The sequence below is a fragment of the Lemur catta genome, chromosome 8 (assembly GCF_020740605.2).
Source record: "Lemur catta isolate mLemCat1 chromosome 8, mLemCat1.pri, whole genome shotgun sequence".
Classification (NCBI taxonomy): domain Eukaryota; kingdom Metazoa; phylum Chordata; class Mammalia; order Primates; family Lemuridae; genus Lemur; species Lemur catta.
Window position 1 is genome coordinate 17,603,729 of NC_059135.1, and position 55,956 is coordinate 17,659,684.

Sequence of the window (55,956 nt, forward strand, 5' to 3'; positions counted from 1 at the left end):
TAAGCCCAGGAGTCTGAGGTTGCTGTGAGCTAGGCTGACGCCACGGCACTCACTCTAGCCCGGGCAACAAAGTGAGACTCTGTCTCAAAAAAAAAAAAAAAAGAAAGAAAAAGAAAACCAGGCCGGGCGCAAGGTGGCTCATGCCTATAATCCTAGCCCTCTGGGAGGCTGAAGTGGGAGGATCATTTGAGGCCAGGAGTTGGAGAGCAGCCTGAGAAAGAGGAAGACGCCATCTCTACAAAAAATAGAAAAATTAGCCAGGCATGGTGGCGCATGCCTGTAGTCCCAGGTACTTGGGAGGCTGAGGCAGGAGGATCGCTTGAGCCCAAGAGTTTGAGGTTACAGTGAGCTATGATGATGTCATTGCTTTCTATCTGGAGTGACAGAATGAGGCTCTGTCTCCAAAAAAAAAAAAAAAAAAAAAAAGACAAAAATAAAGTGAAGCAAAATAAATACAGATCTCTAAAGCAGATTCCAGACAGGAAGCTACTGATGAACCCAAGACCCTGCAGGCTTTGCTCCTCATGTATCGGGAAGGGTGGGAATCACAGCTGAGTGAGGATAGTACAGAGGAGAGAGGTTGGGGCTGCAGGAGTCTTGCTCACAGCATGTGTTTGCTGTGCTCAAAGTCCCTCAGAGGGACTTTAGAGAGGATGGAGGCGACTTTCTCAAGATAGAGAAAAAGCCTCGAGAGCCGAGGGCTGTGCCAGGTCACCCGGCTCATCAGGATAGAAGCAGGGCTGGGACCTGTCTCCTGCCTGCCAGTCTGGCTCTTCCCTCTCCCCATGCTGCACTCTGCCTGCACAAGGGCTGTTGCTTTGGATCACCAGCTTCTAGAAGGTCGGACTGGACAGAATAGAGGGCTGGGGAGAGCCGAGGACAGGAGTGGATAGGGTGGGGTGGGTGGGTGGCTAGTCCTGGGCTGGTGTGGTCAGGTGACCTGGGCGGCCACTCCCTGTGCGCAGGGCGGGCAGCAGCACTCTCTCTTCTTGTAATCCGCGGAGCAGGCGTGGCAGAGCAGGTCTCCGCAGAGCCTGGGGAGCAGAGACAGAGGCCTCTGCAGCTGGGGTCATGGAATTCCAGCACCTTCAGGTCCCCCTCAGATATCAGTTTCTCATGTCCCAGCAGAATGGCCCTTGGTCTGTGTCAGGGTCTCCCCTCGCCCAAAGGGTCTCCTGATGCCCGACCCCCGCAGAGCCTCCACCTCCAATGTCAGCTTCTCCTGGCGGTTCCCTTTCCTCTCCCACTGCTTGTCCTGCTCCCGTGATCACAGAGGAAGGCAGGGAGCAGCTTCTCCCACGTGGGATCTCTCTTCCCAGATGAGGGGCCCATTTATCAGTCTGTTCCTTGAAGAGTTACACAGTCCTGCCCTGTGGAGCCCACTCCTCATCTGACCCCCTTCCACTGTTCTGGTTCATGACTCTGCTTAGTGTTGAAAGCCAGACGTGGTGAACTGAGTGGCCAGCCTTCAGTGGCCTCTCGTGAACCCCCAGTTCCCAAGTGCCCGCTTCCCTGGATGGGAAGGGGGCTGTGAGCTGGTGGAAGCCGGGATGTGCCAGAGGAAGGATTCTGTGCCCTCCTCATTACCTGCATGGATACCGCCGAGACAGTCGGCCAAAGATCTTGCCACAGCCGACACAGCACCCAGTGGCCATGGAGGAGAGATGCTGGAGCCTCTGCCACTGGTGGTCCTTCTCCCTGGTGGGAAGATGGAAGGGGAGAGACACACACATAGACAGAGACAGGAAGGTAGAAAGATGGAAATGACCCAGATAGAGAGACAGAGAGGGACAGCAAGGGAAACACAGAGATGACAAGAGGAAGACAGAGCCAGTGGCAGAGGGAGTCACACACAGACACACGGAGAGACAAAAAGAGACAGAGAGACAGAGAAATAAGGACAGAGAGGCAGAAAGACAGAGATACAGCAATGGAGAGAGATTCAAAGAGGGACAGAGAAAGATAGGCATTCAGAGAGAGAGAGGAAGCCAGGGAGTTGGCAAGGGTGACAGGGAGAGAGACACGGAGACAGAGACCCAGAGACAGAGAAGACAGAGACAGGGAGAGACAAATACAGAGACAGTGAGAGACACACACAAGAGATCAGGATGGTGACACTCAAGTCTACTTTGCCCAACGTAACCTTGACTCCCATTCTGAAATACAATGACACCAGCATTCCTTCCTTTCAACTCTCCTTCCTCCACCTCCTAACTTGTCATCTATTCCCACAGCATCCAACATGGTAGCCACTAGCCACGTGTGGCTATGTAAACTTAAATTAATTGAAATTAAACAAAATGAAAACTTCACTTCCTCAGTCACACCAGCTTGATTGCTACATGTGACTAGTAGCTACCACACAGGACAGCACAAGTATCGAATATCTCCATCTTCATAGAACATTCTATTGGATTCTATTCTATAGTTAATATTGTTTATGTGGTAACATCACATTCTGCAATTATAATTGCCTGCTGTCATTGAAAAAACCAATGAATAGTATTTACATTATTAGATAATATATACACATTGCTTCCCAAAGAGATAGAATGTCTTCTAAACGTTTCCCTTCTTGGAAGGCTTTTGGTTTTCTAGGAGTTTCTAACGTCCTTCCTTTGTTACTTGCATTACTTGCTTTTAATATATTACTTTTCCCTCGATTCTTCAACATATTAGGTATTCTGGTGAGTTGCCTTCTCCCACAGACCTTCCTCCCAGGCCCTTGGTATTAATACTTCTGCTTCAATCTAGGTTGACTGCCCCGGGCTTGCTGCCCACTTGTCATTTTAGGAATTCCCTTTTCTTCTCTTCTAGGCTAGAGCTATTGCTTCCTGAGTTCCACATCTTCTCCTTTCTTGGCTTACTTCCTTGTTTTTCTGGAGCACATCCTCAACTAATTTCCTAAGAAAGGCTCTGTGGGAGATGAATTTTCAGAAACCTGTTTGTCTGAAAATGTCTTTACCCCATCACCTTCCCCACTTAATTCATGGTTTGGACATGAAATTCTAAGGCAAGAGTCAGCTTTTCTCAGAACTTAAAAAGTATTGCACCATGGACATGAGTTGGATTTGGCTTCTTTTATACGTGACCTGTCTTTTCCTACAGACAATTTTAGGATATTCTCCTTATCTTTACTGAAGTTTCACAGTGATGTATCTAGGTCTGGGTTTTGATTGTTTTGTTTTTCATTTATTGTGTTGGTTACTCAGTGAAATCTTTGTATCTGAAGATCAGTGTCCCTCTAAGAGCTGGGAAATTCTCTCACATTTCTTTCTTTGTTATATTTTATTTGATAAGCTCCTCAATTTTGTTTTCTTTCTATGGAACTTCTTTCACTTCGAGAGGAACTCCTAGACTGATTCTTTACGTTTCCAATTTTTTCTCTCATGACTCCCATCTCTGTGCTTTGTATTCTACTTTCTTTTCTTTTCTTTTCTTTTCTTTTCTTTTCTTTTCTTTTCTTTTCTTTTCTTTTCTTTTCTTTTCTTTTCTATTCTTTTTTTTTTTTTGAGACAGAGTCTCACTCTGTTGCCTGGGCTAGAGTGCCGTGGCATCAGCCTAGCTCACAGCAACCTCAAGCTCCTGGGCTCAAGCGATCCTCCTGCCTCAGCCTCCCAAGTAGCTGGGACTACAGGCATGCACCACCATGCCCGGCTAATTTTTTCTGTATATTTTTAGTTGTCCAGCTAATTGCTTTCTATTTTTTTTTTTTTTTTTTAGTAGAGCCGGGGTCTCACTCTTGCTCAGGCTGGTCTTGAACTCCTGAGCTCAAATGATCACCCGCCTCGGTTTCCCAGAGTGCTAGGATTACAGGTGTGAGCCACTGCGCCTGGCCTGTATTCTGCTTTCTGAGGGACTGCCTCATCTTTCTCTTCCAATCCTTGTAGTGAATTAAGAAAAACTGAGTGATCATATTTTTAATTTTCAAGAACGTTTCTCATCTTTTGACAGTTGTTTTTCACAGTGTCTTGTTTCATGGAAGACAGATGTTTTTGTTTCTTTGTTTATCTTCATCTACCCCTTTTGTGTTCTAGACTCTCCTTAAACGTCTGGGGATTCTGGGTTGCCATTTCATGTTTAAACAAGAGGCAATAAAAGCTCATTGGAGCTCTGAGTAGTAGAAGAATACGGTTGACTAGTGGCTTCCCTTTAGGGGGAACTGGGTAGGGAGCTACCTGCTACATTAGACTTTCAAATGTCAGGACAAACTAGTCTTTTATTTGGGACATCAACTAAATTTCTTTAGAGAAGGACCTTTTCATCATTTGCCTGGGAGATAGGCCCCTGACTGCTGGATATCCTGCAGGCCTCTATGCAATTTATATGCTGTGTGTCCTTCGGGACCAAGTCAGCCTCTCTGACCCTCAGTTTCCTCATCTGTAAAAAATGGGGATGCCAGGAGGGGTCAGCTAAAAGAAGGAGATGAGTTAGCATATATAAAAGGTCTAGAACCCTGCTTGAGAGTTGCTAGTGGCATGGATTTTTCACGCCCTGCCTTCTACATCCCTTCCCACCCCCCCTTCTCCTCCCCCACTCCACCGCCCCTATCCTTACTGAATCAGTTCCAACACCCGTCTCTTCATGGCCTGGACCAGGTCCCGCTGCCCTCCAAGCTCCTCCTGGTACATGGCGTCCCTCCTCTCAGCCTCCTGCTGCTTCTGCTCCAGCTGTGCCTGCAGCTGGGCTCTCTCCTCCTGACACCTAGGCACAGAAGGAAGAGTGAGCCATGAGGCGGGGAGCTCAGCACTTGTGACTGAGCTAGTCTGGGCCTCTGCCTGGCAGGGGTCCCTACGGGGGAAGCTGGTGGTGCTCCCTGCAGCTCAAGTCCATACACACACAACACAGAACACATACACAGCATAACACACAACACAACACATGCCTAACACAGACAACACACACAACACAACATAACACACATAACACACAACACAACACTCACGAGACACAACATACACATAACACATACATACAACACAATACATATACAACACACATGTACAATATAACACAATGTGTGTACAATGCACCCATGTGTACACACATACACACAATGCACGCACCACACACCAAACTGAGCACTGTGTGAGGTCTCACACCTACACCCTGACTCCTCACCAACCATTCAGAGAAATGAAAAATAAAAACAGGGCCAGGCCTTGAGTGCCCCTTTAGAGGGGATGAGCCGACGTTTCCACTTTTCTCTTTGTTTTTCTTCTTTTTTCTTTTTAAAAATATTCCCATTTTAAAATGTTATTTGCTTTAAAGGTATGTTCCTGATCATCGCAGCTCTCTGAGGGAAGGAGGCCGCCCGGCAACTAGGCAGGGTGGGCTGCGCCTGGCTGGAAACGACTGTGCGTGTGGGGGGGAGCAGCATAGGATTTGGGGGGATTTTTTGCTTCAAAATATTTAAAAAAGTTATGTTATATTGTCTCTTAAATTAAAGAAGGTAATATTAAAGATATGGCTTTCTTAAAATTTTGATTTAGTTTTGGCCTTGGAACTTCCTCAGCTCTATTCTTATCTTTTTTTTTTTTTTTTGTCTTTAGTGGTTTTTCAAGAAGGTTCCAAGAAGTCTACTAGACAGGACATAAAGAGGTCCCAGCCCCAGGTCCCAGCGTCTTACAACACGGCTCGGTGGGGAGGGCACTGTGATGGGGGGGGCCCACCAGTGGGGGTCCCTGTGCTCTGGACGTGTGCACGTGTGTGCAAGTGCCCTTGGGCATGAACGTGTTTGAGGGGAAGAGGCTTGCGACAGGCTTGACAAAGAATCAAGCAAGTGATTTTGAAAACAGTGCCATGCAGCATGCTGCAGGGAAGAAAGTTGGGGGCTCATGAAATGGAACGGACAGCAGTGGCCACTGACCTTCCGAAAGGGCCAGTCACTGCAGCCTTCAGAGCGTTCTGGGGCTCAGGCGCGGATCAGGGCCACGCTTTGACTTTTAATGAACATTCTCCTCTTCAGCTTCCTCATTTCTTAGCTGCTGCCTTTAATTTTCCTGAGCCAGTTTACTTGCCCACTGATCCTGGGTCCCTATGTGACCACTGGGGTGCATGTGTGTGTCTTTGGGGTGGGAGGGAACACTTACTTAGCACCTATTGTGTGCCAGTGGCTGTTTGGTGCCAGGAATAGAGCAGTGCCTACGGCTCCTGTGGACGTTACAGTGAGTTTGGGGCAGTGGTCAAAGCAAGCGATAGACCAATAAAATAATTAAAGTCAGTGTTATGACAGTGACAAAGGAGGGCTTGAGAGAGAGACCAGAGAAGGTGTGCAGGCTTCTCAGACAAGGTGACATGTACGCAGACCTGGAAGGTGAGAAGTCAGCCATGTGGAGCCAGGCAGGGCACATGCAGAAGTCCGCCAGTCGGAAAGAGCCAGTCTGAGGAACTGAAAGAAGACTAGAGATCTGGAAGGCCATGCAGAGCAGCGGGGAGTGGGGAAGGCAAGAGAGGAGGGGGGAGGTGGAAGGGCCTGCTTTGTCCTCCAGTGGCACAGGAAGAGTGAATGTTAACCTCAGTGCAATGGGAAGCCATTGGAGTGTTTAAGCAGAGGGTGGCAGATGCTCCTAGTGCAGGAGAGGACACGGAAGGAGTTAGTTTAATGGCAGCTACTATATGTCAGGCACTGATCCTAGTGTTTTGTAGCCTTGTTCATGTCGTTTTCACAATGTTATGAGACAGGTAATATGATCCTCATTTTACAAGAGCGAAAAGTAGAGCCTCAGAGAGGGAGTGACACTTGCCCAGGGTCCCAGTTTGATCAGTGGTAGAAGCAGAAATCTGAACACAGGCTTGTTCGGCTTTTAACTTCTGCTTCCCCACATCTCCATCCACACAGGGCCCTGATCACCAGCGATCTCTGGCACCAGTGCCAAGTGGGCAGCAGGTGGGAGAGAGGGATGGGTCCCCATAGCCCTTGCAGGCCTTGGAAGAGCTCAGTGCTGCCGTCCACAGGGTGGGGGAGGTGTGGTGTTGCCTAACTCCCCATCCCGAGGACCTCTTTGGTTTGTGTCAGCCCTAATCTTCTTTTCTTGGAAGTCTTGCCCAGGGGCAGAGGAAATCCCCTGCTCGGACAGACGGCCCGCAGAGCATCTGTGCTGGGAGGAGGAACCTTAGTGATCACATCATCTGCTTTTGCTAATTGGAGACCTGAGGCCCAGAGAGCAGAGGCCACTGTCTCACGGGCCTGCAGCCAGAGAGCCATGAAGTGGGTGTTGGAACCAGGTCTCAGTCCAAGTCCATTTTCATAGCCTTGCAGGTCTGCCCTGGGGCTGCTTCCTGCAGGGTCAGCTGCCGCCTCTGTCTTTAGCCTGGGCTCTGTGTGGGGGCCTTCACTGTCCCCCCTCAGTTTGTCCTCCAGACTACAGCCTGAGCAAGCCCTTTGAACACCAATGTCAGTCTGACGACTCACCTGCTGCAACCCTGCCCCGGCCTCCTGTGGCACGGAGAAGAATCCCAGAATCTTACCCGGGCTTCAGGGTCCCTGGCTGCTGCTCTATCCCTCTCTCCCCTGCTCAGCCACTCCTGAAGTGCCTGGCCTGCCTGTCCCCAAGCCCACACTTTTAGGCCTTTGTCTCTGCTATTCCCCTGGCCAGCAGTGCCCCTCCCTAGACATTCGAATGGTCCGGTCTCTTGTGTGGTTGGGATTTCTGCTCAAATGTCACCTCCTTGGAGAGGCCTGCCTAGACCCCAAGTCTGAATGACTATCTGGCCTTTATCCCCTTCCCCAGCTGTATTTTTCTCCAGAGCATCTACTACTACCTGACATGTATTTCTATTTGTTTATCTATCGTCTGTCTCCCAGGGCATGTAGGGCAGACTGCTCCTGTTTTATTCATGGTTGTCCACTCCCCGCCCCATTGCCCTACTCACGGCCATAGTAGAGGCACAGTAAATATTGTTGAAAGAATGAATGGGCCCTGTGGCACTCCTATTCACTGTGGCCAGATGCCTGTCACCAGCTGGAAGCCCAGGGTCCCTTTTCCTAGGAGTGAGTTTTGTCCTTAGCTCCCTGGATCCCAGGAATCAGGGAGCGTGTTCTCTTCCCAGCCTCAGGGGCAGCTGTATTCACAGTCTGGCGCTTCGCAAATCTGTCTCCGGCCCCTACTTCCTTCCTGAACCTCATACCCAACTGCTTGCCCAGCAGCCCCACTCGAGCGTCTAACAGGTGCCTCAAACTTGACATGTTCAGATCTAAGCTCTGGACTTTCCCCACAAACCTGCGCTCCCACAGCCTCCCCACCTCGGTTAACAGTGACTCAGCTTTCCACTTGATCAGGTAGAAAATTCGGGTCATTCCTGACTTCTATCTTTCTCTTAGACTCACATCCAATCCCTCAGGAAGCCCCACTCTGGAATTTGCCCAGCACCCATCAGCTTCTCCTCCCTCCACTGCCTCCAGCCCAGTCATGCCCCTTCGCTCTCCCCTGCACTGCGGCCGCAGCCTCCTCCCTGGGCTCCGTGCACCTAGCTTGCTTGCCTGCAGGCTAGCTCCATAGGGCCTTTGAAAACACAGGTCGGTCTGGAATAGGCCAATGTATAGAGACAGAAAGTGAACTGGTGGCTGCCTGTGGCTGGGGAGGGGATGGGGGTGAGGGTGCAGGATTTCTCTTTGGGTTGATGAAAATGTTTTGAAATTGATTGTGGTGATGGGTGCACAGTACTCTGAATATACTAAATACCTTAAATTGTAAAAAATTTAAAAAGCATATATACCTGTATTTGACATTAAAAAACCCCCTCAGATCATGTCTCTCCTCTGCTCAGAACTTTCAATAGCTCCCACCTTACTCTGAGTCAAAGCCAAGGTTGTTTCAATGACCCACCAGACTCTCCCTAACCTGGCCCCCATTGCCTGACTTTTTTCTACATCCTTTCCCTCCTTCACTCCACTGGGGCCAGAATGGCCTCCCTGATATTTCTAGAACCTGCCATGCCCATTCCCATCTCACGGCTTTTGCTCCTGCTGTTCCCTCTGCCTGGAACATCTTTAAATGTTTCAATCCTCACTCAGTAAAGACTCAGGCCTTTACTTAAACAACATCTTTTCGGGGAAGCCTTCTCTGGCCATACCACCTTATTTAAAATATCACCCCTGAGATCAACTCAGCAAGAGGATATAATGATTATGAATATATATGCAGCTGATATCAGGGAACCCAGATATATAAAACAAATATTATTAGAGGTAAAGAGAGACAGACTCTAATACAATGATACTTGACTTCAACAGATGATCTAGACAGAATATAAACAAAGAAACATCAGACTTACACTACCCTATAGACCAAATGGACGAGACAGACATCTACATAGCATTTCATCCAACAACTACAGAATATACATTCTTCTCATCAGCACATGGAACATTCTCCAGGATAGGCAACATGTGAGGTCACAAAACAAGTCTCAACAAATTTGAGAAAATTGAAATTGTATCAAGTTACCTTATCAGAGTATAATAGAATAAAACTAGAAATCAGGAACAAGAAGAGCTCTGGAAACTGTACAATGACTGAAACTAAACAATATGCTCCTGAACACCCAATGGTTCTATGAAGAAATTATTATAAAAAGGAATTCCAATAATTTTGTGAAACAAATGAAAATGGAAACATAATATACCAAAACCCATGGCATACAGAAAAAGCAGTAGTAAGAGGTAAGCTTATAACAATAAACACTCCCATCAAAAAAGCAGAAAGATTTCAAATAAACAACCTAATCTTGCACCTCAAGGAACTAGAAAAACAGGAACAAACCAAACCCAATATTAGTAGAAAGAGAGAAATAATAAAGATCAGAATAGAACTAAACAAAATAGAGACCAAAAAAAAAAAAAAAAGAAAAAAGAAAAGAAATACAACTGGTACCACAGAAATACAAAGGATCATTAGAGATTATTATGAACAATTATACGTTAACAAATTGGAAAACCCAGAGGAAATCAATAAATTTCTGAATGCATATAACTTACCAAGATTACACCAAGAAGAAATTGGAAACCTGAACAGATTAATAATGAGTAATGAGACTGAATCAGGAATAAAAAGCCTCCAAACAAACAAAGCCCAGGGCCACATGGCTTTAATTCTGAATTCTACCAAACTTTTAAAGAATGAACACCAATTCTTCTCAAACTATTACAAAAAATTGAAGTGCATGGAATTGTCACTAATTCACTCTATGAGGCCAGCATTACCCTAATGCCAACCCCAGATAAGGACACAACAGAAAAAAAAATTATGGGCCAATATTCCTGATGAATATAGTTGCAAAAATCCTCAAATAAATATTAGCAAACTGAATTCAGCAGCACATTAAAAAGATAATACATCATGGTCAAGTGGGATTTATCCCAGAAATGCAAGGATGGTTCAATAAATGCAAATCAATAAATGTGATACATCTCACCACCAGAATGAAGGACAAAAACCATATGATCATTTTAGTAGATGTAAACAAAGCATTTAATAAAATTCAATATCCCTTCATCATAAAAACTCTTAACAAATTAGGCAAACCCACAGTTAGCATCATACTGGACAGGGTAAAGCTGAAAGCCTTTCTTCTAAGAACTGGAACAAGATAAGAATGCCCACTTTCACCACTCTTATTCAACATGGTACTGAGAATCTTACCCAGATAAATTAGGCAAGACAAAGAAATAAAAGACATCAAAACTGGAAAAAAAGGAAGTCAGAATTTCCCTCTTTGTAGACAACTTGATTTTTCATATAGAAAAACTTAAAAGCTCCTTCAAAAATCTCTTAAAACTCAAACAAATTCAATAATGTTGCCAGGCACAAAATGAACACACAAAAATCAGTAGCATTTCTATATATCAATAATGAACTAGCTGAAAAGAAATTGAGAAAGCAATCCCATTTACAATAGCTAAAAAATTAAAATATTTCAGAATAAATTTAATCAAGGAGATGAAAGATCTCTACAATGAAAACTCAAAATATTGATGAAAGAAATGAAAAAGGACACAAAAAAAGGAAAAGACATCCCATGCTCATGGATTGGAAGAATTAATATTGTTAAACTGAGCATGCTGCCCAAAGAAATCTCCAGATTCAATGCAATCTCTATCAAAATACCAATGACATTCTTTACAGAAATAGAAAAAATAATCCTAAAATTCACATGCAGCCACAAAAGATCCTGAATAGCTAAAAAAATACTGAGTAAAAAGAACAAAGCTGGACATACCACACTATCTGACTTCAAAATATACCAGAAACCTATAGTAACCCAAATAGCATAGTACTGACATAAAAACAGACACATAGATCAGCAGACCAAAACAGAGAATACAGAAGTGCATGCATTTATTTAAAGCCAACTGATTTTCAACAATGGCACCAAGAACACACATTGCGAAAAGAATAATCTCTTCAATAAATTGTGCTGGGAAAATTGTCTATCCATAGTCAGAAGAATGAAACTAGATTCCTATCTCTTGCAATATACAAAAACCAAATCAAAATGGATTAAAGACTTAAAAGCAAGACTTGAAACTATATAACTACTAGAAGAAAACATAAGGGAAATGTTTTAGTACATTGTTCTAGGCAAAGATTTTATGGGTAAGACTTCAAAGGTATAGGCAGCAAAACCAAAAATAGACAATTAAGGGGGCTAAGATGGAAGACTAGAAACAACCTGCACAACACCGCTCTTGTGGAGAGGATCAAAAGTGGTGAACAGATATTCACTTTTGTTTTTTTTTTTTTTTTTTTTTTTTTTTTTTTTTTTTTTTTTTTTTTTTTTTTTTTTTGAGACAGAGTGTCACTTTGTTGCCCGGGCTAGAGTGAGTGCCGTGGCATCAGCCTAGCTCACAGCAACCTCAGACTCCTGGGCTTAAGCGATCCTACTGCCTCAGCCTCCCGAGTAGCTGGGACTACAGGCATGAGCCACCATGCCCGGCTAATTTTTTTGTATATATATTTTTAGTTGGCCAGATAATTTCTTTCTATTTTTAGTAGAGACGGGGTCTCACTCTTGCTCAGGCTGGTCTCGAACTCCTGACCTCGAGCGATCCACCCGCCTCGGCCTCCCAGAGCTAGGATTACAGGCGTGAGCCACCGCGCCCGGCCGATATTCACTTTTGGATTGACTGTTTAAGAGAGAGCACTGGGTATCAACACAGAGGTGGCAGGAGTGAAGTGAAGAAGAGAGAAGTGGGACGACTTGCTCAGCAGCATTGGGAGGTACTTGGGGAAGATGCCCACACATGGGGAACAGACAGAGGAGAGAACCCTGGGGCTCCAAGCTTCCCCTGAAGACACTACAACTAGACCTCTGGGAGGGCCCCTCCACCACAGCAGGCCTGTGGACTGATACAGAGCCCTGCCTGGAGGCTGTTCGGTGGTATTGCTCTTGAGAGAAGGCAAAGCTGGCTTGCAAGCCCGGGGTGCTGCTGCTGGTGCCATTGTGACATCCCAACCCCAGAGCACTAGGTCTATGCAGGGGTCAGATCCATAGCTGCTACCTGCGCCTTGCCCCTACTGGGTGGGAAGGGAGTGAGGAGTCCTGGGCTTATGCATGCCCTATGGGCATCTGCTGTTCGCCCCCACCACTGCCTCTGGGGGATATGAGTGGAGTAGGAGACTATGGAACCAGTGCCCACTGCTGTGGCCTGGGTGACCCTGCACAGCCACATCTCCTGTGGGACCTACATGGAGCATGTGCTGTAGCCCCACCCCATTCTGCACATGTACCTCACTCCGCAGGCCCACCCTGACCAGTGCATGTACCTTGCCCCACAGTCCTGCCCTGCCACAGTGGCCCTGTGACAACCACATGGGATTGGGGGAAGCACAGCAGAGCAGCAGGCTTAAAGTCCTACAGTGCATCTGCCTCTCTCCTGCATGTTCAAGCTTCTTGAGTAGGACTCAAGCATGTCATCCAGGGACCCATCCCTATCTTCTCCAAGTAACAGAGGTCCCAAAAGAGGAGAACAGGTGTTTCATAAAGCTAACTGTTTTATGTTGAGAGAAGAAGCTCAAAACAAGAAGGAACCAAAATAAGAACTCTGGCAACATGAAATAACAGGCTGTCTTGACACCCCAAAGGATCAAAAGAACACTCCAGTAATGAACTCCAACCAAAAGAAAATCAATATGACAGATATGGAATTCAGATTACAAATGGCAAGTAAAATAAATGGGATTGAGGAGAAGGTAAAAAACCAACACAAGGAAACTTAAAAAATTATTCAGGACAGGAATGAAAAATTCACTAAAGAGATAGATAACATAAGAAAAGATATAACAGAACTTAAAGAAATGGAAGTGTCATTTAGGGAATTTCAAAATACATCAGAAAGTTTAAGCAACAGACTATACCAAGCAGAAGAAAGAATTTCAGAGCTTGAAGACAAGGCTTTTGAATTAACCCAGTCAGTCAAAAATGTAGAAAAAAGAATACAGAAGATTGAACAATCGCTGCAAGAAATATGGGACTATGTAAAGCAAGCTAATATAAGAATCACAGGTATTCCTGAGGGAGAAAAAGCAAAAGCAAAAAGTATGGAAAACCTATTTGTGGGAATAATTGAGGAAAACTTCCCTGGTATTGCTGGAAATTTAGATATCCAGATACAAGAGCATCATCAAATACCTGGAAGATTCATAGCAAATAGGACATTACCAAGGCACATAGTCATCATTCTGTCCAACGTCAACATGAAGGACAAAATCTTATGAGCTGCGAGACAAAAGCAACAAGTTACTTTCAAAGTAAAACCCACCAGACTAACAGCAAACTTCTCAGCAGAGACCTTACAAGTCAGAAGGGATTGGGGTTCTATTTTCAGTCTTCTTAAACAGAATAACTGCCAGCCAAAAATTTTGTATCCTGCAAAGGTAAGTTTCATAAATGAAGGAGAAATAAGGTGTTTCCCAGACAAGTACACACTGTGGCAATTTGTCACTACTAGACCTGCTCTACAGGAAGTGCTTAGAAGTGCTCTATACATGGAACAGAACAATTGATCCCCACTAGTGTAGAAACACCTGAAAGTTGAAGCTCACAACTCTTTTTTTTTTTTTTTTGAGACAGAGTCTTGCTCTGTTGCCCGGCTAGAGTGAGTGCCGTGGCGTCAGCCTAGCTCACAGCAACCTCAAACTCCTGGGCTTAAGCGATCCTACTGCCTCAGCTTCCCGAGTAGCTGGGACTACAGGCATGTGCCACCATGCCTGGGTAATTTTTTCTATATATATTTTTAGTTGGCCAGATAATTTCTTTCTATTTTTAGTAGAGACGGGGTCTCGCTCTTGCTCAGGCTGGTCTCAAACTCCTGACCTCGAGCGATCCACCCGTCTCGGCCTCCCAGAGTGCTAGGATTACAGGCGTGAGCCACCGCGCCCAGCCTAAAGCTCACAACTCTTAAAAAAAGTAGCATAAGGGAGAAAACACAGCAACTAGGTATCATTCAACATGACAAACAGAACAGTATCTCTATATCAATACTAACATTGAATGTAAACGGTCTTAACACTCCACTTAAAAGATATAGGCTGGCCAAATGGATGAAAAAACACAACCCATATTTGCAGGGATTCTCACAGACTCAAGGCAAAGGGATGTAAAAAAATATTCCATGCAAATGGAAGCCGACAGCAAGCAGAAGTAGCAATTCTCATATCAGATAAAATAGACTTTAAATGAACAATGGTACAAAAAGACAAAGATCATCATTATATAATGATAAAGAGTGAAATCCAGCAAAAAGATATATCATGTGTGTGTATGGACCTGCTGCTGAATGATCCTTGTGTCAATGATGAAATTAAGATGGAAATCAAATCAAAAATTTTTTGAATTGAACAACATAGATGACACTAACTTCCTAAATCTATGAGATACAGAAAAAGCAGTGCTAAGGAGGAAGTTCATAGCCTTAAATGCTTCCATCTGTCATTTTACAGAAAGACCACAAATTAATGACCTAATCTTACCTTAAGGAACTAGAAAAAGAAGAACAAACCAAACTCAAAGCTAGCAGAAGACAGGAAATAACAAAGCTCAGAGCAGAACTAAATGAAATGGAAATAAAAAAAACAATACAAAGAATCAAGAAAACAAAAAGTTGGTTCTTTGAAAAGATTAACAAAATCGATAGACAACTAGCTAGATTAACCAGAAATGGAAGAGAACGGACTAAAATAAGGTCAATCAGAAATGAAAAATAAGACATTCCAACTGATACAACAGAAACACAAAATATCATCCATGACTGCTATAAAAACGTCTCTGCACACAAAGTAGAATATCTAGAGGAAATGTATAAATTTGTGGACATACACAACCTCCCAAGCTTGAATCAGAAAGAAATAGAAATACTAACAGACTAATAACAAGTACCAAGATTGAACATGTAATAAAAAGTCTCCCCCACCCCCGAAAATAAAGCCCCATACCAGATGGATTCATAGCTGAATTCTACCAGACATACAAGGAGAACCAGCACCCATTCTACTGAAACTGTTCTATAACATCAAGAAGGAGGAAATCTTCGCTAACTCATTTTACAATGAGTTTTAGAGGCATCACATTACCTGACTTCAATTATACTACAAGGGTATAGTAATTAGAATAGTGTGGTACTGGTATAAAGGGAGACACAGAGACCAATGGAACAGAATAGAGAACCCAGAAATAAAACCATATAGCTATGACGAACTCATTTTCTACAGAGAAGACAAAAACAATGGGGAAAAACACCCTTTTATATAAATGGTGCTCAGAAAACTGGATAGCCACATCCAAGAATGAAACTGTATCTCTGTCTCTCACCATATATAAAAATTAACTCAAGATGCACTAAAGACTTAAAAGTAAGACCTGAAACCATAAAAATTCGAGAAGAAAACATAGGAAAAACTCTTCTAGACATTGGCCTAGGCAAAGAATTTATGAGTAAAACCCAAAAAGCAAATACAGCAGCAACAACAACAACAACAAAATGGAACTTAATTAAACTTAAAAGTTTCTACACAACAAAGGAAGTAATAAACAGAGTAAATAGACAACTTACAGAATAGGAGAAAATATTTGGAAACTATATCTGACAAAGGGCTAATATCCACAGTCTACAAAGAACTCAAACAAATCAATAAGAAAAAAAAAACAAATAACACCATCCAAAAGTGGGCAAAAGCACGACCAGAGTTTTCTCAAAAGAAGATAGACAAATGGCCAAAAATCATATGACAAAATGCACAACATTGCTAATTTTCAGGGAAATGCAAATTAAAACCACAATGAGATACCACCTCACCCCTGTCAGAGTTAATATTATTATTATTATTTTTTTTTTTTTTGAGATGGGGTCTTGCTCTGTCTCCCTGGCTAGAGAGCAGTGGCATCCTCATAGCTCACTGAAGCCTCAAACTCCTGGGCTCAAGCGATCCTCTTCCTCCACCTCCCAGGTAGCTGGGACTACAGGTGTGTATCACCATGGCTGGCTAATTTTTCTATTTTTTATTGAGATATCGTCTCACTCTTGCTTAGGCTGGTCTTGAACTCCTGGCCTCAAGCAATCCTCCTACCTTAGCCTCTCAAAGTGCTAGGATTACAGGTGCAAGCCACTGTGCCCAGCCCAGAATGGCTATTATTATATAGTAAAAAAACAATAGATGTTGGTGTGGATTTGGTGATTTTGTTGATGGGAACGTAAACTAGTAAAACTGCTATGGAAAGCAGTATGGAGATTCTTCAAAGGACTAAAAGTAGACCTCCTATTCATCCCCACAATCCCACTACTGGGATGCAAAGGAAAAGAAGTCATTTTATAATAAAGACACCTGCACCCGAATGTTTATGGCAGCACAATTCACAATTGCAAAGATATGGAACCAACCTAAGTGTCCATAAACTGACGAGTGGATAAAGAAAATGTGGAATATATATACCATGGAGTACTACTCAGCCATAAAAAGGAATGAAATAATGTCTTTTGCAGCAACTTGAATGGAACTGGAGACCATTATCCAAAGTGAAGTATCTCTGGAATGGAAAAGCAAATACCACGTGTTCTCACTTATAAGTGGGAGCTAAACGATGTGTACACATGGTCATAACACATTGTAATGGACATTGAAAACTAAGAAGGGGTGAGGGTGGGAGTGGGTGAGGAATAAAAAAATCTACCCATCAATTACAATGTATACTATTGTGATGAAGGGTATACTTAAAGCCCTGACTTCAGCATGATACCATTCATCCATGTAACAAAATCACTTGTATCCCCTAAATTTTTTGGAAAAAAATAGACAAACGTATCTACGTAAAACTAAAAAGTTTCTGCACAGCAAAGGAAATAATCAAAGAATGAAGTGACAACCTGTAGAATGGGAGAAAATATCTGCAAACTATACATCCAACAAGCGATTAATATCCAGAACATAAAAGGAACTCAACCTAACAGCAAAAAATCTAATAATCTGATTAAGAAATGGACAAAAGATCTGAACAGACATTTCTCCAAAAAAGACATATAAATGGCTAACAAGTGCATGAAAAAAATGCTCAAAGTCACTAATCATCAGAGAAATGCAAATCAAAACTACAGTGACATATCAGCTCACCCCAGGTAGCATGGCTACTATAGAAAAGACAAAGAATTACAAATGCTGGGGGGGGAATGCAGATAAAAAAGGACACTTATGTCTTGTTGGTAGGAATGTAAATTAGAAAATCTATTATGCAAAAGAGTATAGAGGTTTCTCAAAAAACTAAAAGTATAACTACCGTATGATCCAGCAATCCTACTATTGGGCATTTATCCAAAGGAATGGAAATCAGTATATTGAAGAGACATCTGCTTCCCCAAGTTTATTGCAGCACCATTCACAATAGCCAAGATGTGGAATTAACTTAAACGTCCATACATCAACAGATCAATGAATACAATGTGGTATACATACACAATGGAATAAAAAAGAATGAAACCCTGTCATTCGTGGCAACATAGATGAGCCTGGAGGACATTATGTTAAGTGAAACAGGTCAGGCACAGGAAGATAAAGACCACATGTTCTCACTCATATGCAGTAGGTAAAAAAAAGTTGAGCTCCTAGAAGTAGGGAGTGGAATTGTGGTTGTTAGAGGTGGGCAATGGTTGGCGGGGCAGAGGACAGGGAGAAGCTGGTTAATGGGTACAAAATCACAGCTAGATGGGAGGGTAAATTTCGTGTTCTGTAGCACCACAGGGTGACTATAGTTAACAATAACTTAGTGTATATTTTCAAGAAGCTAGAAGATTTTGAATGTTCCCACCACAGAGAAATGATAAATCTTTGAGGTGATGAATATGCTAATTACCCTGATTTGATCATTACAGATTGTATATGCGTATTAGAATATCACTCTGTATAATTATTACTCATTGACTAAAAAGAAAAGAAAAAAAAATCACTCCTGAAACACCCATTCCCCTTCCTTACCTTGTTTTCTCCTTAGAACTTATCCCAGTGTGTATTTCAGTCTGTGTGTCTCACTCACTTACCATATTTACTGGCTGCCTCCTTCCTAAGAATGCAAGCTCCATGAGGGCAGGAATTTTTGTCGGTTTTATCCATGGGACTGTTTCCTGTACTAGAACAGGCCCAGCTCAGAGTGGGTGTTTGGAGTGTCTGTGGAATGACTGCATGACAAGTGACAGGTGGCAGGAGGACAGCAGTCAGTGAGACATGGGCCCCAGCTCAGGGAGCAGCAGGGCCGGCCTGTCTCTGTGCAGCCTCTAGCTGCTCCCTCTCGCCTGTCTGGATCCCGCAGAAGGTTCTTGAGTGGGCAAAGCCCCCATGATCCTCCAGGGTGTGAATCATCGCAATATTTGCTGAATATCCTCAGCTGAGTGTAGGGTGGGAGGAGCCCCCGGGCCTTTTTGAGTTGGTTTCTGGGCTCCTGGGCCTAGTTTACCCTGGTGAGCAGTCAATAGACTTCCCAGTGATTCAGGCTGAATCACAGCTTCTCAGGCTCTGCGGGGGTTGGACTGGTTCCTCCCTGGCCCTGGGCAGGTGTCAACCAGGCGGGAGAGAGAGACAGAGGCAGGCGGGTAGACTGAGGCACCCAGAGAACAAGGCAGAGAGGCACAGAGAGACCAAGTCAGGCCAAGGAAGATGTTTGCATGGAGGACACATTTTATCAAATAAATGATGAAAGAGAAACTGAGACACTGAGGTAGAAAGGTAGGGACAGACAGTGCTCTCGCTCTGGGCCCTTGAGGTCAATATGAACACGGCAAATGCAGATGCTGGATGGTGAGAGACGCTGAGGGAGAGAGATGGAGAGACTGAAATACAGGGACTCAAAATACTAGCTGAGCGGTAGTGTCTGGGCCCCTGGTTCTGGAGTCAGCTGCAGGGGTGGAATCTCAGCTCCTCTGCCAGCTGACATTTGGTGAATTGGGTAGCAGCTTTGAGCCTCAGTCTCCTCATCTATAAAATGGGGGTTCTTATAGAACCTATCTCATGAGGTTGTTGTGCAGAAGCATCTACAACAGTGCCGGGACACGGCAAGTGCTCAGTAAGTGGTAGCTATGGTTAGGATCATCAGGAGGGTGAGAGGCTGTGTAATTGGCAACAAATGAAGGAGAGACAAACAAACCGAGTAAGAGGAGAGAGAAAGTGATGAGGGAGGAGCTGGGGGGCAGGGGGCCAGAGCAGGTTGAAAAGAGAGAGAAGCAGCCCAGGGGAGGAAGCAGAGGGAGGCAGGGTTGAGTGGGGAGGGCAGGAGGCGGGGCCTCTCCTGGGGCCACTGGAGTGGGTGTTGGGGAGGGAGGGGCTGGCAAAGGAGAGGGGCGGGTGGAGCCCTGTGACCAGGGTCAAGGCCCTGCCTGCCTCAGCACCCAGAGTTGTGTCCAGCGGCCTGGCATGGGAGGGCTCTGAAGACCCCCGGGCTCGACCTTGACTGAGAGCAGGAGCCAGGGAGCACCTGGGCGCCCCACTGCTGGCGGTTGCCAAGGTTACCTGTGGAGCTGCTCCTGAAGTCCCCTCAGCAGCTGCTCCTGGCGCTGGGCCAGCTCCTTGGCCTTCCACAGCTCATGCTTGAGGCTCTGGAGGGGAGGGAGAGGGGAGGGGGCTCAGGGAGGAGGGCAGAGGCCCCAGGCCTGGGGCTGACCTGACAGACATTCCCATGAGACCCCAGGCCAGGCCCTGGGGTGGGGGGCAGGACTCTGCGGTGGGGCTGGAATGCCTGGCTCTGTCTTAGGCCCTGCCCTGGGGGAGCCTGGGGCCACCATTTCTTCCTTCAGGGCAGGACTGAGTTACAAAGCCCCAGGACCTGGAAGCTTGGCTAGGGAGGAGGCCAAAGGAAGGCTCGGTAACGATGTTGGGGGACCTGGATAAGCATCTGCAACAAGAGCAGCTTAGGTGGGGTCTGCAATTGTGAACTTAGATTTTGGGAAGAGACCTGCCGTAAGAGATATATGTACCTTGAGAACACATGACTTCCCTGAAGAACTGTTGGGAAGGGATCCCAAACTCAAATGCCTGCAGGGGCTGGGCAGGAAGTATTGACGAGTAAATTGGGCCTAGTGTGAGGCAATAGGGAAAGGTGGGGACTTTGGGGAACTGAAGAATTCATGGCTTTCAAAAGTCATCCCCAAGTAATAATCCTGTGTCGGTCAATAAAAGTTGATCTGTGGGCTGGAATGGCCCCTGGGCTACCACTGGAGACCCCCATCCAGGTCAGAGGGCGGTTTAGACAGGTAAGGAGCTCAACTGCTCTCACCTTGACCACGTCCTGCAGGGGCACCTCAGCTTGCTCCTCCCTCCTGGCCACACTGGTCACTTCTGTGTGCTCCTGTGGCTTCTCTGTGGCGGAGCCTTCCTTTGTTCCCAGGCCCTGGAGGACCCAGGACTCCCCCAGAGTGCTTGGCCTCTCCCACTCCTGCCTGCTCCCTGGCGTTGCTTCCTCTGTTGTCCCCCTGGGGCTGGGGGCCAGCAGCCTCTGGACATGACCCCACTCTGCTTCCCCTTCGTGAGTCCCCTCTGTGGTTCCCTGACCCTCTGCATCTGTCAGAAGCCCTCTGTCCTCAGCCTCCATCCCTCTCACCTCCCTCTGAGCCCCCTTGGCTCCCTGCCCCCGTCCCTGGATGCTGGGTGTAGAATTCTCCAGGAACATTTCAATCCATGGGGCTCCCTCCTCCCGGTCCAGCTGAAGTTCCTCCCCCAATGGTTCCCACATGTTCTGGGAGGGTCCAAGGCTCCTGGAATCTTCTGTCTTCTTTTCCAAAATGTGGGGAAGATGCCTTTGTTGCTGGGACCCAGCTTGTCTCACCAAGTGGTGTCCCCTGGGTGCATCTTGCAGACAGCCAGCTTGACTGGTGTGTGGCTCGTCCAGCTGGACTCCTGTGGGACCTTCATATGCAGCTGGGATCTAAGGAGAAGCCCCCAAATCTGTCAACCCTCTTAGCACCAATTCACTGACCTGGTGCATGGGAGAGGCCACAGCCTCAATCCAACAGGCTTGCTGAATATGTGGATCCCTGGGCCCTCTCACTGGAAATTTTGATTTATCAGACCAGAAATCTGAATTTGGACAACACCCCAGGTGGTCTGAGACCCAAGCTTTGATCTGGCGAGGCACAGCAGTGTGTCTCAATGTCCTTTCCTCCCTTCCCCCACCCCACGTCCTTCTCCCTCCTGATCCTGGGTCTTTTGCATTGATTTGGTTTCCCCTAAGTTCCTCCACTCCTCTCCTTTAATCCTTCCTCCTGAATTTGACTTTCTGTTTCAGTTTTCTCACCCGCAAAATGGGAATAATAATACCTGGTTTGTAGGGTTGTGATGAAAGGTGAAATGGACTGGCACTCAGCTAAGAGTGACCTCTCTCAAGAGCCCTTCTCTGTGCCCCCACGTTCCTCTGTCCATGTCCGTATTGCTGCACTCAACATGTATTGCAATGTGTTCCTTTAGGGTCTGTCTCCATGAAGAGACCTTGAACTCCTTCAGGTCAGAGTCCTGACCATATCTGTACCTGGTGCCTGGAAGCTGATGGGTGCAAACTGTGCTTATGGAAAGATGATAACAACAATGATGGTGATCCCAGCCTGCCTCGTAGTGAGCATGTCGCCAGGAGCCTTGCTGTGTACGGCACGTGAGTTGTCTCAATTTACCCTAACACTCACACTGTGAGGCAGTACAAGCAACTTGCCCAAGGACCATGGTTAGCAAAACGGGAGGCTGGGCTTTGAACCAGGCAATCTGGCCCTTGAGTCTCTCCCTGGACTGAACTAGACATTTGCCAATTGTTCTGTGCAGGGGACTCAGCAGGTGGTCTCCCTCATTTGTTTCCTGCAAGCTTCCAGTTACCCATCCCAGCTCCTCTTCCTCCCCTGGGCCCAGTGGCTCCTGCCAATGGTGCTAGTGTTCCCTTTCTCCCCAGACATCCCCACCACCCTAGGAATAGGAGCCCTCTCCTCTGTGGCAGGCACCTGGTCCACACACTGGCCTCAGGCTCTGTCTGTCCAGTTGGGTCAGGGCTCTCTGTATATTCAAAGGGGGAGGCCCAGTTACTGCCCAACCTGGAGGTCCCAAAAAGATGGAGAAGAAGCAACTTAGAGCAATGGTGGGGCAGAGGCACCTCCTTTAGGGCATCTTTGGTTCTTCTGGGTTTTCTTCTCTGGGTCTGGCTGGAATTGGAACAGCATGATCTGAAAGTAGAACAGGCAGGGGCACCTTGGGCCTCTCTTCAGAGATGGGCTTGGTCCCCAGATGGAGGGTATCCCATCTTTCCACTCACACATCCATCCCAGCACATTTCCTGCCTCGCTGCCCACCAGCCGTCATGCATACCACCCTCCGTTCATGCATCCATCCCATCCCAGCATCCTACCCTCCATTCATACATACATCCCATCCCAGCATCCCACCCTTCATTCATGCATACATCCCATCCCAACATCCTATCCTCCATTCATGCATATGTCCCATCCCAACATCCTACCCTCCATTCATGCATACATCCCATCCCAACATCCCACCCTCCATTCATGCATACATCCCATCCCAACATCCCACCCTCCATTCATGCATACATCCCATCCCAACATCCTGCCCTCCATTCATGCATACATCTCATCCCAACATCCCGCCCTCCATTCATGCATACATCCCATCCCAACATCCTACTCTCCATTCATGCATACATCCCATCCCAACATACCCTCCATTCATGCATACCTCCCATCCCAACATCCCACCCTCCATTCATGCATACATCCCATCCCAACATACCCTCCATTCATGCATACATCCCATCCCAACATACCCTCCATTCATGCATACGTCCCATCCCAACATCCTGCCCTCCAATTCATGCATACATCCCACCCCAACATCCTACCCTCCATTCATGAATACATTCCATCCGACATCACACCCTCCATTCATCTTTCCAGCCCTCCTTCCCATCCACCCACCAAATCTTTAGTGAGTGCATATTTTAGGCAACATCACGGGATGACATGAGATCACAATGGGATCAAGCAAGGCTAGGGAGATGGAAGATCAAGGAACAAGAAGGGAGGCAGAGATGGACGGGGCTGGGTGCTGAGAGCTTGGCCCTTGCCCAGGACATGTGGTGGTCATGGTTACAGGTGTTGAAAAGAGGCTTCTTTCATCGCTACATCCACTTACTCTGAGAACATGGGCCAGGCCCCATCCAGATCTGGCCGCTGCAGGTCCAAGTCAAAGGTCATGCCATTGAGAGCATAGAGAGAGTCCAGGATATCTTCCTGCAGTTCTGGGCACAGCAGAGGGCTCCGGGGGCCATACCATTCCCTGTGTTAACAGTGATCAGCACCCTTAGCCTTTGACCCTGGTGCTATTGCCACCCCCAATCTCACAGATTCAGCCCACTGCACACCACAATGGGACTATTCCCCAGGCAGGGTTGTGGCCCTTTGAGAGTCAGAGGCCCAAGCACCATGATGCTACCAGGACTCTTGGATTCTGACCTCCCAACTGCCCTTTCTTCCTTGTCTTTTCCTTCATGACTTCCACTTTAATTGTCCCGGACATTAAACCACCCATCTGGGGTAAAGGAGGGCTCTTTCACGAAGCAGGGAAAGTGGGCTCAGAAGGTCTCTGTGGGAGAGTGTCCCAGCAGCCCCACCTGGTGAGCTCTGGGTTCAGGAGACAGAGCTGCAAGGCCTCGGCCAGCTGTCCGTGGACCAGGCAGAAGCGGATGAAGGCACGGCCTTTTCCCAGAGGGGTCTTCAACTGCAGCGAGCACGGAGCGGGGTGGGGAGGGGGCAAAGCAGGGGCGGTATTAGGACAGGAGGAGCTCCGTCAGCATGGAGTGGGAGAAGACGGGCACTGGTGGGCTATGAGAAAGGGCGTAGCAGGACCTGAAGGTCACAGGAGGAAAGGGGTGGCAGGAGGGGTGCTGAGGGCAGTGCTAAGGAGAGATGGGGGCCTGGTGAGGGGGTCCACAGTAGTGGAACAGGGATGGGTGGGAAAGGGGTTTTGGGCAGGCTTGTGTTCCCCCTCCCAGACATTCCCATCCTGGTAGCAGGGCCCCTTCATGCTTCTGAGGTCAGCCTTCCTGCCACCTGTCCCTGGACACCTTGTCCTGTGAGCAGACGAAGCGGGCTGCCTCTGTGTCCCCACGTTGCCGCCGCAAGGCAGTGCAGAGGAAGTCCCAGTAATCCTTCCGAGGCCCCAGGAAACTCTTCTGCTCTTTCTGGTCAAACTGAGTTGAAAACAAGAGAAATAAAAGTGTAGAAATTCTTCCTCTTAGACCCTGCCTCGCATTCCAGCATGCCGAGTGGGCACGTGGTAGAGGAAAGGGCCCCTGCACAACTAGTGTCAGGTGCTGGCCCTGTCCTTACTGGCTGTGTGACCAGGAGCAAGATGCTTGACCTCTCTGAGCCTCAGTGTTCTCCTTCCTTCATTCAGACGCATTACTGAGCACTTACTATGTTCAAAGCCCTGATCTGGGCCCTGGGGATATAGCAATGAACAAAGTGACCACGTGAGGCTCTCATCTTTGTAGGGGAAGACAATGAACAGACTAAATGAGCAAACCGTCTAGTGTGTTAGATAGTGCTGACTGCTGACAGTAAATATAAAGCAAGGGAGGAGAATGGAAAGTGTGGTGTATGTCTGTGTGTAGGAGTGGTGTGTAGTGTGTGTGCAGTGGGTGCTGAAGACTTAGATTAAGATGGCCAGAGGAAGCCTTCCAATAGGAAGGAAAAGAAAAACTGTGCCATCCAAATTCTGTGGAGGAAATTGCCCATCAATATGTGAGTGGATTAATAAAATGTGGTCTATGTATACCATGGAGTTCTATTCAGCCACAAAAAACAATGGTGATCTAGCACCTCTTGTATTATCCTGGATAGAGCTGGAGCCCATTCTACTAAGTGAAGTATCACAAGAATGGAAAAACAAGCACCACATGTACTCACCATCAATTGGTATTAACTGATCAACACTTAAGTGCACATATAGTAGTAACATACATCAGGTATCAGGCAGATGGAAGCGAGGAGGAGGGGATGGGTATACACACACCTAATGGGTGCGGTGCGCACTGTCTGGGGGATGGACACGCTTGAATCTCTTACTCGGGTGGGGCAATATATGTAACCTAAACATTTGTACCCCCATAATATGCTGAAATAAAAAAAATAAAAAAACCCAAAATTCTGTGGAGGAGATTTCAAGGCAGAGGGACTAACAAGTGCAAAGGCCCTGGGGTAGGAGCACGCCTGGTGTGCTCTAGGAAGACCATGGAGGCCAGGGCAGCTGGAGTGCAGCAGGCAAGTGGCAGACTGGCAAGAGATGAACTCAGAGAAGTAGGAAGGGGTGCGTGCGTGCATGTGTGTGTGCGTGTGTGTGTGTGTGCATGTGTGTGTGTGTGTGTGTGTGTGTGTGTGTGTGTGTTTGGGGAAGGAAGGTGGTCCACATCCAGAGGAGAGAGTGAGGATTAAATGAGGAGGAGCACATAAAGGCGTAGCCGCACACACAGTAAGTGCTCAGTAAAGGCTAGTGAGAGTTATGACTGGGACTCTATCTAGCCAAGAGAAAGGCCAGTCCTGGGACGTCCACGCCTCTGGAGCTTTAGTGTGCAGAGCACGGTGGCTGCCCCAGCCTGGAGTGCCCCCCCACACTCCACCCAGCTCTGCCCCACCTCACTTCCCAGGCTGCAATGGTGGCCTCCAAGAGTGAGGTTATGTGTCAGGAAGGAGAGGGACATGAGACAGTGCAGAGTAACAGAGGGAGGCAGAGGCTCTTCCCTCGATCTCTGGGAGACCTCCCAGTACTCTGGGCCTGGGGAGACGGTGGGGGCGGGGAGGAGAGGGTCCCACCTGCAGCAGCAGTTCCAGGCAGCCGCAGAGTCTGTGCAGCTCAGCACTGGCGTCGGTCACTGGCCCCTGTCTGTCCCCATAGCCCTGGAGGATGGCAGAGACGGCAGCTGCAGGGAGGAGGGTAGACGTCAGACATCAGGACGCAAGGCTGCTGAGGGACAGGCTCCCAGGTCCCCTCACTTCTTCTGTAGCTCAGTGCCAGAAAATCTTCAGGAAATACTCACCTTTCAGGTCGCTGGTGACCTTGAGGACGGCCCTGTCTTCTGACATGGGTATTTGGAAATGATACAAAATCCTTGTGACTTGGAAGAGCAGCCCAGGAAGGACCTCTGGGCTCTGCTGTCCAATTCTCTCCTTATTCAAAGGAGGAATCAGAACCTAGAGAGGGAACGTGACTTACCCGGGGTCACAGAGAGAGAGAGTTAGTGGGGTGAATGAGCCCAGCTCTTCCTGATAGGTCTGTGTGACAAGGATGGGGTGGCCTCCACTTACTGAGCAGGCCCTGGGTGCCAGGCGCTGCGCTACTTGCTTCACATCCTGTCCCACTCAACCCCCACAGTAACCCTGGGAGATTATAACTCCATTTTACAGAGGGAGATTGGGCACAGAGAGGGTGAGTCTTTTATCCAGCATCACAGAGCCATGCAGACTTGATCTCAGGTGTGTGTGCCCACAGGGCCCGTGCTCTGGGTCCGATGAAAGCCCGTGCCAGGTGGACACCAGGCTGAGGGAACGTCATCTCCAGTCCCCATGGAGAGCCCTCAGCCTTGCCCGAGCCGTCCTCCTCCTCGAGCCCCCACTCATCCTTTCCTGGGCCCCAGCTGAGTGGAAAATGTGTGTTCTTTGAGCAGAGGGAAGTGGAAGCACAGGAGGGCCCCGGGGCTGGCTCTGAGCCAGACGCTGGCTGTGAGGGGCGAGCAGGGCAGCTGCTGCTCATCCTGCCACTGTCTCCCAGGGGATGCTCAGCCTGGTCTCCTCCTAGCGGGTCCAGGGCCCAGACAGGGATCTCGTGGGCTTGAGGGCTCTGGGCTTATCTGAGATGCTGGAGTCAAGACTAGGCATGCGGTGGGAAACCCAGGTGACCTGGCCCCCAGCCTGTGGTTGCTGGCATTTGCAGGTATAGGTGGCTGCACTGCAGCAGGGGACACCACAGAGGGGAGGACAGAAGGACATGAGGGTAAATGAGGGATGATGAGTGGGTGGGCTTAGGGAGGACAGGGTCGGGAGTCAAGAGACCTGGGTCTCCACTCACTAGCTTTGTGGCTTTGGGCAGGTCACTCTCCTCCCTTGGGCCTCAGTTTCCCCATCTGTAGACCAAGGGGTTGGACTGACCGACTCTGCAGCCCCTTCCAGCCCAGATCCTTGATGGAATCCATGACCAGCTGGATGTGTCTCCTCCTCTCCCTCACCCCCGTCCGGGACTCCTGTCCCCTGGATCCTGGCCTCACTCCCCTTTCCTAGCTGCCCCTAGGACCCAGGGCTCTCCCTGCTACCCACCTGGGAGGTCCTGGCTGGCTGGGGCACGGAGAGCAGGGCTGTGCAGTCTGAGGCTGTCCCTGGTGACTGTGGCCTGCAGAGCCTTTCCCAGGGTTTGCTGTCTGGGAAGTGACTCAGGCCCAGCCCAGCCCCTGCAGGGGGAACTTGGCTCAGAGAGGGAGGAGCAGAGGCTGCTGTCCAGAAGTGGCAGAGGCAGGATCCAGGGCACTGGGGAGAATGGTGAGATGGGGGACAGATCTCCTCAGGGGGACCTGGGATCAGGTCACTTGGTGAAACAGGGACTCACCCCTGGTGGCAGCTACAGTTGCTGCTGCTCCCAGTTTCCTTCCCCTTTTCATCCCTTGCGCTGTGCTTCTTCCTCATGGCCAGCAGGTGGCAGAAGGAGGCTGTCGTGCTGCCCACCTGGTCCAGCAGGGCTTGTCTCTTGAGTCACTTGGTTGGAGTGTGGTGCAGGTGGGGAGCGGAGGATGAGGTTCCCACCACCTGCCTCCCTCCCACTTCACCTCAGTCTGCTTAGGGGTCCCCATGAGAGCTGGTCAGCTGTGCCAACGTGCCTGTCCTGGTTCCCATTCCCACAGGGATGGAAGTGACAGCAGCTGTGAGACGCTGTGTCCTGCAAGGGGCCAGCAGGGTTGGGGGAGGGCTGGGGCCCTCCCACCCCAGCTGTGTCTGCCTCCTTGAGGCTGGGGTATTTCCCCCTGGTCCTGGTTTCTCTAGGCAGGGCTGCCCCTGGCTAGTTCTGGGGACAGAGAGGTGAGGAGCAGGGACCTGGGAGGACTGTTGTTTTCTGAAATCCCAGGGACCACGTGTAAACACTGGCACAAGGCACGCCCACGCCTGCGTGCCCTCTGCCCCGCCCCTGCCTGTGTCCCCAGATCAGAGATTTCCTCTCTTATCTGTTCCCCTTGTCTCTGTTTCCTCCTCTCTGCATCCCCCTTTTTCTCTCCCCTTATCTGCTCTCCGCCCCTCCTGTGGTGCCCTTGGTCTCCTACGCCCCTCCCAGTTCAACCTCCCAGTCCAGTCCCCGGCCCCCTCCTCCCTCTGCCTGTGCCCTGCACCCTCCGGTCTCCCTCCTCTCCCGCTTCGAGGAGGCTCATGTCACTGCCCCTCTCCAGGCCCCTCACTGCCTTGCTCCTGGTGGCAGGAGCAGAGAACACTACTCCTAGCAGAGCCGGGCTAGAGTGTCACCACCCCTCCAGACGTCACAGGGGTCCTGGGCAGAATAGTCCCCAGGGCTGGAGGACGGCTGGCTCCTAGGGCTCCCGCCTCCCTGCCCCCTGCCCACAGGGCACCAGGCCAGATGGGCTGCACCTTGAGCTTGGTGTACTGTGAGGTGATGGCGCCTGGTTCCCGCTGTGGTCCCCACCTCCCTGGGAGTCCCTGGCCCCTGGGTGGGCCCAAGGCTGGGAGTTCAGGAGTTTGGTCGGCATGGACAGGAGGAGGCTGCTTGTTCAGGTAGGGCATTGCAGGATTAGACACAGGAGGATGCCCCAGTGGGCAGAGGGTGGCTCCCAGAGTCCAGCCCACCTGAGACAGGTGAGGAGCCAAGACAGGCAAGTGCCCCTCAGGTAAGTGATCAGGACATGGACAGCAAGGCTGGCTGTCCCAGGGAGGGGGTGGACCAGGAACAGGACCAAGTGAAGGGCAGCCAGTTAGGCTGATGTCTCACCTGGGTCCTTGTATGCTTGGGAGGAGGGTGATATGGGAACTGACCCTTAGAAAGGGAAATAGCCCAGGTGAGGTTAGGAGCCACCTGAGACAGGGAGTCATGGACTGCTGGGGCAGGCAGGTAAAGGGTTAAATTTCCCCAGAGCTGGAGCATGGGGCAGCTGTGGCTGTTCCTTCACCAGGAGCACTCTGGGCCAGGGGGAGGGGGCCTTCTGAGCCAGGAGGGACCCACCAGAGCCAGGACTGACCCGGGATGGTGGGGACAGCAGGATCCTCACCCTGTTCTCTCTGTTCTGGGTGAGTCTTGGAGCCTGGCAAGTGGGAAGCCGACCCGGGGTGGGCGTGGGCTGAGGCAGGGAGGCAGGTGTTTCCCTGGATGGGGTGTCTGTGGGGAAGAACCAGGTGTGGTGTAGGTGTGGGGGCTGGATTCCCCCGGGGAGAGGAGGGGGAGGACTTTGGGGTCACCAGGAAATGGAGGACTCCACTCCCTGCATAATCCCAGCCCACCTCCTGGCCTCCCTGTTGGGGGCTGGAAGGCAGCGGCCTCTCAGATTTGGAGCTGTGTTGTGGATTAACTGCTGTCCCACATTCCTCCACCTGAGCACCCAGAGATGAGGTGACTCAAATGAACCCTGTGGCACATCCCACCTCCCAGCTGACGGGTAGTCATTGAAGCCAGGCGTGTGTGTGTGTGTGTGTGTGTGTGTGTGTGTGAGTGTGTGTGTGTGTGTGTGTGTATACATGCACATGCACAAGTGTACTGTGTGTGCCCAAGGAGCCCTCTGCCCCACTCCACTAGGTGTCCCTGCAGGGCACAGGTGATGGCATATTGTGGTGATGGTGCACAGTGCCAGGCACAGGCCGAACACTGCAAACTGCACGCTCCCTCCTGCACAAGCTCTGGCCCCAGTTGTCACCCCAGACACCGACCATAGTGAGGCCAGGCTCGGTGGGGTGTAGTCGTGGCCTGAGCCCTCCCAGTGGCTGGTGTCCCAGGTATGACCCTGATGGAGGCTGAGCCGAGCATAGGCCCTGGGAGAGGTGGGGAAGCCCTCCCTGTCCTGAGCCCCTCCTGTGCCAGGCCCTGTGCTGGGCACAAGTCTGGGCGCTGAGGCCAGGAGGGCCTTGACCCTGGTCACAGGGCTCCACCACCCTCTCCTTTGCCAGCCCCTCCCTCGCCGGCCCCCAGTGGCCCCAGGAGAGGCCCCGCCCCCTGCCCCGCCACACTCCTCCACATGTCTTCCTGTCTGTCTCTGTTACTAGGTTTGTCTGTCTTTCATTTACTTGTGTCCCTTGACACAACCTGTCATTCTCCTAATAATCTTAACTGTCACATCTCCAGGTCAGCCTGGGCCAGAAGGGACGGTTCATGTGGATCTGGCGGGAGGAAGAGGAGCAGCGCCGGGGTCTGTTGGAGGCTGGTGGGGGAGCGCAGGCACCAGGCACCCAGCCTGCTGTGGCTCATCTGCCGGCTCCTCTAGCTGGCCTGGGCAGGGCCGGGCCGCAGCCCCTCAGGGTGGGTTCACCTGGTGAATATGGTCCACATATTGAACTGGGACCAGCGCAGGTGTCAGTCTGTCCTGTAGGTTCCAGATTGTTCTCAGTATTCCTCACTTCACGTCCGTGTTTTCTTCCTGGCTGGCTGTCCTGCCAGCTTCAGATCCCAGTCCCTCCCTTAACACTCCTGGTGACTGTTTCCTCTGCAGACCTGAGAAGTCCAGAAGGATCCCACAACACATGTCTTTGCATGACACCTGGTCCACAGCAGGAGGCGTGGGCTGGGGATGGGGGTGGGCAGGCTGGTCCCCATCTCAGTTCCAATCCTTCTCCCTGGACACAACACATAGCAGGGGGGCTACTTCCTGCAAAGCCCCTCACCTGGGACCTCTGCTCACCCTCGCCCCACCTCTCTGTAGCAATTTGGATGCTTCTGGTTGGAAGTATTTAGTAGTAAAATAAACACCCAACTAAAAGTGGTTTATACCAGAAAAGACACTTAATGAACTCATTAAACAAAAAAATTATAGATATGTGTTTCCAGTACTGGTTCAGTGGTTAAAGTGCCTTTGGAGGCCATGGCTTTTTTTCTTAATAGAGGTAGAATATTCATTACAAATTTACCATTTTAATGATTTTTAAGTGTGTAGATCAGTGGCATTAATTAATTTCACATTGTTATACAAACTGTCAGAACTGTCCATCTTCAGAACTTTCTCGTCACCCAAAACATAAACTCTGAACCCTTTAAACAATGACACCCCTCTCCCCTGCCCCCAGCCCCGGGGAACCACCATTGTGCTTTCTGTCTCTGTGAGTTTGACTATTCTAGGTTCCTCACAGAAGCAGCATCGTCCATTCTTTGCCCATTTATGTCTGGTTCATGTCACTCAGCATAATGTCAAGGTGCATCCACGCTGTAATGTGCGTCCACACTTCATCCGTGTGCATGGCTGATTGTCACTTCACTGCAGGTTCACACCACATTTTGTCTGACCATTCACTCACTGATGAACATTTGGGTGGCTCCACCTTTTGGCTCTTGTGAATAATGCTGCTGTGGACGTGGGTGTCCACATGTCTGTGTGAGTCCCTGCTTTCCATTCCTGTGGGGATGTTCCTAGAAGTGGAATTGCTGGATCCCATGGTGATTCTCTGTTTACTGTTTTGACGACAGCTGTCACAGTGTTTCCACCGTGACTGCACCATTTACAGTTCTGCCAGCAACACACAAGGATTCCAGTTTCTCTACATCCTCACCAACGCTTACTATTTCATGGGGTTTTGTGTGTGTGTGACAAGAGCCATCCTAGTGAGTGTGACGTGGCATCTCATTGGGGTTTTGACGAGCACTTCTTACAGAGCAGAGTGTGTGGCCAGTGGCAGGATGGACAGAGCTCTAGCGCTGGCCTAGTGATGATGGCAGGGGGTGGGCACCAGGGCAGGTTTTCTAAACCATGCAGTGGGGGCCTGGTAAGGATGTGGGCTCTGCCCCTTCCTGCAACCACAATGGGGGCTGCAGTGACACTCACACCATGAACAGCCAGTGGACGTGGGGCTTAGAATGGGATGCTGAGGGGAAGGGAGGAACCCCGAGGGGCTGCACTGAGGCAGGAGTCTCAGAGGGTAGTGGACGTGTTCCCTGAAGAAGAGCCAGCGAAGGAAGGCCTGCTGTCCTTGGGCAAGAAGTCCTTGCTGATCAGGCCACGGGTGGCCAGGATCTTGAGGAGTCCATGGCGAAACTTTTGGCCAATGAAGGCGTAGATGACAGGGTTGAGGCAGCTGTGGAGGAAGCCCAGAATCATGGTGGCTTCCAGGGCCCGGTCAATGGCATTGCGGCGCTCACAGGTGTCTGCAATCACGTGGGTCCTCATGAGGGTGTCTGCGAGCAGGACCAGGTGGTAGGGCAGCCAGCAGAGCAGGAAGATGAGGACCACAGCAAAGATGACCCGCATGGCCCGGTGCTTCTGCCCCATGTGGGCCTTAAGCAGCATGCGCAGGGTGAGTCCGTAGCAGAACAGCATGACCAGCAGGGGCAGGACAAAGCCGAAGGTGTGGGGCAGGATCCGCAGCACCATCCGCCACGTGGCTGTACTGTCGCCCATATCCTCATAGCAGACTGGACTGGCGGAGGGTGGGTAGATGGCCCTACGGAAAATTATGATGGGGAGAGACAGGCACAGGGACAGGGCCCACATGCCCAGACATATGAACTTGACCAAATGGCGCTTCTGAGTGGGAGGACGTACAGTGTGGACAATGGCCAGGTAGCGGTCCACGCTGATGCAGGCCAGCAGGAGAATTCCACTGTAGAAGTTGACTTCCTTCAGGAGCGACACCAGCTTGCACAGGGCTGTGCCAAAAATCCAGCCGTTCACCTTGGAGGCGGCCCAGATGGGCAAGGTCAGGGCGAAGAGCAGGTCGGCCATGGCCAGGTTCAGCAGGTAGACGTCGGTGACGGAGCGGCTGACACGGCTGTACAAGACGACCAGCATCACCAGGGAGTTTCCCAGCAGGCTCAGCAGGAACACCAGGACATAGATGACGACCACGGCATACTTGCTGATTTCTAGATATTCTGGCCGGCACGGGGCAGAATCTGGTAGAATAGGGGGCAGGTCAGTGCTGTAACTGTAATTACTAAAATCTCCATCGAATAAATCTTCAAAGTCGATGTCCTCCCAATTAACATCTTCCATTGTTGAGGCAAATTTAAATCCTGGTCTAGAGAAGAGAGAAGAGAGTGATTGCACAATAAATCCTGCCCAGGATCTTGCCCGTCCACCCAAGAAACTGGGATAGGATAACTTGCGTTGGTGTGTATATTTCATGGAAGCAACTTTCACTTCAGATGTGTAAGTGTTAGGGGCACTAATGTTATGAGGCAAGTTTAGTGATAAAAGGTAAACTTTATGACAATACTATAGTTGTCTTCAATATCAGACAGAAGTTCATGGCATTTTGTGTGACATGGAAGACTTTAAGTTTCCCTTTAGTTAATCCCTACAGAACACAGGGTCCTGCTGCATCGCTCAGTTGTGAGGATCTTTGGCTGTGGAGGCTGCATTTAACGCTCGGAACCAGGTGCTGCCATTCAGTTCTTACTCTGGGGACTGAGCACGCAATCCAGTTGACTTGTACCCCTAGGGAAAGGTCAAGGTTTGACCTCAAAGCTGAGGGATGAATCTCTTTGTGCCACTTTCTGAAAGTTATTTTAAAGGAAGTGTTCTGGACATGGGTTTGAGCAGTAGCAGCATGAGGTTTCTGAAGGCTCGAGCTGGAAGTGTCTTTAATCAGTTAACAAGGCCAAGTGTTTCTCTTTTGGGAAGAAGGAGGTCTGATCAGAGAGTATTTGTGTCCTGAGAAAAACTGTATTAAACATGATAAGCAAGAGGTTGACTGATTCTCCAAATGGGTGGAAATGTAACAGATTATTTGGGCAGCTGGGGGCAGCCACGTTCTGCCATGCCGGGTGAGCAGAGACGCCAGTCTGCTCCCCAAACAAGGGGAGGGGTGGCAGGAAGCAGAGAAGGCAGGGCACACACTACCCTTGTTTGGTGGCTTTCCAGTCGTGCTGGGGACCCTCCTGTCCTGCAGGTGCCCGCCTTCATCCACCCCGACTCCCCTGTCCCCTCAGACTTAGTCTACATCCACAGGCTCTGCCGTTGCTACAGGGACAGCAGAGATTCTGTTCGGCGCATGCTGAACCACTAGGAAATGTCACCCCAGTGTCTCAAAGATTAACTAAAGTAAATGAGCTCCTGAATTAGCTTCCTTTTGTGCCAAAAATAGATCACCATCCTGCCATTTCTTAGAGCAAGGTGCAACTTCCTGTGGCCATTCCCCAGTCTAGAACCTGCCAAAGTGGACCCCAGTGTCAGACCAGAGACAGGAAGTAACCAGTCCCCAGAACAATGTCACACCCACCAGGCTGTGCGTACTAACGACAGCATGGACAGAACAATGTTGGTGAGGATGTGGAGAAAACAGAACCCTCGTACGTTGCTGGTGGGAATGGGAACCAGTTTAACAGTCGCTCAGCAAGGTCACCATAGAGTTACCACGTGACCCTGCATTTGCCAACCTAGCTTATACCCAAGAGAATGGAAAATGTGTGTCCATGTAAAACCTGTACACAAATGTGCACGGGAGCACTGGCAGGTCTGCTGTAGCCCCCGGGGGGTTAGCCAGCAGGGCAAGGTGCACAGTGGGCCAGGGGACTGGGAGCAACCTCAGGACCTTTGCGGGAAGCAGCTGGGGGCAGATCTGCTGTTCTGCTGTGGGTTGGGTGTGAGGGGGGCACAGTCCCGGGCAGAGTGGCAGACTCTCAGTTCCCCAACTTGTGGGGAGGAGGTGGAGCCCACATGTCCCACATGTTTCAGTACAATAATCTCATTACCTTACAAGGCATGCCATGCTCCTGTTGACCTGCCAAGGGCCTTAGAAAGCTCTGTCTTAACCTGAGCCGAACTTTCACCTCTATGTCCCCTTCCTTAAACCCAACGAAAGTCCATTCTGCTCCCAGTACTTCTTGCCTGTACCTTGGTAGAAACAGGATGTCAAGGGGTCTCAAACTCCAATGCCTTGGCACAGCCCATCAGAGACCAGAGGACGGTCACAAGTCAGTACTGTCTCCCCTGAACTCCGATATCCCCCACCCCAGCCCCACTCCACCCAGCCACGAGCTTCTCTGGGTTTACCCTTCCTGACGTGTCCACCCCGTGGGAAGTTCTGCTCTGGGCTCTGAGGGAAGTGAAGTAGCAGAAGCATGGGAGGGGGAAGGGCAAGGAGAGCCAGGAGGGTGCAGGGACAGGGATTGGGAGCAGAGGGTCCCAGGATGGTGTCTCCATCACCCCGAACTCTCAGCTCCAGTTGCAGGTGCTGGCTCCCAGCTCTGGCAGCCCCATTGGACTGGCTGAGACCCCCAGCCTGGCCCCAGCCCACTCCTTTCCAGCTCCCTGCCCTCCTTGGGCAGCAGCGGCCAGGCCAACGCCAAGCTGGGTCCCCAGCACTGGTCCCATTAAGGGCTCTCCCGCCCAACTCTCCATCCCAATCCAGAAACTTCCCCCTCCCTCCCAGCCCCTGGGCCAGAGGTGTCAGGCAGGTGCCTCCCCTGCAGCGAGCTCTGAGGTCCTGGGAGAGAGCTGGGGTGGGCGAGACAGGAGAAGCCGCCAGCTGGCAGGTGGGATTTAAGGCCATGTCTGAGCCACAGCGGTCCCCACCTCCACAGGCAGTTTCTGGGGAGAAGAGAGAGTGCCCCCCTCACAGTCCTCCACTTGCCTCTGCTCTGCCACACAGAGGAACAGCTGGGGCTTCCGCAAGAGAAGCCCCTGTCCCCAAGGATGCGGGAACCCTAGTATGCAGTTCTCCCTTCTATGTCCACCCACAGCCACCTGCCTTCCTGCCCTCCTGAGTCAGCCCCGGCCTGCCCAGCACCCATCCTGTCCCCAGCCTCACCCCAGTCCCCTGCAGGGAGCCCAGCCTGGGAGGACAGCAGGCTTCCCTGGGTCACCCCCTCAGCCACCCCTCCCAGTTTCCTCTTGTAGCACGGTGGCCAGACTAAGACATCTGGGCAGGCAGACCTGCCTGGATCTGGAATGTGGGGGCCAGACACTGAGGTCACCCTGCAGGGATACCCAGACTGGCAAGGGGTGGCAGGATACCAGTAGAGAGGAGACTACAGAGGGTGGTGGAAGGAGCAAGAGCTGGCGTTTGGGGAAGTCAGAGGGGCCCTCATGCCAGGCTGTGCCCAGGCTGAGCAGTGGAGTGGGGGAGAGGGCTCTGAACCTCGACCCTTCCATTCCTGCCAGCCCCCCTTTAGCCTGTTCAGCCCTCTGGGAGCAAAGAGAGCCCCAAGGAGGAGAAAGGTGCCCTTGGGGCACCACCAGCAGCACCAGTGGGTGGCAGGGAAAGAAACGAAGAGGATACAATACTCAGGCCCCTGCCACGGGCAGGCAGGTGGCACAGGAGACCCCCCCCAAGCTTCCCCCTCCCTTGGTCCCTGTGTCCCCACTCCCCAGCTGGCCTCGGTCCCAAGCAGCCACTGACACCAGCACCTTCCCCAGCAAACCGACTCCTTCTGACTGGTGGCTCTCTCAGCACAGGGACAGCCGCACTCCAGACATCCCTGCCAGCACCACAGGAACATCTGAAGACAGGGGATTGACAGGGTGACGCCTGAGGGGCTTGCCCAGCCCAGGGACAAGGCACCAGGCAGGCTGACCTCACCTGCCTTGAATTTACACCCTAATGGGTGGTCTCCACTGCATCAGTACCAACAGCCCAGCAGCCCTGCCGGCTCCATCCCCCTAAAAACACACACACACACACACACACACACACACACACACACACACACACACTCACACACTCACCTTTCCTGCAGAGGAGCCAGTGAGTGGGGTGGGTGTCTGGGCCAAGGCACTCCCTGGAAGGGGCGGTGGCCAGTGTTGCAGGCAAAAGCTGTGGCTGGCAAGAAGCTGGTTGCCCACAGGAAGTGGGTGAGTGAGCCTCCTATCCAGGCAGGAAGTCCCAGGGTCACTTCTGGGAGCAACTGAGCTGTGGGCTCTGCTACCCAGGCTCCCTCCCCGGCTGGCCCAGGGTGCGGTCCAGCCCTGCACTGTCTCCTTCCTGAGTCAGCCAGCTGTTGACCCCTGAGCCTGCTTTAAACCCTGCAGCGCTGTGCTGGCTGTGCTCCTAGCAGCTCTGGCCAGGCTTGGGCAGGGCACAGGCACCTGGGGCAGGAGCTTGCCAGGAAGTGTGCACTGCCCCTCCTTCAGCCACCGGGCCAGAGGGCTTTGGGGACAGGGGTGTGGAAGGGGACAGAGAGGAAGCAGGACCCCAAGAGGGCCAGGACCCCATGGGAGAGTCAGGGCTGCAGAGAAATGGCCAAAGGGCTGTAGGGTGGGAAAGGACGTTCCCTGAGATGATGGTGACATAATATTAATAATAACATAGCAACTCAAACTTTTGTAGAACACTCTTGTTTCGGCTCTTTCCAACTCCTTTCGTGACTGGAGGCCAGGAATCTCACCTCTTATTTTTCTTTTTAAACTTTTTATTTTAAAATAATTTTGGGTTTACAGAAGAGATTCAATGATAGTACAAATAGTACAGTTCCCACATAGCTTTCCACCAGCTTTCCCTGCAGTTAACACCTTACATCATCATGGTAAGTTTGTCAAACTTAATTAGTTAACACTACTGCTATACTATTCTTGTGACTGTAGACTTTATTCAGATGTCACCAGTTTTCTACTAATGTTTCTTTTCTGTTCCAGAATCCAATCCAGGATCTCACTTTGCATTTAGTTGTCATTTCTTCATAATGAATTTCCAAATGTGAGAAATATTCAGTTTCCTTGTTCTTTGCATCTGTTCTTTCACAAATACCACACTGTTTTGATTATTGTAGCTTTAATAGTTTCTCTTAAAGTGAAGTAGTGTCAGTCTTCTGACTTTGCTCCTTTTCAATATTGTGTTGGCTATTCTTGTCTTTTCCCTTCCCATGTTAGGTTTAGAATGATTTTGTTAGTATCAAAAACAACATGCTGGGATTTAAAAAAAATGATACATAATAGATGTACATAGTTTTGGAGTACTTGTGATAACTTAATACATGCAGATAATTTGTAAAGATGGAATCAGTGTATTTACGATGTCCATCAACTTAAATATTTGTCTTTTTTTTATGTGAGAACCATTTGCATTCTTCTGTTCTAGTTATTTTGAAATATACAATAGATGATTACAAAGTATAGTCACTCACCGGTCTATATAAAACAAGGTCTTATTCCTTCTTCAGACTCTATATTTGTACCCATTAATCAACTTCTCTTCATCGTCCCCTCCTCTCTACCTATCCAGCCCCTGCTACCACTGATCCACTCTCTCCGTTTGCCCAGAACAATGTTCTGCAGCATTTCCCCATGTTCCCTTCAAGTAGTTTTATAGTTTCAGGTCGTAGATTGCAGCTTTTAATCCGTTTTGATTTGCTTTTTGTATATGGCGAGAGATAGGGGTCTAGTTTCATTCTTTTGCATACAGTTACATAGTCTTCCCAGCACCATTTATTGATGAGGCTGTCATTACCCATTGCATGTTCTCGGCACTGTGTCGATAGCGAGTTAGCTGTAAATGCACAGATTTATATCTGGGTCCTCTATTCTGTTCTGTTGGTCTATGTGTCTGTTTTTATGCCAGTACCATAGGCTGATTTGGTTATTATTGTTTTATAGCAAATTTTGAAGTCAGGGCGTGTGAGGCCTCCAGCTTTGTTCATTTTATCTATGATTGCTTTGGGTATTTGGGGGCCTTTTGTGGTTTTATATACGCTTTAGTATTTTTATTCTATTATTGAGAAGAATATCATCGGTATTTTGACAAGGATTGCATTGAATCTATAATTTGGTTTGGGTAGTATTGTCATTTTAACAATGTTAATTCTCCAATCCATGAACTTGAAATATCTTTCCATTTTATAGTGTCTTCTTCAGTTTATATCATCAGTGTTTTAAATACTTCCTTCAAAGAAAGACTTAAAAGTCCTTATGGTAGTTGACTCCATCTGCCCTGCCCCACTCCTACCTGATCTATAGCCATGGCTACGCTGGAGTAGAAGGTCTCGTCCCAGCTCCCATCCCACACATGCACCCGCCTGCTGGGTGCCCAAAGAGCTGAGGCCCAGCTGGTACCCAGGGTCCAGGCCTAGGGAGAGGGTTGGGGACAGGAGGAACTGGTCACACGTGCAACAGCAGCTCCAGGCAGCCACAGAGTCTGTGCAGTACAGCACTGGAGTTGGTGACTATCCCTTGCTTATCACTGTAGCCCTGGAGGATGGCAGAGACTGCTACTGCAGGGAGGTTGGTCAGACATCAGGCAGCAAGGCCACTGAGGGACAGGATCCCAAGGCCCCTCACTTCTCCTGAAGCTCAGTGCCACAAAATCTCTAAGGAAACACTCACCTTTCAGATCTCCGGTGACCTTGAGGATGGCCCCCTTTTCTGCCCTGGGGACAGGGAAATGATGCAATTCCTTGTGACATGGAAGAGCAGCCCGGGAGGGACCCTCTGGGCTCTGCTGTCCAATTCTTTCCTTATGCAAAGGAGGAATCAGAGCCTAAAGAGAGAACGTGACTTACCCAGGGTCACACAGAGAGTTAGTGAGGGGGGTGACCAGCCCAGCTCTTCCTTCTGGCCCTGTATGACAAGGATGGTGTGGCCTCCACTTACTGAGCAGGGCCTGGGTGCCAGGCACTGTGCTACGTGCTTGACATCCTTGTCCCACTCAACCCCCATAATAACTCTGGGAGGTTATACCTCCATTTCACAGAGGGAGACTGGGTACAGAGAGGGTGAGTCTTTTATGCAACATCACAGAGCCATGCAGACTTGATCTCAGGTGTGTGTGCCCACAGGGCCTGTGTTCTGGGTCCGATGAAAGCCCGTGCCAGGTGGACACCAGGCTGAGGGAATGTCATCTCCAGTCCCCATGGAGAGCCCTCAGCCTTGCCCGAGCTGTCATCCTCCTCGAGACCCCCACTCATCTTTTCCTAGGCCCCAGCTGAGTGGAAAATGTGTGTTCTTTGAGCAGAGGGAAGCGGAAGCACAGGAGGGCCCCGGGGCTGGCTCTGAGCCAGATGCTGGCTGTGAGGGGCGAGCAGGGCAGCTGCTGCTCATCCTGCCACTGTCTCCCAGGGGATGCTCAGCCTGGTCTCCTCCTAGCGGGTCCAGGGCCCAGACAGGGATCTCGTGGGCCTGAGGGCTCTGGGCTTATCTGAGATGCTGGAGTCAAGACCAGGCATGGGGTGGGAAACCCAGGTGACCTGGCCCCCAGCCTGTGGTTGCTGGCATTTGCAGGTATAGGTGGCTGCACTGCAGCAGGGGACACCACAGAGGGGAGGACAGAAGGACATGAGGGTAAATGAGGGATGATGAGTGGGTGGGCTTAGGGAGGACAGGGTCGGGAGTCAAGAGACCTGGGTCTCCATCCTGGCCTCACACTACTCACTCGCTGGGTGACATTAGGCAGGTCACTTTCTTGGGCCTCAGTTTCCCCATCTGTAGACCAATGGGTTGGACTGACCGACTCTGTAGCCCCTTCCAGCCCAGATCCTTGATGGAATCCATGACCAGCTGGATGTGTCTCCTCCTCTCCCTCACCCCCGTCCGGGACTCCTGTCCCCTGGCTCCTGGCCTCACTCCCCTTTCCCAGCTGCCCCTAGGACCCAGGGCTCTCCCTGCTACCCACCTGGGAGGGCCTGGCTGGCTGGGGCACGGAGAGCAGGGCTGTGCATTCTGAGGCTGTCCCTGGTGACTGTGGCCTGCAGAGCCTTTCCCAGGGTTTGCTGTCTGGGAAGTGACTCAGGCCCAGCCCAGCCCCTGCAGGGGGAACTTGGCTCAGAGAGGGAGGAGCAGAGGCTGCTGTCCATAGGTGACAGAGGCAGGATCCAGGGCACTGAGGAGAATGGTGAGATGGGGGACAGATCTCAGGGGGACCTGGGGTCAGGTCACTTGGTGAAACAGGGACTCACCCCTGGTGGCAGCTACAGTTGCTGCTGCTCAAGGTTCCTTCCCCTTTTCATCCCTCGCGCTGTGCTTCTTCCTCATGGCCAGCAGGTGGCAGAAGGAGGCTGTCTTGCTGCCCACCTGGTCCAGCAGGGCTTGTCTCTTGAGTCACTTGGTTGGAGTGTGGTGCAGGTGGGGAGCGGAGGATGAGGTTCCCACCACCTGCCTCCCTCCCATTTCACCTCAGTCTTGTCCCCATGAGAGCTGGTCAGCAGTGCCAACGTCCCAGTCCTGGTTCCCATTCCCACAGGGATGGAAGTGACAGCAGCTGTGAGACGCTGTGTCCTGCAAGGGGCCAGCAGGGTTGGGGGGGCAGGCGGTGGGCCTGGGGCCCTCCCACCCCGGCTGTGTCTGCCTCCTTGAGGCTGGGGTCTTTCCCCCTGGTTCTGGTTTCTCTAGGCAGGGCTGCCCCTGGCTCTAGTTTTGGGGACACAGAGGTGAGGAGCAGGGACCTGGGAGGACTGTTGTTTTCAGAAATCCCAGGGACCACATGTAAACACTGGCACAAGGCAAGCCCACGCCTGTGTGCCTTCTGCCCCGCCCCCTGCCTGTCTCCACTTGGCAGAGGCTCAGTCCCCCATCTGTCCCCAGTGTCTCTGTCTCCCCCTCTCTGACTCTCCCTGTTTCTCGCCCCTTATTTACTCCCAGCCCCTTCCGTGGTGCCCTTGGTCTCCTACTCAGTCTCTCACCTGCGCCCCCTGCCGCCCGCTCCCAGGCTCTGCACTCCCGGAGCCCTGCGCCCTCGGGTCTCCCTCTGTCCCTTTGGTGTCGCCGCCCGTCGCCAGCTTGGCACTGCCCTGCACTGCTCTGCTCCTGGCGGTGGGGGCAGAGCAGGCACGGACTCCAGGCAGGGCAGGCTGGGGGCGTCGCCATCCCCTCCCGACGTCGCAGGCGTGCTGGGCCAAGGGGTCGCCAGGGCTGGGGCGGTCTGCCTCCCGGGGCTCCCGCTTCCCCGCCCCTGGGCTGCCGGGCGCCGGGCCGGATGGGCTGCACCGTGAGCTTGGTGTGCTGCGAGGTGCTGGCGCCCTGGTCCCCCAGCAGCCGCCAGCCCTTCGGGAGTCGCCCAGCCCAGTCGTGGGCCCAGGGCTGGGAGCCCAGGGGTTCAGCCTGGGCGGAGAGGAGGCAGCTGCTGCTTCAGGTAGGGCGCTGATGGAGTAGGAACGGAAGGATGTCCCCAGTGGAAAGAGGGTGGCTGGCAGAACACAGCTCACCTGAGACAGGTGAGGAGACAAGGTAGGACATGCAGTTCAGGTCAGTGATTGGGAAGTGGACAGCAAGGCTGGCTGCCCCAGGGAGGGGGTGGACCAGGAACAGGTAGGGGAAGGGTGGCCAGTTAGGCTGACTCTCGCCTGGGTCTGTTGTGCTCCTGGGAAGAGGGTGATGTGGGAGTTAACCTTAGAAGCACAAATAGCCCAGGTGAGGTTAGGAGCCACCTGAGACAGGGAAGTCATGGACTGCTGGGGCGGGCAGGTAAAGGGTTAAATTTCCCCAGAGCTGGAGCATGGGGCAGCTGTGGCTGTTCCTTCACCAGGAGCACTCTGGGCCAGGGGGAGGGGGCCTTCTGAGCCAGGAGGGACCCACCAGAGCCAGGACTGACCCGGGATGGTGGGGACAGCAGGATCCTCACCCCTGTTCTCTCTGTTCTTGGTGAGTCTTGGAGCCTTGCAAGTGGGAAGCGGACCCGGGGTGGGCGTGGGCTGGAGCAGGGAGGCAGGTGTTTCCCTGCATGGGGTGTCTGTGGGGAAGAACCAGGTGTGGTGTAGGTGTGGGGGCTGGATTCCCCTGGGGAGAGGAGGGGGAGGACTTTGGGGTCACCAGGAAATGGAGGACTCCACTCCCTGCATAATCCCAGCCCACCTCCTGGCCTCCCTTTTGGGGGCTGGAAGGCAACGGACTCCCAGATTTGGAGCTGTGTTGTGGATTAACTCCTGTCCCACATTCCTCCACCTGAGCACCCGGAGATGAGGTGACTCAAACGCACCTTCTGGCCACATGGCCACATCCCAGCCCTCTGCTCATGGGTAGTCATTGAAGCCAGGCGTGTGTGTGTGGGGGTGTATACATGCACGTGCACAAGTGTACTGTGTGTGGCCAGGAGCCCTCTGCCCCACTCCATCCACTAGGTGTCCCTGCAGGGCACAGGTGATGGCATATTGTGCGGATGGTGCACAGTGCCAGGCACAGGCTGGACACCGTAAATTGCACGCTCCTTCACCTTCTGGCCCCAGTTGTCACCCCAGACACCGACCATGGTGAGGCCAGGCTTGGTGGGGTGCAGTTGTGGCCTGAGCTCTCCCAGTGGCTGGTGTCCCAGGTATGACCCTGATGGAGGCTGAGCCGAGCATAGGGCCGGGGGGACGTGGGATGAGGCCTGGGGTATGGATCGGGCACCCCAGACTGCTGCCTCTGGGTCCTGGCAAATAGGTGAGTGTCCAGAGAATTGGGGTGACATCACAAAACTCCCAGACTGTAGGGTCCCCAGAGGCCATCAAGACACCTCCCAGCCTCTGAGCCTCCTGAACTCTCCTCTCTCCTCCAAGCGTTCAGGGGAGGTGAGATCAGACTCCCCGTGTCTTGTGTGTTTCTGTTTCAGATCCTTCTTGGCCAGAAAATGCTTCCAATGTTAATTTTTCCTTTGGGAGTTTGAGCTCAGCTCCTGGTATTTTGGGGTTAGCGCAGAGAACCCCAGCAGGGGCAACGGATTTCAGCTGGAGGCTCCTACCCCCAGCGTGTTAGCGCTCCTGGGGCTGAGACCATCTGGCTCCTAGTGTCCTCTCTCCTTCTCAGACTGGCCCCCAGGCTTTCTTTGCTCTCGAGTCTGAGACCTGGGTCTCTGTTGTGGACCTCCTTGATTCCCTGTGTCCCTGTGTCCCTGTGTCCCTGTGTCCTCACCCACATGCAGGCAGCTTTGGTGGCTGTTTGGCTGTGTCAGTGGGGCAGGGACAGTGACAGGGAGTTGGGGCTCAGATGGAGGAAGAACCAGGGGTACTGGAGGTGGGGATGGGGGAAGGAGGGGGAGGGGAGGTGTGGGACAGTGTGTGACAGCAGCAAGGACAGGGATGGGGACGAGTGTGTGTCTGCATTCGGATGAGCTGGTTTCTGAGCAGCCTCCTGAGAGTGCCTGGAGCCCGCCCGTGACTCCCTCCCTCCTTTAACTGCAGGGATCAAGCTCTGTGCCAGCCCACGTGCCCGGGCTCTGGCCCCAGCCCCAGGTGCTCCTGCTGGTGGCTCTCTCCCCTCCCTGGGCCCCCCATTCACAATGCAACTCTCAGGAGACTGCAGTGGCCCACGTAAGGGCAGCTGGTCGCCTACCACCTGGGCCCTCACTCGAGGAGGGTGATACTCATGTTCTTGGGGTGAATAAACATCTCATGGGTGCTCACCCCGCAGGAGCCAGAGCTCAGCGCTCCCCTGGCACCTGGGCTGCCAGCCAGGGCACTCCCACTGAGGGTCCTGCTGCGGACATGCCCCATTCCTGCCCCAGGCCCTTCCGTGGGCCCAGCTTCTTTCCCTGAGCCATGGGCTGGGCCATGCTGCCCGCTCAGCCCCCTAAGCATGCTGTCCTCCTCTCTGCCCGGCTGCCTTGCCCCCCTGTTCCCAGTGCCCACATCTCTCTCCTCCCCTGGTGGCCCTCTCCTTTTTGCTTTGGGGAGGGCGGCCACCTTGGCCCCCAGGCCTCTGAGCCCGGCTCTGGTTATCAGACTCTGCTGCAGTGGGCCCTGTACCTCCCAGGTGGCCTGTCTGGTCCCATGCCTGCTCTATATGCCAAACCCTCCTTTGGTTCCACGTGCCAGCCTCGGGAGAAAGGAGGGTGGGGCTTGGCCGGCCCCCACCCTCCACATTCCCGCCAAGCCTTCTCTGACGTGGGCGCCAGGGGGCCTGGCGGGCATCTCCAGGTGCCAGCCTCGCCGTATTGCTCTCTGCCATACCCTAGACAAGTGGGCGCTTGTTGGATGGTGGCAGGAGAAGAGAGGAGGAGGCTTGGGGCTGCTGCTGCCTCCTCCCTCCCAGGCTGGCCCTGGGATCAGCTCGTCTGAGCTCTGCTTCTCCCAGCCCAGAGCCCACTGAGGGGTCGGGTCCCAGAGCCTCCCCTGCGTTCCTGTTGTGGGGTCCTGCACCCCTTTTGAAAGTTCTGGGGTCTAATCTGACTCCTTCCCTATGGTTGGATGACTCCCTCTTCCTCTCTCCCTAGTTATGTGGGATCATAGACCCCGGAGCCGAAAAGGATCTTGGTTAGTGGTTCTGATCCTTTGAGGACAAGGATTGCTTTGAGAATCGGATCAGAGCTCTGCAGGCTGTTGCTGGGCAGAAGTGCACACACGCACTCACACACACTCAGCCACTGTCTCACACACACTCGCCTCACACACCCCTTCAAGCCCCCCATGGTCCTGATCCATCCACCCCTGCTTTTCACAAATGAGCACACTGAGGCCCAGAGCCGGGGAGAGACTGGGCCAAGGTCACACAACAAGTGAGTGGCAGAGCTGGGACTCCGTCTTAGGTGTCCTGGGCTCAGACAAGTAGCAGTTTTCTCTCCAGACACCTTTTACCTTCCCCAGAGATTGCCAGAAAGACAGGCAGGCTTGGTCATTCACTTATTCAACACGGATTCCAGCAATTTTGAGCCCCTGCTATAAGCCAGGCATGGAGCTGGGAGCTGGGGACAGGGCTGGAAGCAGAGAGCCCCTGTTTTTGCCCTCAGGGGGTTGTCAGTAGGGTGGCAGATTTAGGACAGGCTGTGAACACGCAACTGCACAGAGAAAGGCATTACTGGAAGCAGTGCCGCGGGGGGAAAGTAAAGGGTCTGAGGGGTGATGATCCTGGAAGGATTGGAGTGGGCTGATGGGGGACGTGCCATTTAAGGGAGGAGCAACGGTGACAAGTGTTCCAGGTGGTGGGAGCCGTGTACTTGCATGTCCTGGGATGGAGGAGAGTTGGGAGCTGCCGCAGGAGTTTAAAAGGCGTCTCTGGCTGCCCTCAAGTCCCCCACGTGTGCTGGGTATAGGCGCGTTGGGAGGGCGAGAGGCACAGTAGGAGCCGGGAGGTGGTGGCAGCCCTCTGGGTGGGGGCGGTGGGGGTTTGGGTTAGAGAGGTGGTGGCCTTTGCTGGGCTGAGTGAGGCCAGGACTGACCTGGGAGAGGGGTAGGTCATGGAGGTGGGGGAGGAGGAGGAGGAGGGGTGTGCATGATGACGACTGTCAGCATCTCCCAGACAGGTGGCTGACCAGGTGGCATGGGGCCTTCCTCCACGTCAGTGTAGAGAAGCATGTCCTAATTACAGAGAGCATGCAAATGTCCCCTAACCGAACACTCTCATGTACCCATGCACTCTGCACGCAGGGTCAAGAAAGGGGCCATTGCCAGCACCCAAAAGTCCCCTTCTGCCCCTCCACTAATTAACTCCGCCCTGAGTGTGATTCATGACCCCATCTTCTGCCCGCATAGCTGCGTGCTTTAGAACGTCTCATAAATGGAAGGGCACTTCTCACGTGGAACACGTCGTATGTATTCTTTTGTGCCTGACTTCCTTTGCTCAATATTGTGGTTGTGAGTTTTATCCATATTCCTGTGTGTTGAGTAGCTCCTTCCTTCTCCTTGCTCGAGAGCGTCCCGGTGTGTGAAGATACACTATTGATTTACCCGTTTTGCTATTAACAGGCATTTGGGTTGTCTCCAGCTTGGGGCTATTGCAAACAGCGCTGCTGTGAGCACTTTGGTGCGTGTCTTTCGGTGATCATAGGTTCTAATTCCTGATGGGTGTCGTCATCCCTCCATTTTCACGGGTGACTCTGGAAGACCCAGGCATCTCTGAATCAGAGGAGTCCTTCCGCAAAGGGAGCACCTCAGGCGTCCTGGCCACGGGGATGACAGAGATCCTGGGTTCACGGAGGATCTCTCTGGCTCCCTAATACTCCCTTTGTGGTGATTCTTCTCATCCTCCCTCCCCGCCCCCTGATGTGGGACTCAGGAGGAAAAGGAAGAAGAAGCGCTGGGGACCTGCACTGGAGTGGGTGGGTGGGGGGTCAGCTGACCCCCTCTTTTGTTCTCAGCCACTCTCTGGGGCAGGCCTCGGTCCCTGGTAGGGCAGGAGGACATAAGGCTGAGGATAGAGCCGCACCCTCTATTTCTTCCCTCCTTCCGGAAGGGCAGGAAACCAGCCACTGCCTTCTTGTTTGATGTGTGAACTTGCCAAGGGCTCCTGGCACCAGTGTAGAGCCTGGTGCCAAGGGCAGGCAAGCTAAGGCAGCCCCCAGAGGGGCAGCAACCTGTGAGTGGGAAGTCGACGCTGCCATTGCAGAGAGGCTGAGTGGTGGGGAGGAAGGGAACCCAGACAATGCCTAGGGTCCAGGTCCCTTGCTGACTGTCCCAGCTCTGATCCCTAAATCCATTTCCACCCCAGAGACCCCAGCCCTCGTGCTCTGGCCAGTCCCTCCCCTCCCAGCCTGAGCAGCCCTAGGGACCAGAGCAGGAAGCTGGCTCTCCACACCTGCCCCAGGGGTTGGGAATGAAGCAGCCCCAGCTCTAGTGTTCCTTTCTGGCCAGGGCATGAGAGCGTTGGGGAGCTTCTGGTCATGTCTGTTCAATGTCTCCCAGTAGGTCTGTGAGCCAGGGTTTGCAGGCCAGAGCAAGCTTCAGTGAACTTAGCATCCCGGACACATAGCAAAGGACACGCAGCACACGTATACTCAGTAGGGTTGCCCAGGGGAGGCAGGAATGAACGGTGAGAGGGGGACAGGGAGAGGTCCCAGAGACAGGAGAGAGACCCCAGATGGAGGCAGTGCAAACGGGCGGTAGTGACGGGCAGGGCTGGCCTGCTGCATGGGGCACGGCCATTCTGTCTGGGAAACAGTGGTCCCCTTGGACCCTGGGCTCCACCTGGGCCTGAGCTCCTACAGGCACCCAGCGGGAGGGTGCAGGTGTGCGCACAGGAGCTAGGATGCCACCATCAAGGTCCAGCTCAGGCATGGCTGGAGGCCAGATGGGAACAGGGGCAGGGCTGGACGAAGTCAACTGATAGAAGGACTTTTCGAGGTTTGGAGAGTGTGAGGAGGGAGATAAGAGCCAGGTGACCAGCTGGGGCTGGCTGCAGGTGGCAGTCACTGGGAGGCTGGAGGGGGTGTCTCCTGGTGTCTGCCCAACCCCTCCTGGCATTCCTGCCAGCACCCCTTCCCAGGAACTTCTGGGTATCCCCATGATCTGCCATGGCTGAGACTGAAAGGAGTCCCGGATGGCCTGGCGGGTCTCTAGACGCAGAAGCTGCGAGGAGCCAGGGTGCAGCGTTCCCTGGTGGAGCCCCCCTGGTCCAGCCTCATAGCTATGGGGGTCAGAGGTGAGTGGGGAATGGGGCGTGTTTGGCCAAGGATGGCATGAAGTCGTGGGTGGAAAAGGGCTCTTGGGCCACATTGTCCTTCCTTGTCTGCCCCTTCTGCTCCAGTACCCTAACCTGTCCTTGCCCTGACTCCGCGTGCAGGAGCAGGGTTTGCTGGGGCCAGAGTGGCTCTGTTCCTGGTCTCCCCTCACACCCCATCTCTGCCTTCTTTCTCCCCTAAGTCTCTCGCGCCACAGCTCTGCTTCTTTCTGTGTCTGTCTCAGCCATAGCTCGGGAGCCTCAACTCGCTTTTCCACCCTCCTTCTTCCTCCAGAGGCAGGAGGCAGGGATGCGTGGCAACTCCACTGCACGGGAGGCAGGACAGCTGGCCTTTGGGGTCACACTGAGTTCAACTTGGGCTGGGCCACTTAAGGGCTGTGCCTCGATGAGCATCTTCTATAACCTCTCTGTGCCTTGGTTTCCTCCACTGCCCTGAAGGGATTTAGTACCTTGTTGGAACCAATGACACTTAAAAAAGGACAGTTGCTGTTGGTGGCGGTGTTGTCACTGGCAGTAGTGGTTTAGATCTTACCGGGGAAATGTCTGATGGAAAGGAAGGAGTCAGGGGAGGCTGGGAGAGCTGCAGAGCAGTGTCCAGGCTAACCCTGAGTGAGGGAGAGGGAGAGAGCGCCTGGGGGCCGGGGGTGGGCAGGGGATAATGAGGGGGCAGCGTCACAGGCCTCCCTGTGCTCAGAGGGGAGTTCAGCAAAGCCAACAGGGAACCCCGCGGCCAAGTCATTCTAGAAAGAAGTCCCAGGTCTCTGCCTTAGTCGGCCGCTGTGCTTTGTCACTGGCCTCAGCAAACACAGACGGGGATCTCAGAGCACACAGCCTGGGCCCTCGTTTCTGCTCCCTGCAGCAGGAGGCCTTTGAGGCGCATTCTTGTGGCTGTTGCAGGGCCTTGAGACGTGGAGAGGGACAGGGCCTTCGGTCCAGGGGCCCTGAGGCAGGTTGGGAGGACTAGGGAGGGGTGACCCAAGCATCTGGAAGGAGGCAGCCGCCTGGGCTCCGGGCTGTGTGCTCCCTTCCTGGCTGGGCCTGCCAGGCCTGGCTGCCCGGCCTCCTGGCTCTGGCTGGGTCCTGGCTGTTGAGTCACTATCCTTTACCCTAGTTGTGTTAGATGGCGTGATCCTGCTTGGAGCAGGAGGCTGACTCCCCCTGGCCTCTGACACGTCTCTCTGTTCCCCTGCCCATTTCTCCTTTCCGCCGGGACACCTTAGTGCCGAGGGGGAAACTGAAGCGTGGGTGTACTGGGCCCGTGAGCATCCTGGGTCCTCGTCTCCTCTTCCCCCAGACAGAGCCCCCACAGCGCAGCTCCGGCTAGGGGAGGGTGGGCGGCCTCACATTCCCCCTGATGCTAACCTTGGCTGTCCTCTGGGGCCGGCCTGGGCTGGCCAGAGCAGGGGGGCAGGGGTGCCCGGAGCAGATGCCAAGCAGCAGCACCATTAGGGGAATGAAGCTGGAGCAGGAGAGAGTATATCTGGCACTGAGTGGAGGCGTCTGCGGGAGGTCAGACCAGGCCCAGCCCGGCCAGCCTGTCCCCTGTCTCCCTGGCCCATCAGCTTCCCACCCCTGCAGCAGCGCAGACTGCAGTAGATGAGTGAGGTGCCCAGACGGCCTCTTAACCCTCAGCCACACAATACGCTAAGCAGGGCTGATCTGTTCCCTGCCTCTTAATGGGATTGCAGCAAAGCAAGCAGGGGTGAGCGTGTTGGAGGTAGTGCTCGGGGGGCTGGGGGGACAGTTTCTCTGGGCGTCTCCTGCATCCTTCCCAGAGCCTTTGGCCCCTGTGTGACTCAGTGCTGCCTCTGCATGGCTTCAGCTCAGAGAGAAAGCTGGGTGGCTGAGGGCATAGGGACGTGGGGACGTGGTAGGCTGGATGAGTCTTCTCTTACTATGTCCCAGGGGGGTGCCCTGGGCAAACTGCTTAGTGTCCCTAGCCTCAGCTTCTTCACCTGTAGAATGGGGAGGCTAGAGACCACCTTACCCGCCACGGTGAAATGCCAGCTCCAGAGCACAGAGCATGTGCCAAGGTCTGGGGCACCCTGAGCAGGCAGCAGTGTTGGTGCCCATACTCTGTCCTCGTGGGCATCTCCTTTCCCTTTTTTGTCCCCCTCTGCAGTCTGGAGTCCTGAGTCCTGAGGTCAGCTGGGCATGGGTGTGGGAGGAGGAGGACGATGTTCCGGGAGCTCCCCTCTGGGGCTCAGGCAGTGGGTGTGAGGGGCAGGGACAGATGAACTCACACCACCGTGGTGACAAAATGAGCAGGGTTGGTGGTGGAAAGCATGGACCCAGGGGTCAAGCTGGCCTAGTAGCAAGTCTGTGCTCTGCCACTGACGAATGTTGTCAGCCTCAGTTTCCTCATTTGGAAAATGGGAATGATAATGCCTCCCTTGCAGGGTTAGCGAGGGGATTTAGGTGGCTAAGGTATGTAAAGTCCCCAGCACATAGTAGGTGCTCAGGAAACATCAGCTTCCTTCTGTCCCTGGAAGGGGCATGTGAGGCCGTCTGGTGGACCCCTTCACTTGCTGACTTGGCCAGGGGCCTCACCTCTGAGCCCCTCTGGGAAAGTAGGTCTGGGAGTGGGGGAGAGCCCTGAGCTTGGGGTCTGTGGCGCAGCACGTGGGTCAGAATCGGTTAGCAGTGGTGATAATGAACGCCTTTGCAAAGAGCCTCACACGATGCTCTCTGCAGCCCTGAAGAGTGACCTGAGCAGGTGTAACTACCCTCTTCGCAGATGGGGAGTCGAGGCCCAGGGAGGTGGCTTGCCCATGTCTTCCCGTTGCTAGTGCAGGGGTGGATGAGATCGGGTCTTAGCACCCCCGGCCCTCTGCACCTGGCCTCTCCCCCCCTCCCCTGTTCTCCTTCTGTTGAGCCAGGACAGGCCCTCAGCCTGGGCTTTGTAGTGGCGGGGGTGGGGGGGCCTTTGGTTCTCAGTGGTCCCTTGGGAGCCACAGGTCATTGTCTTGCTTGACTAGTCAGCAGCCCTTCTCCTGGGACCCTTCTGTCCCCAGCCTGGCCTGCATCCTGAAGGCACCAGCCCCTGGTCAGGAACGGGTGTCTGTGGGGGCCACCTTCTTTGGGGGTGGGGGGCAGGGAAGCCAAGCTCGCTCTTCCCGAGGAGCCTCCTGCAGGAGGCCGGCACTTCTGTCTCCCGGGGGGCAACTTCTAGCCCCAGCTCTCTCCCCAGCCCCTGAAAGCAGGAGTCCCAGCCCCCAGCCCCTCCCCCACGCTGCCCTTCCTCCCGAGCTCTTTGGCCACCTCTGGTCTGTGAGAACAGCCCCCATCTTGCTTCCCAGACCCACTGACTGGGCATTTCCAGCTCTGGGGGCTCCCCCCGTGCCCCTCCCCCTCCCCCATTTATCTCCCCCTCTGGGAGCCAGAGGCCCTTTGTGAAGCTCTTTGTGTGGATTTGAGCTCCCAAGGCCAGGCAGTGGGACAAAGGGACACCCCTGTCCCCTCTCCATTGTCCCCTCTTCCCAGGAGGCTGTGTGTGCCTGTGTGTGTGCGTATGTGTGTGTGTGTGTCCACGTCCCAGCTTGGCATCTTTTATATGTAACCTGGGAGGCAGGCAGGGGTGTTGAAAGGGCTCAGGGATGCAGAGTGGTCTTGGGACCCCTGGGCCAAAGCTGAGTTGCCTCAGTGGGGACAGGAGTCTGGGCCCCTTTGAGGAGGGATGGTCAGGCCTGGGAGTGGAGGGGCAGGGGACCAAGTCACTGACCCTCCAGCCCTAGGCGTGAATGCTGTCCTTCTCACCACTGCCACTTCTCTGATTCTCTCGGTCACTCCGTCTCTTCTCTCCGTCCCCTGCCCTTCTCACCCCCAACCCCAGCTCACTCTCCCCACACCTGTCCCTCCTCTTCACCCCGGCAGTCGCCTTGCTGGGCACAGAGGAGAGGCCAGGCAAGCCCCTCCCTGCCCTCGATGCCAGCTCCAGGGAGGCCCCTTCTCCCGCTGCCGCCAGTATTCCAGGCTTCCCCAGGCTTCTGTCCCCACTCGGCCCTCCCTGCCCTTCCCCCACTCTGCAAGGGCCCCCGCTGGGGTGCTGTCTCCTAGAGCCTCAGCCTCAGCCAGGCTCCCCTTCACCCTAGCTGGCTTGATGACCCCACGATCTAGAATAGCACTGCGTGACAGGCTGCCTGCTAGGGCCTGGCTAAAAATAGCCCATGCTCGGTGTGCTTTCGGGGCAGTCTGGGGTAGAGGCAGGGTCCAGCCCCTGAGGTTCCCGTGGTCTTCTCAGGAATGTGTCCGCTGGGGCCCTGTGGCCTTCCCATCACCCTGCTGTGGTCAGAAGGCTGGATGGAGGGCCTGGTCCCTGCGACTCCTAGGCGGGAACTTCTGGCCTGGTGGGTGACACATGAGCAGAGAGAGGCACGCCGAGTGCCAGGATCCACCCTGGAGTCCTAGCCGGTACGTGTGGAGGGCAGGACTCGAACCCAAGTCCAGACCATGAGACTGGAGGCACAGACCCTCCAGGTCCCAGGCGTGGTGTTGCAGGCAGGTGGAATGAAGAGACCGCTCTGCTGGCTGCGGGCTCCAGGCATGGCCCCCGTGAGCGTCAGCTATCCCACCTGTAAGATGGGCGCTTTCCACCTGTGGGGGCTGCTGTGTGTCAATCTCTGCTGGGTCTGTGGGTGAAAGGGGTCCCTCTGGACCTTCCACCTGCTCTCCAAGCTGGTGGCCCCCATCCCTTCTCAGACCTCACCCCACCTCCCTGTCTCTTTCTTCCCGGTGGGTGGCCTGCCCTCCCCAAGTCTGGGCCTCTGTTTCCCCTCTGGTCTCCAGGCTGCGGCCAAGCTCCCCATCAGGAGCTCCGGGGCCCCGGGGGCCGTGTGGAGCCCTGGGGAGGAGAGCTGGCCTCCAGCGGGGGTGGTGATCGGTGGGGCACAGGGCAGGGTGACCCGGTGCCTGCTCAGGCTCCGCCGGGCTCTGCCAGGGGCTCGGGCTTTACCATTTCCAAGGCCTTTCTGCTCTCTGAATGTTCTTTCTATTTGGTGGCCTCCTGTTCTCGTTTCATGGATGCACTGTCTTCTCCTGTCTCTCTGAGGACGTTAATAGCTGTTTATCTTGCAGTTTCTTCTCCCTGCATTGCACTTGCTTCCTCCAGGTCGCCTTTGCTGTCTCTGGCTTACCTCCTACGTCTTCCTCAGATGCCTGGGTTTTCGGCTCACTTTTAAGGGGGGCAGTAAAGTGTGGATCAGTCGCTCTCGGGTGTCTGGCTGGACCTCCCTGGGGAAACTCCTGTCAGTATTTCTGGGTCCCTCCTCTCCGGTCTGTCTGATCCCCAGAGAAGTCCCTGCTTTTCTGCCTGGGGCAGGTACTGGCCTGGCTGTCAGTCACACTCAGCAGCAAACACTCACTTCCTGTCAGTCCCCGCACCCTCAGCTGTGCCGGTGTCCCCAGGCCAGGGCCCACGTTTTACTCTCTCTGGGGAAGGAACTTCCTGTCTTCTGCGGGGTCCAGGATGAGACCTGGACGTGGAAGCTCTTTTCAATCTTCCTGTTTTAGGTCACATTCACCCCCACCCCCAGAGGTATCTGAGGCTTTGGGGGCTCTGTGCTGTGGCCCCGGGTGATTCTTGGCTGTTCCCCGGCCAGACGCAGGGTTTGGCATTCTCAGGCTTAAGGTTCCACTTGCCTGTTGCTCTCCAGCTTCCAGAAGTTTGACACTGTTGTCAGGGGTGATAGTGAAAATATTTAACCAGTGATCCTAGGGACTGGGCTGGGAGGCTGGGGGGATCCTTTCCTTGCTGAATTGAGGGGGGCCTGGAGATCCAGGTGAGGGGCTGGCACGTCGGGCTGGTGGAAGCCCCTGGCTACTAACACACTGGAACGGAAGTACTCAGGACTCTGACAACTGCCATGCTTGTGCCGTGTGTGCTGCCGGCCCTCCCCTCCCATTGTTTCCTCTGTTTTTTCCCTCCAGGATTTATGCTTCAATTAAAAAGAAAAATAAAAAGAACCCTTTACTGCTGTGTTAGTGGGGTTCTGAGAGGGCGCTAAAGCAAGCACGTGTGTTCGATCGGCCCCCTGCACCCGGAAGGGTCCGCTCCGCTTCTCTGGGCTCAGCTCTCCTGCCTGCACGAGAGTAGGTGGCGGAGAGGCTGCGGCTGGGAGGCAGGCGGGAGGACTGCTCCTCCCACGTCTACTTTCAGGGACACAGATGTGAGGTCCCCTTCCACTCTCTTCTTCCTAGTTCAGTTGTCTTAGGGGTGGCCTCGAGGCCATCGATGGCATGGTGAGGTGTGAAGCCAGCTTGCAAACAGCAGGTGGGAGGGAGGGCAGACATCAGGAGGCTCTTCCCCATCAGCCAGGCTGTGACGCAGGAGCACGGGATGCCCTGGGGAGGCTTAGGGGCTTGAACCCAGGGAAAAGCAAGTGCCCAGAGCCCTGCTGCCTGACCTGACCTCATGATTGTACCTGATTTCCCCTTTGCGAACTCCCTTCCTCTTTTCATCAACAGAAAGCATCTCTCCGTAGGAGGCAAGGCCCCCCTTCTGTGGGGCCAAGGGGCCAGCCCCCTGCTGAAGGAGGAAGCTTAGGGTGGGAGGGGCAAAGGCATGAGGGGACCTGGGGGCCTAGAAAAAGACCCCAGGGTGGGGAGAGGCCCCATGAGACCCCCACCTTGATGCCCAAGGCTAGAGGGAGAGAGAGGCTTCCTCCAGGGAGATGGGGGGCTCACCGGGCAGGATTAGGGGTGGTTCTTACCTCCAGGGAAGCCCCCAAACTGTCATCTCAATATAGGCAAGGTGACAGAGACAAAGAATTGCCTGGCAAGCACCTTATTAGCACGTGCTTTTACAGGTTTGCATGTCAACACAGTCACTTGAGGTCCACAAATGGCCTGAAAGTTCCTTTAGTACGTACTTTTCTCTTTCTGGGGGTATCCAGCTCTCCTCACTTCCATTCTTCCCTGTCCCCACCCCCCACTCCTCATCTGTGGTCCCAGCCTGGCCTTTATCCTCCAGGACACCCACTTTTCCTGGCAGGGACACGTGCTTTGTGTGTGTCTGTGCACGTTGTA

The 55,956-nt window shown here is 52.6% G+C and overlaps 2 protein-coding genes across 2 annotated transcripts; both read right to left on the reverse strand.

Moving 5' to 3' along the window:
• Window positions 1–442: 442 nt before the first annotated feature.
• Window positions 443–26,898, reverse strand: RUFY4 (RUN and FYVE domain containing 4). The gene is made up of 11 exons (XM_045558897.1): window positions 26,560–26,898; window positions 26,336–26,442; window positions 24,589–24,714; window positions 24,136–24,242; window positions 23,658–23,801; window positions 22,603–22,672; window positions 20,749–21,396; window positions 19,986–20,071; window positions 4,558–4,704; window positions 1,588–1,698; window positions 443–1,034 (listed from the first exon to the last, which is right to left on the reverse strand). Exons 1-11 carry the CDS (start codon window positions 26,603–26,605, stop codon window positions 932–934), a joined length of 1,695 nt encoding a protein of 564 aa, XP_045414853.1. The 5' UTR covers window positions 26,606–26,898; the 3' UTR covers window positions 443–931.
• A 5,394-nt stretch (window positions 26,899–32,292) lies between these two features.
• Window positions 32,293–37,384, reverse strand: LOC123643346 (C-X-C chemokine receptor type 2-like). The gene is made up of 2 exons (XM_045558820.1): window positions 37,372–37,384; window positions 32,293–33,721 (listed from the first exon to the last, which is right to left on the reverse strand). The coding sequence occupies exon 2, from the start codon at window positions 33,694–33,696 to the stop codon at window positions 32,617–32,619; it is 1,080 nt and encodes a 359-aa protein (XP_045414776.1). The 5' UTR covers window positions 33,697–33,721; window positions 37,372–37,384; the 3' UTR covers window positions 32,293–32,616.
• Window positions 37,385–55,956: the final 18,572 nt, after the last annotated feature.

Bases quoted from the DNA above. Each gene is read 5' to 3' on its own strand.
- LOC123643346 (XM_045558820.1), bottom strand. From the start codon at position 33,696: ATGGAAGATGTTAATTGGGAGGACATCGACTTTGAAGATTTATTCGAT.
- RUFY4 (XM_045558897.1), bottom strand. From the start codon at position 26,605: ATGTCAGAAGACAGGGCCGTCCTCAAGGTCACCAGCGACCTGAAAG. The intron at 26,443-26,559 runs GTGAGTATTTCC...TCCTCCCTGCAG, and splicing joins GGTCACCAGCGACCTGAAAG to CTGCCGTCTCTGCCATCCTC. The intron at 1,699-4,557 runs GTAAGGATAGGG...TCTTCCCACCAG, and splicing joins CGGGTGTTGGAACTGATTCA to GGAGAAGGACCACCAGTGGC.